We start from the raw sequence: 53,466 nt of genomic DNA, 5'->3' as shown, positions 1-53,466 counted from the left end.
GCGCTCACCTCCAGCCTCATGCCCCTTGACGACGACCTGCGGCAGTGGCTTGATCACTTCTGTCGGCTGTCACACAAACCAGGACGTCATCAGCATGAATCTGAAAACGCACTGAAAATAAATAAATAAAATCTTTGGGAGATGTTTTTCGAGGGAATATAAATAGGCATCAGATGGGGGGTGATTGATTTTGATGGGCGAATGGGAGGCTTTTCGGAGATAAAAACCTTTTAGAGCAATTCAATTAGCTTCAGGCCCAAAGGAAATGTAGGATGTTGTAACATTTGATTACATCAAGGTTGATGAAAGGATGGGAAGACTTGGTTGTAAACGGGCACATTATTTAGCTTGTGGTCATCTAAACGATACAGTCCAACTCAAGTCGATGCAAGACACTTATTTCTTGCTATTAACTTGACTAAGTGCTTAAATTGTTGCAGAAAATGTGTATATAAAAAAACAATCTGCAGCGATCCACGACTGTGCAGAGATTTGTTTTGTCAGAGCTGCGCTGCTCATTAGTCACAGTTGAATGTTTTTCTGTTGTCTCAGATAATCTAAAAATTGTTGACATTTAGTGTTCCAGCCCGTACACTTTATCCTGTGGAAGTACTGATTCCTGACAGGCTCGATATGCTCGGGGAAACTGAAGATGGGAGGATGAGTGACTACTGGAGGAGGTGGATGTAATCTATATAAACACGAGGCAATTAGTGTAGCGCTCACATTTCTTTAGGGAGGCGGGTGTAAAATCGGGGGGGCAATCAAAGTGATGTCTGTTCCACACAAGTCATTAATGAGGCTCCGGAGTGACTACAGGGGTATATTGTTAAAGGGCTTTTAAGAAGCCTGCATGAAGTTAATTAAAACACAACACACCTTCACAATGTTTCAGATCATTTAAAACAAGAGTTAGCGGACAGGGAAGATAAACAGGAGTCTCACTCCCACGTGAATCCTGTCATCAATTTCTGCTACAAACTGAGAGAGGACGCACATTTCTGGACTGTTAAAGGGCCACATTAAAAAAAGCTGTGAAATTCTCAAACGATCAGGGTCTGCATAGAGTCCAGGAGTTCAACGTGCAGGAGGCCAGCTCTTCATATTGGTCCACAGTCCTCTTGAAACGTGCACATTGGTGGAAACAATGATGCAAACGTTTGAAAGAGGCAACGAAACAAAGCCACAGTGTAAACTGTTACAGCTGCGTATCATGGCTCCGGGGAAGGTGGATGTGTTTGGACTTGATGTATCGCACACACACACGCACACACCCGCGATAATTGGCCGCATCTGTCAACAAACTATAAAGTGGTCTTCAGTCGGCAACCGGAGAGTAAAACAGATGGGAGGCGTAAGATGTGCTGTCCTCTAAGGGAGCAGAGTATTGGACCAAATGAAATGTCACAAACAAGAATAACTTGTTTCAGTCCTTGTTGAGAAAAACACACTCAGTGGATAAATGTGAGGCGTGTGGTGTATCTACACTAATCATGTGGTGATTTGTATGGATAGAATTCATGGATATATTCCAATAACTTATCATAAATTCATGATGATCTAATTGGGAAACTCGAAGGCTGGAACACTTGACAGAGAACAGCAGAATACTACGATTAGAAATAAACTGACAGCTTATGAAAGTTGGTAATTAGGCATTTGGCACTAAACACAAGATATTATTTTTCAAAACCATTAATTCTTACTTTATACATGTGTGGGGTTCAGAGCCTTTCTTTCAACATCAGTTAAAAAATAATTAGAGTAAAAGAATGTGCCAAAATGTGCTGTCATAATAATCATCAACTGACAAACACATTGCACACAACACTTTTATAGCCTTCTATTTTTTTGCGAACAGACTTTAACTGACTATTTGAGAATACACTGATAGGATTAAATTTAGTTTGGAAGTATATGTCAGTGTCCCAATGTATTATTATTATTATTATTATTATTATTTCTTTACTTTGTTGATATGTTGGCTAGAAGTTGTTGTTGATCCAAAGAGTGACAGTTTGCTTCAAACGTGATAGTGTAGCGTTATAGAGAACCAAAATCCCCAATATATTTTTTCCGTCATGCGTTTTACAATCACCCCCGTATGCGTGTCCCTACAGCTACAGGAATGCACCATCTGGCCCTGGAGAGCACGTCCTCCTGAAAGCGTGTTCCAGAGGTCAAACGCTCTGCAGAACAGATTTGAAAACAATGAATTGAGAATATTCTCGTCGTCGTGTTGACCTTGCTCGGCTAAGCTGTGCACATAACAAGAGCCATTAGCACAGGCCAGCTGCCACCAAAACAACGGAAGAAATATTCTCGTAATTATTATGTTGGGCTGGAATTTAATTGGAGTCCAACACATTCAAGGTAACTGAAGTAGAAAGAAAGAAAGAAATAAAGGATCACCTCAAGTTGAGGTACTCAAAAAGTAGCTTCAATGAAAACCTGATGACAAAAAATCTGTTTGGCATTGAGTTTGTTGCAGAATGTACTTGCTGATGAAAATTAGTAGAACATGTAGATAGAAACTGTGTGTTTGAGCTATTTAAAAGGAAATAAAGTCAGGACATCTCAACCTGCCACTGCACTTTTCTTGTTATAATTTTTATTATTATAATAGTCTCTTTAATTTGCGATCGTGATACTTTATTAATAACTGTAGCATAAAAACCATGAACGTGAGCATTATTATTCAAAACCTATTTCGTATTCACTCCGTGTCTGAACTCAGCACATCTGTGATCCTTTACTGATGTTTTAAAAATCTCCTGAGAAGCCAGATTGGAGATGACAGTTTAGCTCGAGCTCCATTCATAGAACATGAACAAATGTCAGCAGGTTTCTTACATTCCGATGGAGCCTGTTTTGTTTAGTGAGAACTTTAATCATGCAACAGGGTTTATCAGGTTTTCTTTAATCAATTCTTTAATAATAAAAGACACAAAGGACATGTTGGTAAAAATAACAACATTCACAATATATCATATGTTGAAAGGCAAATGACAGAATAATACATATAATAATAATGACTGTTTGTTTTTTTTCATTGGCAAAATGTACATTTCAATAACCTGCAATACTCCATGCAGCATTTGGATGTAATTTTACCACCAATTAAAAGGAGTGTGTTTGCAAAATCAACCTTCAAAATAACAACCTCACCGTTATATTACATTCAATGTAACTCAGCACACATACAAAGTTACATATTTCACAAGGACACTTGACCTGAAAATAAAAAAGGATGAAAAATAATTGTAAGACGTGCACACGGAGAAAAATAAAATACATTGTTTTCCATTGTAAGAAAGCACTTGAGGCATTTTAGGAAAATGGCAAGTACAACAGTCAGGAGGAGAACAAATTAACTCTCAACCATAGAACAGATAGCAATTATCTCGACTGATTACAGCAGGAAAAAGCCAAAAATGATGAGAGCATTTTAAACGGCTAGGAACAATGAAATATGAAAATTCACACCTTTGTTCCGCTGACCTTCAGACTGAGAAGTTTTAATTAGGTTTAGAAAACCTCCCATTTAAAGGAAAGGAACTTCAATTTGATTTTTCACCTTTGCATTATACAAGCGAACAATTGGAGCTCATTACACTTCCACTTACTGTATGCTGCAGAGCAGCTGAAGACAAGCAGTGCTTTTTATTTTTTTATATCATTTGCGTATATACAGCAAGGTACGGGGTTGAGAGGACCAGCTTTACTACTCATAACACAAAAGCCAAACGGGATCAGTTCAAGTTGGGGATACAAAACAAAGGGGAAAGTCGAAATGAACCCAAATTTAGGGTGAAGAAATTTTGGGAAATAAATTTGGGTTTGATGGACAGTTAGATAGACAGCGACTGGAAGTGGGGTGAGAGCTAATCTGGCTCACAAATTTGTTAGTCTGACTTACCAGAACAAAGTAAAGTAAAAGTGCAGTTGGCCTATTTCATGGTAAGAACCAGAGGGGAAAAAAAATCAGAATGCGGAAACATTCATGTGTAACAATTGTAAGAACAAAGCCTTTGTTAACAGTAGGTAAAAACACAGATCTAAGAGGTGCACAATGAGTTACAGAAGCTAGCTCTTAATGGCTCCGCAGCTCGGAGCCAGAGACATTCCAGCACATAACCACCTGTAAAAATGTTTAAACACATTAAACAAACAAGATATATCAAGTTGAATAGAGCGCTTTAGAGGTTCCGTGGGATTTTGCTACTATTTCGACAGAACCAGGCTATCCGTTGCCCCCCGTTTCCAGTCTTTGTGCTAAGCTAACCTAGCAAGCGGATGTAGATTCATATTTACTTATAAGATTTGGTATCATTAAACTTCTCACCCAACTCCCGTCAAGATTATTATAACCAAATGTAGGCTATTAATTTTCATCTCCAAAATATGAAGCTGTTCCAGTTTAAAGTTAGAACAAACCGTCTTGACCTTTTAAGGAATCCCTTAAAAGAATATTTGGCCTCCCATTCTGCTCACACTTATTCATAGAAACTGTGTCTCAAATCCCCTTCCAGTGAAGCACAGATGATTCATGGGAGCCGGTATAAGGGCGTATTCTCCATTATATACTGCATAATACATCTGTGGGTATTCTTCCATTGTGTTCTGCCTGAGAACATTGGAGTGTTTTTTGGATGAAAAAATAAGTGAGTGCAAAGCCTGAAGAAGAAGAACAAGAAGGAAACGTTGGCAACAGACGACCTAAAGCAAACTAAAAAGATGCTGCTGATAAACCACTGCATCAACAGAAAAATGTAAGCAACATTAATAAAATAAAACCAGGAAGATGTGAGTATGCATTTGAAATACAAACAAAAATGCATCATAAAACATGTAACATGGGACAATTAAACGGTGACAACCGCTTTTACAATTTATGGTGGATGTACTGTACATCAGGTGTAGAGCTGCCACGTGACTGCACAATCACAGGCCTAATGTTTAAAAGATGTACATTAATCATGTAACATGCAGGGAAAACTGTATACAATATTGAGGGCAATATGCAGGAGCAGAAAAAAAAGTGTCATTTCGAACTTCCCCCCAGGCCTAGATTTCATCTTTAGGCTTCCCTTAACATGGATAAATAATGCAGAGAGACATTTTTGCTTTACATATATTGCGAGGTGGATACTTTGATCCCTGGCTGCTGGCAGCGCGGGGACACGCCACACGTCTGGAACACGCGGCATCCCAGAGGAAATCTGAACAATGACCCCCGACCGCGTTACGGTCGTACACTGTGGAATTTAAAACAGGGCGGCGATGCATTTTGCAGAAGCTCCTGTCAGGTGGACTCGCGGTGCGTCTACAGCTGTAGGTCATTTCTCGGGTACCTTACTCAGTCTGTAAAAAAGAGAGACGGATCGGGTCTTCTTTTCCAGTTTCCTAAAGTCTGCAAACATGCAGACAACCCACGTGACCCCAGCGAGCACGGATTTGGTACTTTGCAGGTCAAAATTTGTCTAGACAGCTTGGTTTTAAACAATAACTACACGTTAACCTTTTCTGGAGCTTTCCACTTAATCACACATTAGCAGGAGTTTGCTCAGCTGTCATACAAGCCCAGTACGATTTTATCCCTAAAGGAAGGAAATGTCTGATCGCATAGCACATTTCTGTCTGTGAAGATCTAAATGTGAAGACTTTTTTTTAGACACAAAGAGTCATCATGTTGTTCTTTTTAGTTTTCAGTTGCACGACTACACATTAATTGATTCAAATGCCTTCGTGCTGGTAGCCGCCTGATGCTTTTGAACAAACAGGTACACTCACAGCAGAGCACGTTCAAGCTGAGAGTCTTTTAACAAAGTAGGTCATTTTTAGTTAAATAGGGAGCGTGTTTCCTTTGGGAAGAGTTCCTAACAGGCTTCTAGTGAAATATGAATACATACTGTATGTCATATCATGTATTCACATTCATTGTATATACATGTCTTTGTATATGTTTAGTGGCACCTAGTTTGCATTGAATTATAGTCATTTAAATGTTGGTAAACACGGGGCTGTAATCAGAACTTTAGAAACAGGAATTCAATTCATTTGAGCATTCAGCCCAAAACACCCCGTTTCCCTTCTGGTTCTATTTTTTTAACTTCACACATTATCTTTTCAACTAACAGTTCAGTTATACTTTCAGTACATTTTCTATTTTTTCAAAAACATCGAAATCCTATTGCAAATCGTTTCCCCAGCTGTTTTTTTGGGGGGGGGATAAAATTCAGAAAATTAAGCCTATAGGTAGACAAACATACTGTGTCTGAAAATACTGCGATTGGGTCATAAAATCCTCACTACACTGCATCTATGGCAGCTACATCGCTGCCAAGACATCCAAAAGCCTGTGAGTTTCAACCTACATGTCTTTTGACCTGTAAATCACCAAATCCCAAAGCCCGAAATAGAGTCCCGACGTGTAATCGTAAACAGGCCTCTGCAGTGGGAGTGAGATTGTGAAGCTCAGCTGCAGTATTTTACAGTGTATTACAGGCTTGTGCATCAAGTTAGAAGCCTTTGAATCCTTCCAGTCCTCCGGGGGGAGAGTGGGGGGAGAGTGGGTGGGGGGAGTCAACCTCCCAAAGACCTACACACCTCGGCCCCTCACTGATTATTCTTCACTGTCCTGGAACAGATGCGTTGAGACGTAATGACCAGAACCGGGAGACATGCACACTCCGTTGAAAGACAAATGGCGAGATGTGTTCACACTGTGATAGTGTACACAAAGAGGCACAAAGCTGCATGAGAGGATGAGCGAAAAAAGAGACAGAGAGAGCATCTTCTTCTCTGCAATGAACTGCAGAGTGGATTGCAGGCACAAAATGATAATAGAATATAATTAACTTCACATGGTTTCACTGCACACATAAATCTTTCCCTTTGCGGGGTCACAAATGATTTAAGTCCTTCTGTACGTGAGTCTGTGATTGTGCTGTGATGCCAACATTATCAATGGCAAACGTTTCTCTGCAAAGATAATGGAAATAAAGGCCAAACATTTATCCTAAATTCCAATTCACAGCATTATTTTAGGCCAGAAAAGCTGTTTGAGCATAAAAAAAGCTGATTTACATCCACAAATCTACTGTGTTCCTGTTGAATTTGACTGAAAGCTGTTTTGTGAAACGTTTTTTCAGAGTACACAGAACGGAATAACCCATCAGTCAGAGTTGAAGGCCTAGATAAGATACTTGTTATACATTAAATACAGCCTGACAGACAACGACGGACACGCAGATAAAACAGAGTAGGCGACTTGTCAGGCGTCCGTGTTCAACGTGTCCGCAGCAGCTGAGCTCTTCCTCAGCTGCACGCCGGCCCATCGCCTGCAGACATGTGAGCCACTGGGGTCAGTGAGAGTTGACAGATGGTTGTAACTTCTTCCTGTTGTTGTTTTCTCTATTTTTTCTTTAATGTTCGCCTCGGAGCCGTCCTTCGCTGAACTCACAGAGCAGCGAATGGATCGATGAGTCAGTGAAGAGCAGAGAGCCAGCTGTGCGGTCTCTTGCTCTCACATTCACCAGAAAAACACTTTCAAGAAACGGTAGATATGGTTGTTTTTTTTTGTTGTCTAACCTTTTTAAAATCGACATGAAGAGGAATTTGTGCCCAAATGGATATTCGTGCACATCAGGGGAACCCGCTTTCCAGCTGGTCCCCAGACGACGCCGACGATGCTGATAATGATGCCGGCGGAGCATTATTTCCACGTCAGTTCAGCCAGGGTCACGACAGCTGCCACGGCGGGTTGAAGAACTTGATGGCGTGAGCTTTGGCCCACTTGGCGAACACGGACTTCTCGGTGATGAAGCGGTGCCCGCCGTAGGGGGCGCTCTCATGGAGCAGGTACTCCGCACACTCGTCACGGCTGCCCGCCTCGTAGTAGTGATAGGGGACCTTTCGGTAACCCTCCGCTCTACACGGTTAGGGGAAGAAAGAAGGAAAAGAAAATGAAAAATCTGATCGCCCATCATATCCTTCCGTCTCCTAGAGACTCTCTTTCATCGGAGACCGATCGGACTTAGAATACATCAGGTGCTGCATCACACATGAAAGGCACGCGTTCAGTGAATAATTATTCAAACTGTCATCGAGTTTCCAAACTGGTAATTAGATGCGTCAGGATCTATCCGATCCAGCCTAGAGAGTGAACAATCAAATTTAATGGAGCGGGTTGGGCTGCAGTTATGTCATCATGTCATTGACAATTCAAACGTTGGTGTTGCAAATTCCTGCTGTCTAAATCAATTATTTCACAGAGGATGAAAACTAAATTGGTTCCTCAAGGTTTTATCTTATTATGGCAACAGATACTTTTTTTTAGATACCCTGACAATAGTCTTCCCTATCCTGAGCCAAATTATACTTGATGTTGTACAGTAGGGGAGTTAAGTCATTCGTAATGGAATTCCATTTGGAGTTGATCTATTTACACTGCATCTCCAAACCATTAAAAAGCATGAGGAATCAATAAAAACAGGAGCAGGAGCAGTAGAATAGATTCACTGAGCAGTCTGCCGTTGGTATTTAATAGCAAGTGGCGTCTTTATGAGAAAACGAATTGTGTAACCGTTTCAGCGGGTCCACAGTCTGCAAGCCGGCCGTAACACAAAACCCGTGTGATGCGCACCGGCGTTAACAAATAAGTTCAACTTCACCCTTTCGGCACCACCCATCGGCCCGAGGTCACTTCCGAACCAGAGCTTTACAACATCCTCACATAGAACTTGTGTGACGCCAAATTGTTCTTTCAGAAACACAATATCTTCCTGTGTCGCACAGGAAAAGCGAGGAGCTAAGTGGGCGACAGGCAGGATGGGACCCGTCAGCCGCCTCACTGAATCGTAACACCCCTCTGCACCGGTTGAATAATCACACAGCCGCGAGTCGAGGGCTGTTTATGTTTCAACACCCGCTGTGCACGGGGGAAACCAGAGAGGCTAAAAGACGGGTTTTCCCCGGTGTATTAGGTAAAAGTGTTTGACTCGGGGGGAGGATAGAAAGAGCTCAGGTGAGTCGGGAGAGTGGAGGGAACACGCGGCGAGACGCACGTCAAGTCAAACAAGGCCGGGGCTGCTGGAGAGGCCGCGCAGCCATGCCTGGAGCGACAGCATCTTGTTTGTCATCCCTCCTACGGCCTCACAAGCCCGAATGCAATCGCTCGCCGGCAGTCCGGGAAGAATGACGGGCCGGTGTATACAAATAAAACTTTGAGGCAGGGAAGGAATTGGGTGCAGTAGTTCAGTCACCCGCGGCAGTTCAGTTACCCTGCTGGGTATTCTAGGCAGGAAAACATAATGGTATTCACGGCACAGAGAACCCAATATGGATTTCAGTATAGAAATTCAGCCATTAAACCCATACTGAGGTTTTGGAAATGTATTAGGGCAGTTTGTGATTATGGGAGGCTGCGATTGGCCCGGCACTGCAGTGAATTTGAATCCCGCTGCAAAGTTTTTGTATAGGAGCATGTGCACGGAGGGGGATGGTTGGTGTCTTACTTGCAGTAGGTGTCATTTATCATGCCGTAGATATGGATCTCTTTGCACATGTCCATGGCGAGGATAAGCGTAAACCAGCCGGTGCTGAGGTAGGAGCCCGACTGGATCCTGCAAAAACACAAAGTCAGCCTTTTACTCAAATATTCATTTTAATACAAAAATAACTTTTAAATAATTTGCATGAAAATGGGAGCCTCTCTGGAGTTTACCGGACTCCATTCATCTGACCTTTGTACTCACGGCTCTTGTGTGCTTGTAATTCAGCTTATCTTAGAATTCAAATTATTCAAACAGCTGTTTGTGTTGTAAGTTTCCTTGTATAACAGCCTGAGCTATGGATCAAAAATGATCATTTACATGTAAGTGCATCCCCAGCACAGCCCTCAGGTGTGTAATAAAATGCCTGTTATACTGAACGTTCTATAGTAATGTTGAATACCTATAGTTAAAGAGCTTATACGATTCCCACACTATAAATGAGTAAACAGGTTCAAGGGGTGAGAGAAGAAGCAAACTTCATCTGTTTGTTGAACAGCTCATCACACGCTGTCCCCTTTTGAATGATGCAGGAACCCTGGAGGCCAATCGATAAAAACATGCATAATCTTTTCATCAGCTTCAAAACGTGCGTTGTTAAGACCTCTCAAGCTTTTGCTCATTTTCAAACAACGCGAGAGAAGTGGGCCATAACGGCTCGCAATCCCAACTATGTCAGGAAAATGCTTCTCACGCATTTAGTCCATTAATATCTACCTGGAGAATAAGTATCAGTAATAATACTTAGAAATTCATGAATTATTACAAATGCATGCTGTCTAGTCAGTTACCTGCACTTGATTCTTCAAGTACCTTGATAGCTCCTGGACAGCTTTAAACACAAACTCCAGCTGTGTGCCAACATGTTCAATGCCGTAATAAAAAGGGATTAGTTCCCTCTCCTTGCATGTGTCTACCATCTGTGATGAGTTAAACTATATCTCACTACACTATCCTTAAAATAATTTACACAACAGCCAACAAAACGTAACTACTGTAATATGTGTATTTAAGTGAACAATATACTTTCAGTTCAGGCGGCCCAACAAACTTCATCACACACCCAGGTATGCTATAAGAGGGTCAGAATTAGTTTTAAAAAAAGAAATGAGTTGTAATAAGGGAGTGAAGGAGCACAGAAGGGAAATGGCGCATTATCAGCGATACACAGCTCGGCAGTTCTCAGGCGTCAGAGGTGTAAACACAATACTATTACCCTGCATTATTCATTAGCCATTTGCCACTCCGGCAGCAGAAACACAGAAATGCGGCCACATACTTGCTGACACACACACACACACACACACACACACACACACACACCTATTCCCGTGACGTGTGCCGAATGTCCCAGGGAAACAAAAGCTTGGTGGAATAAGTAAAGACGAGGGATGCGCTGACCTGATAATTACAATTTCAAAGCCGTATGTGTGGAAGACGCAGCGAGGCAGACTGATAGACTTCAAGGTCTTCAGCAGACATTGTGTAAAACCTACGACAGCCATAATGGCACAACTTCGCAGAGAGACACCGGCGTTATTGTGTGGCCAATTTAAAACCAGAGATAAGCCGCGGTGTAAAGCTGCTCTGGCAGGCGAAAAATTACATCCAGAGCCGCAGGACGGAGAGGATGCAATTTGCCTGTTGCGTTGAAGCAGAGACACCCGGCCTTTACTCAAAAACGGCAAACAAAAAGCACCATGAGGTCAAGCTTGACCAAAAAATCACCCCCCACTGCTACGGCTCTGCTGAAAAATCCAACAATCGTGAATTGTATTTGGGCACGAACAGAGCAAAATGTGAACAAACATAAGGAAGCTACGTGAACAGCTATTTCAAATCAATCTTTTATCTCTCGCTGACCAACACAAGCCGCAGTCAAGTGAGGCGGGAGCGATGGGGACTGACGCGCCAGCACTGGGAAACTGGGAGGCTGTTTTGAGGAATTAGGTCGGACACTCTGAGTAGGGTGTAGAGTCAATAATACCCGGAGCCGCCGGGGATCAGCGGGCGCCATGCTCCACCTCCGACTCGGTTCAATCACTCGCACTCGACATTCACAGCGGGAAAGCTGTCCGCGCACGAGAAAAATCCCAAGCGACGACCGGTTTAGTCAAAGTATGTGCTTTATATGTGCCCGTGCTGCTGCACAAATGTGATACGGCACCTGTCAAAAGTACTTAATATAACTCACACAGACACCTGATGGGTTCTTCAAGACAGACGATATCAAACCAAGACCTTTGAGTCATAGGAGTTGTGTGAGTGAGTTTCCACATTGTGAATTAGTAGAGCCTTCTAATTCTAACAGTTTTGATTCTATATTGAAAGATTGTGAAATACGCCCATTTAGATGAAAAGATCGACGCCACTCTCATGTAATAAATTATGATGAAGCTAGTTAGGTAAGCTTAGATACTAAGATGTGGGGCGGTATGTTTGAAGGAGCCACAAGGTGACTTACTAAGGGCAGCCAAATCTGAATGGCTTGGTTGTGCGAATTTGCAGTTCTTGGGGCGGCTCCAGGTACCCAAATGTACACGCACGAGCCCCGAACATATCTTTTCACCCACGTTATGTTCCCCTTTCACCAAGAATTCACCTGAGATGCAATCTTCTTTTTTCCAGTGGCAACCTGCCTAAATGTCAGTGTACGACAGCGGTTCATCATCTAGTTCATCACGTGATCACACTCCACGTCGAGTCAATCCGACGAGATGTTCAATGAAATAGTTCAATGTTTTTCACTATTCTTTTTTCAAAATCTGATTACAAAGTATCTCCGATCAGCGCCGCGTCTTACCAGTTGAGTTTGTGCTGTGAGACCTGGACCCTCCCTCCCACCCATCCTTCAGACATCAAGTGGCTTCAGACTCCAGAGAGCCTTTCATCAGCCAAGACCTGCTCTTCTTCCTCTCCTCGAGGAGGAAGGTGGGCATTTTACGAACCATACGTCTCTCTCTCATAATCATGTTTTCTCCCTCATATCCGTCTTCAAACAAATAGCCACTCGTGCCTATCTTCAGTCCTATTTTGACTAGGTTTCCCAAAATGCACCATCTAGCCGTAGCAGGTAAACACAATGGTATTCCAAAGAAGGGCCCACTTGTAAAAATGATCCACTCTCCGGGTACAAGAACAGCGGACTTGCCTCCGTTTCTGCATGAAAACATGTTATTTTCTTCTCCCGGCAGGAAAACGCCTGATGCGAATGACTGTGCGTTATTAAGTGATTACTTCATACAACAACAGGCTGCGAGACGAGTCGCCGTGTTTCCCATTGGCCAATTGTGTGTAGACGAACAACACACTGTGTTTTCCTGTGTCTCTGAAGCAGCCGAGGAGCCTCTGGGATGACACAGGGACAACATCCACAGCCGAGCCACGGGGTGAAAACGGGGCTTTTTGTCTCGGGAAATGTTACACAAACCGGGGAGCACAGCAATTTATTTTAATGACGAGAAAGAGCATTGCAGCTGCGGAGGCTTGTCGAGGCGATTCCTGATTCTGCCGGAAGGCGATGCGAAGCCCCCGGCGGTGACCTCCACAACCTGCATTACAAAAAGGACTGTTTGCTCTCTCCAAGTCCACCTTTGTTTGCATTTGTACCAGTACGCGGTGCTAATAATAACCAGGAAGGGGACCTTAATCCTGAGGGAAAGGACACAGGCTTGATGCAGATGAAGGGGGTCAGAATGAAGCTGGCTTTAAGATGGTCTAGTCTCTCCAACGACTACACTAAACATATTACCACCACAGTAAAATAGAAGATTGTCCTGGTTCATCAAAGATTCCAGACCCCCCCACCCCCAGTCCTTCACGTGCACGTATGTCCTCTGGCAGGAGGTACAGAATTGGGAAATTCGGGACTTCTAGGCTGAGGAAGAGGTTTTATCCTCAGGCCCTTGACTCGCCTCAAAGACATTCACCCACCATCTGTACAACATTTTGCACACAACAAATGATCTTTTATTCCATACATTTGACAAAGTATGCACGTGGCAATAAACACTTTGACTTGACCTTGGCTCAACATCAAGATTAAATCAAGTAAAAGTTGGAAAAGTGAAGATAATGAAATGGAAATAGAAAAATACACTATACATGTTGGACTCGGGCTGCACAGTAAGGCAAAGAAGATTAACATTTTCTGGCAGGGTCATGAATCCCTGGATACGTTTTTAAAAACGTCAATATCATCGGGCTGTACTGGTTGTGCATTCAGCACAGAACATGGTATTTATGCTTACAAGGTCTCTCCTGTGTTTTGTTGAAGTTTAGTTTTGTGTTTACATTAGTTTTCTCCTCTTATTGAGTCGAGCAATTGTGTTTTCACTTTGTTTTAAACATATGAATATAGCAGCTTTTGGCTTTTGCTGTTAGTGTGGTGAATCTGGCGCCCAGTTTAGCCTCTGGTGAAATAACCTTTACTCAGCATCTGTTTCCGAGATCGATACTGGTAGAAATGTTCTCTTCTCATTAGGAGAAAACATTTAAGAGAAGATTCATTTGATTTGACTTTGGTTTTACTTTTTCCATTCGCAATTGGTCCCCCTTATTTTACTTACTAAATATTACAGTAATACTGCAATCATGTTAGGTACAAATCCTGAGAAACGGAAGCTGGTTTTAAGGGACGTTATTTGTACTGAGGCCTTAAACAACCGAACAGCAGATCACATCATACTTTCTTACCCTGCTGCCATGGTTATGTAGCACCAAAGCAAGTACAAGATACTAATATAAAAGACATTTCTATTAATCTTAAACTAAAGTACTCAGTCCCTCAACAACACAAAATAAATAACGGGTGAAATCAATGTACCAATGAAGTGTGACTCCCTAAACTAATCAGAATCAGATGAAACCGAGAGAAGCCAATCAAGAAGAAAACTAAGCGCCCGCTGTTAACAGTTTTACTGTTAAACAATTGATTGCCTGATATTATATACAAAGTTCTCCTCACGTTGTTTGTTTTTTTACTTTGGGATTTTATAATCAAATACAGTCGTAAGTGTTTCCTCTGGAACACCAACAGTCCATTTTTTTAGTGTGTTTATCTTTTACTCAATAAACCCTGTGAAAAGATCAAAAACCAACCTCTGATGTGTTTCCTCCTCTTGTTCTTTATCCTGTTCACACTCAATTTCTACTCCTCTCCTTTCAACTTTGGCCTTCTTCTTCCTGTCCATCTCTCTTCACTCCCTGCTCTGACCCTTTGCTCCCTGACTCCCGCTCTCCTCCGAGTTATTGGCCTCCCGGGCAGATGCCAATCCGAGCGTGAGTGGGAAGACGGAGGACAGAGGGCTGGTAAGAACAGACAGAGAGACGGATCCCTCGCTTGTGTTGAGCCAGCAGTCGTGACATTTCGCACAACGCTTTTGTAAAGTGAAGATTTCAGTCAGGTTTCGCTCCGTTTTAGTGGAATGGAGACCAGAAGAGACTGAGGACTCTGTGCCGAATAAAACCTTGACACGATTAGCGCACCGCGGCGTGATGTATTCTTAACCATTTCTGAAATGTCCCGGAATTAGTCAGAGCATCATGACATGTTGCTCCTGCTGCAGATCAAACATGCTGAGGACTGTTAGCATGATCCTGGCTGCCGTGTTGCCTGACACGCCTGCGGGCGGAGAACCTTCATCATCCTCGCTTGCTTTACACTCGTCACTCAACACTCGTCCCCTGTCACGTTTACAAAAAAAAAGAAGTAAAAAAAAGGACCAACTAGAAGGCCGTTAAATGTCAAATGCCAAGAAATAACACAACGCCTCCCATCCGCCCGCCTCACATCCTTGATCCCTCCCGACTCGCACGGAGCTCACTGCGAGCGGGTTCCACTGATCTCCGCGTGGCAACCGGCACTTTAATAATTCTCTCAGTGCAGAAGAAGGTGTGTGAAGCTTTTATGCACACCACCACCCCACCAGTTTTCTCTCATTAATTTCACAGCACCCGAGTGAGTCTGCTTTACGACTACGTTTCTTCCCCCCTGGAGATGTCATACCTGCCATTGTTTGGTCAACTGATTTATCTCCAATCCGACAAAAGTTGAGTCCACGTGAAAAGCCGCCTGCCCCGGCTGAGAGGAGGTTCTACACAATTACAGCCGTCGATCCTCGGCGCCGCTCACACTGCGGCTGGCGCTTCAAAGGAAATCTTTCCCCCGTGTTCGGCTGAAGCAACCGGGCAGATATTTCAACCTGATTATGTAACCGTGTTTCTTGTTTCAAAAGACAAAGGCAGATTAGTCGACTGGAGCTCAGCAGTAAATCCAAATGTTTCACAGACCCTAAAAATATTCAGCCGACGTGTTAATCCTCAGCGTTGTACAATGAATGAAAAGGCAAATTCCAACTAGTCATTTCAGTATTTTTAGTCAGCAGTAGCTTTTGTTCCCGTACTGTGTGCAATTTCAGTATTAAGTGTCTGTCCTAAATTCCCTTAACACTTGAGAGCACCACACACATAATGCAAAAAAGTTAATAGTTGGGTTCATTAAAACCATAAAGTGTCTGCAATCCTACTCGCAGCTCTGTGAGATTGTGCTCGGCTACGGAGGTGAGCTAAATGCTAACATTAGCATGCTAGCCGATGTTTATCGGCTGTCATGTTCGTGATGTGAGCTTAGTAACATATTCACATTATCTCTCACCACAATGTGCACGAGCGCTAGATTAAAAGTGAACGGATCACATTACAATTAATCCTGTTGTTGGTATTTGACTAACTTCAAAAGAAACTGCAGACCAAGCTCTACACACAAAGTCCATAAACAATTCCACGTGTTTATTGCTCATGTTGATACAACATTCTTTTTTCAGATAAATTCAATTAGGCTTCCGCCGCCCTGGCAGACCGACAGAGAAAGAGGACGTGGAATAGAGGCAGCCTTGATTATACTCTCTGATGTCTAATGAAAGTTAATATAACTTATTTTTCTGATTTTGATCACCAAAACTAAACAAAAAAATCCTGAATATACACAATCAAAACGAATCTTAAGTTGAGAAGCCAGCAAACAACATCCGTACAACAACAACAACAACAACGTCATGAATGAAATCTCCCACAGGAGGCTGGTGGGCTGGTAATGAGCATGTGCTCAGGTGCCATGGAAACAGGCTTCCTGTTAACCAACCACCTTCCCACAATCCACCTGTCAGCGAAAATCTCATTTCAAGAAAAAGCAGTTTTTTCTTTAACAACAAAAAAGCCTCTTTGCCAGTGAACTGAACACTGTATATGGTACCTTACAACTAAATTCAAACCACTGCTGATAAATCGTTTTATTTTAGGTCATTTTTTAAGGACATTTGGGTGTTTTATGGACAATTTTGAGTTTAAAAGCTGGACAATGGCTGGGATGGCTCAAGTTTAAAAAATGTAAACAATTTTTAGTCGCAGCTCCAATTCAGCCTGAAGGCAAGATATTGTAGTGTAGGTGCCAGCTGGAATGGTTTTCACTTCATTACAGTAAAATCAAGTTATTCACAAAACAGTTTTCTCCAATTCCCAGAACAATATCTTTGATAAAAAGGAAACAGACCTCGTTTTATAAACCTATTAGCTTCACATCCCTGACAAAAAGCCTCCGGTTAAAGAATCACCATCAAAGACCCGGCCCAAGGACTTAACACACTTCACCGGAGTAAACAGCAATTATTTTGCTAAAAGAGAGGAGACCGATTTACATTATACTTAAAGTGAGAATAAATTGTCTGGAAAATGAAAGCTCCATGCAGGTTGAGAGGTTTTTCTTCACTGATTTTAGTCAGCAACATAAGGAAAAGGCTTCATCATAATCACAAAGCGTCAACCTTGGTCATACACCATCGGTGAAGATTTATTTGGCAGAAATACAAGTGGTGGAAGGTCAGAAGAGGTGAGCAGAAGTTACTATTTGTGTGGTAAAAAAAACTTTTACGTAGATTTTTTAATGAACAAGCTCAGAGGGAGTAAAAGGGTCCGAGGTAGATGGCAGACTGTGAAAGCTCTGCAGCTTATCCAACAGGTTAATGGGATGCCCGTCCAAGACCAGGGGGGTAAAACCAAGGATTAGCAAAACAGATGAGGACCAATTTAAGAGATTTCTCCAGGGACAGAGATTAAGACAAAGGCCTGAGAATTACACACTGGAACTACTGATTACTATTGATCTAAAACTCAATAATCAATTAATCCCACTTGTCCTGTGGAATAATTGAGAGCAGATTGTCCCTCACACCATAGAGAGCTGCACAATAGGGAGTAATCCCAAGCAAAAGTCCAATAACCACGGCGCTATTAAGCTCCCCCCGACTGCTGGAGCTGCTCTTAAGCCACACCGGATCCCCTGTCTAACAGTAAAGAAGATTTATGGCTGCGCGCAAAGAGATGTGTTACGACTTTAATATTCAAAAGCCTCTTGCTCTGACAATGCGGCACTGCTTACAGCATAACGCCGCTGTTATTTTACATTTTCATCTTCATCACACCACATTTTGAGAATGTTGCACAGAAATATGAGAGGTGTGAGAGACGGAATAATGAAGTGATTCTTCTTCTTCTGACGTCAAAGACTTTTTGACACATTCATACAATGCCACATATTTTATGGATTTAGTTGGATTTAGTTAGTATGGATATTCATGCACATGGAAACGATCCATCCGTGCATCTATGTTCATCTTATTATTAGGGATAAGAATATGAGCAAGCTATTTACTTATTCCAAATCTTACTATAAAGCATAACATTCATAATTAAATAGATTCCTTTTAAAAAATGTTGCTTATTCTGTGAAAAAAAATAAAAATGTTGTAAAAATGTGTATATATATGTACATTTAATAGAATGACACATGTTGAGGGATGCAAACAGTTTTAAATGCTGAACCCAGTTGCACAATTAAATGCATAATATACTATTGTCCAAATTATAGTAAGCCATGCATCAACATGAGAAACAGCGTATTCTCTCACTGGGATTTCTGGGATTTGAGTGTGAATGCACTTAAAAGTGGACGCAGTAAAAGCACTGCTGTTACGTACAGAACTGCATTAGCTGATTGAAAAGCTGCTCTTTGTCAGGAAAAGCAAACGGCGCGTTTGTTTGTTGCTGGCTGAGAAACCCTCAAGAAGAGGCGACGCTCCGTGTTGGGAAGATGAAGGTTGTGACAATTTTACAAGCAGATTGTAATACTGCCGCCGAGAGGGTTATTGCTTCCCTTTTCACATAGAGTTGTGTAACTATAATCTGAAGTGACTAGTTCGCATCCAATTTAGAGCTGAACATATAACCGAATGTCCCTGACAGAATGCATTACGTCTGATGTTGCACGGGGCTGTACCCATTCTACCTTTCTCAGGCAACAAACAGGAGATCCGTCTTTGTCCCGCTCTCGCACCAGTGAGTGCATTATTTGACATCCTGGGATGAGTGTTGTCTCAAATTATGATGCACTTCTTGCATTGTGTGTTTTTGGCGTGTCCTGCGGATTATTTGATTGTGATTACACAGCACAGCCAGCATGAAGAAACACTTTAGCCCGACTAGACATCAGAGGAGAACAAGTGTCGAGGTGCAGAGGATCCATGAAACGGGTGAAGAGAGAAAGAGAGAGAGAGAGAGCTGTAAACTCCGTTGGTAGACTTTTAAAATTCAGTACCTGCAGCAGTTAAAGTGTCAAACACGAGCCCAGGAGATGAGCAATAAGAGGGAAAAGGAGGGCAAAGCCATTGGTACAACAAATTAATGCAACGGACAAATATATTTGCAGACCGGTATTGTTGCTGGAAATGAATGTTTCATATTGATGGAGGATTGACGCGTGTTACGAGGCTATTCTATATCTTTAGAGTGATATTTGTCTGTTAGTTTAATCTAATATGGTTTATTGAGGGGGTGGGGGGGGGCTGGTGATACAAGAGTGTGTCTGGGAGATTTCGGATAGTGAAGGTTATTGAATTCAGGTGCAGCAAAGCGGAGCACAGAATGCAGTTACTGCTTTCGATGCCGCGGGGTAACCATCACGCCTACCTGCGCCGGGCCCAGCTGCTACAAACAAACTCTAATCCAGATTGAGTGAGATGGATGTGATTTTGCTAAGGTCCACCTAAAAGAGTCTTTTATTCAAATGTGCGATCTCGTGCTGAACCACGGTCCAAAATGGTTGCTTTTCTACCAAAGTAATGTATCACTTTCAGGGAGCAGGAGTGACAATTCAAAGAGAGGCTTAAAAAGGGCCGACAGAAGGCTTGAAGCGGAGAAGAAGTAGAAACTGTACGTTTTTAATTCATCAATTTGTGTCAGCACCAGAGCAATGGATAGATGTGTCGCTCACCATCGGGCCACGTTGTGCTTTAACCAAAGCTCCCACAGTAACAGTGTAAAAGTACTAGTTCAAGTAAAAGTCATGCATTCACATTTTGACACATGCGTTCAAAGGTACTCATCATAAAGAATATGTTAATTTTAGACTTGAATAAAAAGTCAAATATCTGCCTCTGGATTGTGGCAGAGTAAAGGTATAAAGTAGCACAAAATGTGAAAAAGAAATCCTACTTGAAGATAATAAAGTATGTGCATAGGAAATGTAAAGCAAGAAGAGAATAAAGCCACTCTCCCCTTCTGTCTTTTTCCACCACCGAGTGATGCATTTCCATTGTGCAAACAGAACACAGACGCTGTGAATAAACACCCCTAAAACAACGGACGGGTAAAAGGATATTTGCCGAATGGAAATCAGGCGACCAACACAATGCTCCTCCACAACTAAAAGTCTCTCTGACATCCTCCGAGTGCCATTACATCATCGAGATGCAAATGGGTTTTAGGGACGACTGCACTGTGCCCTCAGCCGACAGTTTGCTCCTCTCGCTCCGCCTCATTTCTTCCTCAGACGGAGTCACGAGAACACAAAATCCAACGAGCCGCTGATCCCCCCCTCTTCTTTCGGGATGATGATGATGATGATTCCCTTGTTCTTCCGAACCGACCGTTTTTTTGACCCGATGCGAACAGCCTCCCCGAGCAGCCCGGCTGTTTGCGCTTTAGGGTTTCCAGTGGCTTCATCTAATAAGATAATTTCACAGTAATTGCGAGCTTTCAACAGAAATGTAATGTCATTACACGCTTGCTCGGTGACAAATTCTTGTTTTGGTGCGTATCTACGGCGGGCCATCGCGGCTCCGTGTGCAGAGAAACACGACGAGTCCTCTCGCCCTCTGTTCTCTTCGAACGGCTCGTCGTGATGAGCATGAAATTACACTTCTGTGGCGATGCCGCAAACATTTGTCTTTCGATCATCGGCCGGTTTCTTCTTCTCTTGACATTCCATGCACAAGGCATTTATGAGTGCTTGTTTACGGTGCGGGTACCGTAAACAGACACTCACAACCTGCAGTGCGTCTGTGAAGGAGAGCAGTTTGGCTGCTGCTGCTGTTGCACTGAAAAAGAAAGTCACATTCCTTCACGTTGTGTCGGAATATGTGAGGCTCGGGCGGCAATTTTCGGCTGCTCTGTGTGAGAAATCACAAAACGTCAAAGCTGCGATGGAGACGTTTCTTTTCAAACGTGAGAGCACAACGGCGATGTGCCGCGACAAAGGCGATTGTTCAATTTCTGTTAAACGAAACCGGGTTTGCGTGTGAAGTGATTTTCTCCGTAATGTCTCCGCGATCGAACTGTGCGAGAGCAGCGCCCTCAGAAAATGAGGCCATTGTGCTTCTCTCCGTCACACAACACGGAGAAGTGTAGCGAGCTGAGTGGAACAGATGAGAGTGAAACCTTCAAAATCAACAACACGCTCTGTGCTCCATACTTTACGTTTTTGCCCACAATGCCGGCTGAGAGCATGAAAAAACAACAACTGTAGCATCGGTAACGGGCCTTTAAAAAGGCCTTCATGGCCATTTCTTTGTGTGATTAGCTGAGCTGACAGTCTCACTCTTGCTGCACAAATCCCTCACTCGCTCACGCAGAAGTTCCGTGCAGACGCAGCACCCGGAGGTCAATACAGGACCGATTCCAAAGAATTCAGCCCATTAGTCCCCTCGGCACAAAAGCACGGGAAAAGGTCCAGCATTCACTGCTGAATGTTCCTAGTATAAAGAGCCAAAACTTTATCAGCAAGCATTATCAGCTCCACATTCAATGAACAAGAGACTTTTTCGTTTTAGTTATTCAATTCCACAGAGATGTGGTCAGTTTCTAACCGGGAAAACACTCCCTCATCCCGAGAAAAAATCCCCGAGGACGCTTTCCCCCCCGTTCGTCCTTCCCACTTCATCGCCTATGGACCTCGTGTCTCGGCTCTTCCCCGATCTGCCACGTGTCCCTTTGGGGAAGAGCTGTTCACGCTCACAGATCTCCCAGACCATAATAACACAGAGAGGCTGTTGTAACCGAATGGTGGTTTGAACTATTTTAGGATAAATGTGCAGCGACTGCCAGGGGCACTTACGCAGATATGAAGTGGACGGCTAGAGATTATGAAGCATGATTACACAGGCGTGACATTCACGCTAATAAAAATAGATTAAAATGAAATTCAGCACGTATTTCGAGGCCCGCGAGAGTGGAGCATCTGCTATTAAGTTCAACGCCGATTGCATTGACTCAGTGCAGTATTTTAACTGTAGGCACCGGCGAGCCCTTTAAAGATCCTCTATTTTTCCGTTTAGTTTGTGCGGCTACTCTGATTTCCTGTTCCTCTACTGTCGTCTGACAACCACAGCAAGAAACAAGTCTGCGTGAGAAAAGAAGACGCGTCCACGTGTGCATTTTACAATCACATTCGCGGGCTCGTGCCAGATGTGAGACACCGTAAAGTGTCGAGCGTTACAACAAGTAATATAACCTCCTGCTGGATGCGCAGCAGAATAACTGGAGGGTGATATAAACTGGAGTATATAAAAGCAAACGAGCTATAACTAAATGGCACTCCGTGTTCTCCTTTATCAAAGGTCACCTGTGGAGGTTTTTAAACACGACTCACACCCTGCAGTGAGGTTCGGTTGAATAGGAACGCATTTAGTTTGCATCTCCTGCTCTCCTTTTTGAGATGATTCATACGACCGGCTAAAGAAAGGGCGGCGTGAGACGACGCGTGCATCCATGTGCAAGCGTGGAATAGATGTCGATGGAAGGTTTGTCTATAAGATTAAAAGGTCTGGAACGGCTCCACGACGTCCATCGCTTCTTATTTACAGAAAGAGGAGTCGCGTGTGGAGTGAATGCCTCTAGATAAAACATAATTACAAGTACTAACACTGCAGAAATACCCTCCCACAAGTAAAATCAGCATAATCTGGGAAAGTATCATTGCTGCTGTTATTATAACACATGTATTATTTTAATTATTTTTCCTCATGCTTTAATGTAGATGCAGGATTTTACTTTAGTAGCTGTGGGCCTCATTTCTCACTATTTGATAATCTAATTGTCAAATTCCTCTGTGCATCAAACCAACGTTATAACGGCCCTCTTTTAAAACCACAATGAAACTACTGTGTTAAAAAAAAGAAAGAAAGCGGCAAATCCATGAAGAAACTACAGGATTTGAAGGGAAAAAGTCATTGGGTATAACTGACCGAACAAGAAACGAGTACAAAGAAAACCACGTTTGAGCCCAGTGACAAGTACAAAGGCTTGTGAAGACGTTTCTAACGGTTCATGAGACCACAGGAGTGAATAGTTACTCACTCGGATGAATGAAACCGCCCGCGCCATCTATCACAGTGTCACAACCATGAAGACACACACACACACACACACAGCTCAGTACACACACGTGCGTTGAAGGAGCACCGGGAGCAGAGACCCAGGTCACGCAGGCCCGGATGGCGACGCTTCAAAGCGACACGCCGTGATTTGTGTCGCCGTGAGTTGCGTGATCTAGCGCCGCTAACGGGGGGGCGCTGCTCGGGAGGCGGCCCCTGATGATGGAGACAGCTTCGGCGCGGCCACATGAATCCTGTGTCAGAGCTGCTGTCGCACGCGTTTAGGGCCGGGGCCAGATGTGTCAGTGTCTCGTCCCCCGTTGGATGTTGATTCGAGGTGATCAAGTGTGTCGGACGAGGAGCGACACCAGGTGACAATGGAGCCATAGAGAGATATTTATAGAGATTTATAATGATGACTCAGGTGTCTCTTTGTGGGTAAATATTATATATTATATTGATATATTTATCTTGCATTCAAGGGCGGCACGGTGGCGTGGTGGTTAGCACTGTTGCCTCACAGCAAGAAGGTCCTGGGTTCGATTCCACCCAGTGGCCTTTCTGTGTGGAGTCTGCATGTTCTCCCCGTGTCTGCGTGGGTTCTCTCCGGGTTCTCCGGCTTCCTCCCACAGTCCAAAGACATGCTCTGGGGATCAGGTTAATTGGTGACTCTAAATTGCCCGTAGATGTGTGAATGTGAGTATGAATGGTTGTATGTCTCTGTGTTGCCCTGCGATTGGCTGGCGACCAATCCAGGGTGTACCCTGTCTATCGCCCGAAGTTGGCTGGGATGGACTCCAGCCCCCCCGCGACCCTGTGTGCAGGATAAGCGGTTTGACAATGGATGGATGGATGGATGGATCTTGCATTCAATAATTGGGCTTTGAAGAGTATACAGCATCGTACCTGCAGATTACTGTAAATATTGTTATTTAGAACACCCACTCGATTCTAATTACGTACAGCACAAACAATTAGGTAGCATATATAAGTTGACATTTCGCAGGATGTCGCATGTGTACAGACTGTAAAGCCCAAATTTGTCATTTGCAATTTTGGGCTATACAAAAGCAAATGATTTGAATTGAATTAACAGAATGCTTTTTAATGCGACTGTCACTTACTGTTTGTTCTTTGTAAAAATGATCCACAGCCAACGGCCGTCAATTTCACTGCGACTGCATTTTGACACCTCACAAAGAGAAAAACGAATAATAACCTCAAGAGTTACTGTTTTTGTCATTGCCAATGTCCACTGTCAGCCAAATCCATACTAAATACTACTAGAAAAACACTATCCAGCTTTTCCTTTTTTGAAAGAAAAAAAATGCAATCTTTGGAAAAGCATTTCCCTTTTACCATAAGTAACACTTTTCCTACTATGACAAAACGTCAAAATGTCTGCTGTTTAAAGGAATTCCATTTTCCACAGCAACCACTCTAACTTTCAGTGTAAACAAATTACATATTGAAAGTCTGCTCAGAATTAACGTGCAGTTTGTCGTTGGGACTCAGATGGCTGCTTATTAGTTCTCTTTTAGCCCGTCAACGTGTCATTTATCCTTTTCTACCTGCTCCAGATTTGAGACCAGCTTGTCCGAGTTAACACAACTTTCTTCAGCCTTCTTCAGATTATGGGAATCCCTCCTCCTCCGAGGCTCCTCAAATTCCACTTTCTCACCTCTGTCCAGAAACGTCCGAGCCCTCCGGCGGTTTCGCAGGGTTTTTTGCTTTTTTTTTGAGAGAGAGAGAAGGTCACTCGGTTTGCTGGCGACGCTGCCATCGCATTGCATGGAGACTAGATGAGCAAGTCGAAGCGCATTACCTCTGCATCTCGCCGCTATCTGGATAATTAGAGTACAGCAAGCAGTGGCAGTGAATCAGTGAACCCTTTTTTTTTTGAGCCACTTCATTTGAAAGCCGTAACCATGGAGGTTAATTAACAAAACAAGACGCTGGTATTCAGGCAGAAAGATCTGAGGAGCAAACCCATGTAGAAACTTTCTCCAAGATCGTATTCGCACCTTGACTTTCTGTCATTGCTACCAATCAGTAACGATTGAAGCGCTGCATCGCACCCGCGAGCATTATGTCCTGTAATCAGATCCCCCGCATCCACCCCCCCGAGCTATCCTCCATCATCCCACACCTCTAGCTGCGCTTCGCCGGGTCTACGGGTCAGCTGAGTCCGGCTGAACGCGGCCGGCCGTCCTTCACAAGAGCGAGACGACGGAGGTGGAACGGACGACACGGTCTCGATGACACCGGGTGGACGCAGGAGCGCAGAGCTCTGTGGAAATGAGCAGAAGCCGCTCTGAAGAATGCGGTTCATGTACTGAGCAATAGCGAGCCTGCCGCCCGGCTCGCGTAGTCCTTCACATGCTTCAAATAACAGAGCACAGTTTTTGCGCATTCCGTCGCCCCAAATGTCTCCAACAATCAAATAACTCTAACCGACTTTCAAGATTACTGGAGCTTTAACTTCAATCATTTTACCTTTTTTTTCCCCCTCGCTAATTCAAAAGACGCTGGCACAGAGTTGAGAGACCGGCTGCAGCCAGAATCACGCCGCCTCATTAGCTGGATTTTTCCCCAGACTGGCATGTGGTTGACGTCTACAACCCCGGCTCCGTCCTCCGTGACGGCCTTTTTGTTAGAAAATGGCATCCAGTGCCGTGAAGTTAAGTAACTCACTTTGATAAGGCCTCTTGAAAAGGGAGGATTTGAGAGGAGTAAAAGCTCAGAGCGCTCATCACACCGCGCTCATCGATGAGGTCGATTTCATAAGCGGTAAAAAAGCAAAGTGAATGTCAAAGCGCCGGGTGGAATGCCAAAAAGCCAAGGCACAAAACGAAGCAGCGCCGATCTGACTCACCTGTCTTTACCCGTCTCCTTCTTGAAGACCATGTCGCAGTAGTTCATCCTCTCCTCCGTGGTGACGTAAATGCGGGCGTGGGGGTAATTCTCCGCCGCCTGCCGCAGCATGTTGTACACGACGCCCTTCCCGTCCTTCCTCATGTTCCGCAGCGGCCCCCACACGACGTAGATGGTGTCGTTGCCCCGCCCGAAGAAGTGCTGGGGCTTCTGCAGCAGCAGGGGGACGCTGGTGTGCGAGACGACCCTCAGCGTGGTCCGCTGGCCCACGTCCCGCTCGAAGCCTCGCGCCGGCGCGTTGTTCATGCGCCAGATGCAGGGCGAGCGGTCGATCTGCGGGCCGGCGGCCTGACCCAACATCTGCCCGGAGCTGGACACGATGCTGCAGAGCTCACAGTGCAGCTTCAGGGGCTGGAGGAGAGGGAGCGAGCGCGTTAGAAGTGGGCTTCGTCGCCAGGAATCGAGACGAGTCCGTAGGGGCGAAAACGCCGGTCAAGTGTGTCTGAGTTTAAGTCAATTAAAACTGTGCCAAGTCGATTGGTAGGTTGGATTCAATGAGGGCCGGTGTAAGTCAAGCCCTACTCAAAAAAAAAGTCCTATTGAGTAAAAATTCAGGGTCAGGGCAACTCTCAAGTGAATTTTCTACTTTACAGGGACAAGTTCAGGTCCACAGATGTTCATGTGGCTTTTACAAGTGAAGATCTGTCCTTCCGGTCAGGATTCTTAATGAAATATGCAACACTTACACTTGTATAGAGGTTACAACTACGGATAAAGAGACTAGCAAACTATAACTTCTATCAACAAGCAAGGAAACGAAACGCAGGGTTCAGCTCACACGACAGAGGCACAAGAAAACTAAAGAAATAAAAAACAGAGACCTAAAAGGAAGGAAATATATCACAGTTACTGCATCTTTTTATAGCCAGAGAGGCTTTCAGCCTGCTCACAAAAATATCCAATCTGGCTCCTATTGGAAAAGACAATCGGAAGACCAATCAGGATTTACAACCGGAAATATTTTCACCAGTTGATGCAATGCATGTTACTGATCATCAACTCTTTCAAACATGTATGGCTGTTTTGTTTACAGAAATAGAATTCATTGTCAGTATTTGGAGAAAAAGTGACAATTACCCTCAAATTGTGCAACTTCTTAAAAGAGAGCAATCCCATTAAGACATCGAGTGATGGAAGGAACTGGAGGCAGTTTCAAAATATTCCAGGCTCTTTTAATATAAGTTGATTCAATACATTATTTTCTTATTACTGACCGATGACCTCCGAGTGTTTAGTTCTTACAGTCTAATGCACGTTGTGTCATTTTCATCCCCATGAGATTGTAGTTTGTGATATACTATTACATGTGTTCAATAGCAATATTAAAGTTATGCTTTGGCAAGCGGCTTGTGTGATTAGACCATGAAATGAAATACTTTGGTAATTATTTATGAAAAGAAAATCATCGGGGCTTCATGGCTCTATATAATTTCCTTTTATGTCTTAAGATTAATGCCACTGTGCCAAGAACTAACATTGATTAAGTGAATTAAATGTGGGATCTGAGTTTATATCGAGTTTTATGCAGGACGTATACGAGCAAGGGAGTTGCGCCATTCATCTTACTGTATATTTATTATATATTATTATACTTTACTGGAGCGAGGGGATTTGTAATGAATCTTCAATAATAGCTCTTAGCTACGCTTTGCCAGCAGTGGGGGAAAGCTCTCTCTGAATCCGAAATTGGAGATTTGCCTAATCGAAGCAAATATGCTTGGTTTGTTTTGATGAGATTAAACCCATTTAAGTGAATGAACGCAAGAGAAAGTTCCAAAAAGAAAAAGCATTGTGTCATGACTAAAACCCTGTTGGATCATTTGCCTAATGGGGAATAACTGTACTGTCACTTGGTTTGAATATAAACTGCATTCGTGCCGCGTTCCGGCCGACGAACATCAAACCCTCTGTCGCGTGTTCTGCGTTTCGTGTGTGCAAACACATTCCGACCGCGAGACCCAGTGAGTTCTATTAAGGCTGCTTAGTGCAGAAGTTTAAGACCTCGGGACTCTGAACACCCCCAACGGAGCCTGCCGTTGCTTCTCCTCGGGTTGGGAAAAAGGATCTCTGGCAGACCTCCATTTTGCCGGCCGCAGCCTCCTCGAGCCGTCGGCGGCTCGTCCGTCATCACCCGCTGGGCCTCGCTGGGCCTCGCGGGTCCATCACGCCTCCTCAGCTCTGCGCACAGAATGGCTCAACTCCGTGGGGGAACACTGGCTGACAGGCCGCATGCGGGGGGGGGGGGGGCGCATGTTACCGCAGCTCATATAAGACTGCAGTAACACGTTAAGAGGCCTGGATTAATTAAGCTTCATTTAAAGAGCATAAAATCGCCCCCCGAGTAGTCAACAGGAATAGGAGCATAACTGGCTCCCCGTGACATTAATCACATTTACGTGCGTAGACAAAGTTCATCTAACAACTAAGACCGGAACGATTTCATTTTGTATATGTGATGGGAATCTATCGCTCCCGCCAAATCTGCTAACATTAAGTCCTTTAAACGAGTAAAATGTTGTGGACGCTTCGCCGTCGCAGCGGTGATTCGTGTTCCAGTTTCACGTTTATTGGCGGTGCTGTTTCAGTGTTGCATGCAGGAGCCGCTTTTAAAATTGGCACTCAGTGATAAGTACAAAATCTACTGAAAGTATGAGATTTTATGCTGCAGTGTATCAAAAATAAAGTGGGTTGTTTAAAAATGGGCCAAATGCCAGGAACTCGTCATCATTAAATTACAGCGCTGTGGTGTGAACTTAACCTCGCCGTTCATTAAAATGCTCTGAACACGATTAATTAATAAGCAATAATTATTACATTAACGTGCCAAGTCCCAGCGTAAGACGCCTCCATGGCACTTAGAAATTCATTGATTAGCTGAAGTTGTCTGCAAGAGTAATTGATTGCAAATGCTCCTCCTGCGAGACACACAGTGCACTCAGGAGTGGAACTTTTTATAATGAATTAAATACAGGACAATTTTACACTTCACTCCACAACATCTCAGAGGAATACTTTTAACTTCACAAAATGTATCTGATGACATAATACTTAATTGGTCAATTCAAGCTGACCAACAGAATATTCAATAAATATATGATTGTTAGGGCTCGACCAGCCAGAGAGTCGCACACCTGACGCCGCTCTGCTCATCGCCACAGCTGCAGCTCGTCAGCTCATCCCACAGGGAGGTTAAGAAGCAGATCTGCCAGTGGCTCGCTGTGAGTTCGTGCTCTGTGTTTCCCCAGAGAGGGTTGATTGTTCTTCCCCTGTGCTCCTCTTGGAAACCCTTCCGGAATTCCCTACGCAGAGTTTTTGTTTTCCCTGTGAGTATCGTGTGAGTTTTCTTTTTTTGATTGGACTAAGAGCGCCCACGGACTAGAGAAGTTTTTGGAGTTGCCTTTTTTTTGTTTGTTTCTCGTATTTGGTTATTTTGTGAAATAAACTACGCCGTTTTCCGGCTAAACCTAAGCTGTGTCTGGTGTCGTGCACTTGGGGTCAGAGACAATCCATAACAATGATTGTATTATATAATTAAAATAAGCCCCAACTTTTCCCGCCAAAAGATACATTGGTATTTTAACTATTTTTAACTATTTTAACTACTTTTGACAATAATAGTTTTGTACTTTTACCTGAGCTGGTCTTTCCTCAAAGCAATATATAGACTCTTAATCATTTATGACCCTGTGGCAGTGTGCTGGGGTCTGTATCTCCAGACCCTGACTGAATTCTATTCTTTCCTTTCCTTTTGTACTGTATTCGGCACATTTCTGGGCATCGACGTTGCCAGATAATAAACACTTCTCCCTGACGAATACATGGTAAATGATGGCTGTGGCAGGTGAATATATTGGGTGCAGTTTTCCTTAAATTACGATATATACTTTCCAAAAAGCAATTCCTGTCAGGAATGATGGTAAATTGTCTTCCTTATCTATGCTGTCTAAAGCTCTCCACTAATATTTCAGGGGTGGTCCACTTCTGAGTGGCTGGTAGAGATGTTCAGTGACCTCCCACAGTGGCAGGGGGGACATTTTATTAGATTTTAGACCCTGCATCTTGGAGGAAGCTTTGAAAACGGCAGACGTAGCTGAGAAAAGCGAAGCAGCAAGTGGACAAAGGTCGCTCCAAAATAATGAATCTGGAGGTCTGGTCTCTTCAGGTCCACCAGGTTGACTTACATTTAATAAGGTACAGATTTTGCTTAGTTTTTATCAGGCATCATTAGTTCGAAATTGGGTTTGAATCCAACCCACAGCCCTTTGGTAGATGTTTTCTCTTTGCTCTTCTGCATTCCTGTTTACAACTCTTCTAGCTGACAAAAAGCATATTCAATAACATTGCTGGTAGGTTTGAGTGTGGATGGTATTTCTTCAGACCTGTGATTGTAAGGAGAACCCTTAGATAAACTGTAGTTACAAATGTTAGTATATTATATGCTTAACTAAGAAGGAGGACTTGAATAAACATTACCTGCTTAGAATCAGCGTACTTGCATGCAGACTGTAGAATACAATACCTATAATAATGCATTTAAAGTCCCAGCTGGTCCAGAACCAGAAGATTTGTCAATCAAATAATTCGTTTTATAATTATAATAATTAATAGTAATTAGAAGAAATCCAAAAAGACACTTTCTGTTGCTTCTGTTGGCAATCGTGTACGTTTAAAAAAATAAAAAACAGCTCAGGACCAAATGAAGTAAAGTTTCTCTCTCGGCCTTTAAAAGACCAGAGGCTCAGATGCAAAGTGCTACGAGACAAATGTTTTTTATTTTTATTCCTCCTGAAAGCAGAGTGGGAACGATTCATCACGCCTGGAGGCAGACGGAGTTACACGCGGAAAATAAGTTGGACCGTTCCCGTGCTACCGGGTTATGCATTATACATCCCCGCAGGAGGTTTATAACACCTAAAATGACACCTCAACGTGCATCGTGCACCATTGCCTCACTGTCGGGGAGAAATATTACGTCTCCTTCAGGTGTTGCCGTGTGCTCATCGGAGGGCCGACAGCTCCCACGGCGGGCTTTCACTCCGGACGCAATCGCTCAGGACGCTTGGCGCCAGGAAATCACCTTGACCAGGCCTCCACATTTCTCTCCATCCTTTGTAAGAGGGTTTGAGGAGCGCGCGGAACACTTTCAACATTCGGCCCGCTCCGACCCGTCACCGCCGCTTCTGATTCGGCGCGGAGAACTCACTGCTGAGGTGCTTGAGCTGAAAAGAGACCTAATTTGGCAAGAGCTGCCAGGCTTTCCTGTGATTTGCATTAGCCTCCAAAGGGGGGGGGGGGGGTCAGTGATTTAAGCAGACTTGTCTGGAGGCAGAAGGGGGTGCAGACGTGGAGATTGGTGTGATTGCCTCTGGGCCCGTGCTCGGTGGAGGAAAGTCTCCGGAGGCAGAGGATGACGCGACCACATTAATCCGCAAACAGCCTGCTGAATATTAGGCGTTGCGCTTCTCATTAAGGATCAACTGATCCATCGCAATCCGGAATCTAGATGTAACGAGGCCGAAAACGTCATTCTTCGTCAAGACGGAAATGTGCACAAATCTCTACGAGCAAAACATACAATTCTCCTTTGGGACTCCTCGACATCCAAGAGCACGATTCCTGTTTTTCACAGGCCGCCTTCCCAAACAACAAACACGCGGCTTGTTTTTTTTTACATTTTTAGGCGGTGGGAATTCAAAGGCTTTGATAATTCTATTTCCATAAATTGCGCGGGGAATAAACAACACAGGGCGGTTTGAAGGTGGAAAAATGGGATCACGGACGTGGGGCTTTGGAATTACAAAGATATCACAAACACGAGAGGCTTCAAAAGGGGCCTTCGTTATTGAGGTGAAGCTCTGTGATGGCCGGTTAATGTTAACAGGGGGTTATAGAATAGAATAAGCATCATAAAAGGAAGAACCCGTGTGTGATTTTATGGCACAAACACTGTAATAGGGAAAATGTAAAAATGTTCTAGTTAAAGTATCAGTGGTTAATGCTGTAATTGATGTAGAATATTTCCTTAAGGCCGAACAAAGTGATCAGACTGACAAGCAACTCTTAAGTACAGTCCAACACTTTGTACAAATGAAGATTTCTGTTTCTGTGTGTGTGCCTTCGGTCGTTTCGCGTCCCTTACCTCCTGTTTGGGGATGCTAACGTAGCCCAGGTGAGGTTTGAAGGCCTTGTACGGCTGCTTGGAAAACATCCAGTGGCTGCTGAACGTCTGACCGAACACGGGCGGCAGCAGGAAGTAGGGCTTCTCCGAGTAGTTCACCACGACCACGAACAGCGACACCGCCACGATCAGACTGGTGGCGATCAAGGACTTCCTCTGCAGAGGGAGAGAGACAGAGAGACAGAGAGAGAGAGTGAGTGTGAGAGTGAGAGAGCATTTAAAAACAAGCAGGACAAACGTATACAACTAATGCAACTTATAGCTTAAATGTCAAAAAAAGTTTGACAGCTCGAATTGAAGAGTAAATTTAAAAAGTTGTGGCTTTACAGTTACAGTATATAACAAATATATTCTTTGAATAGGCAAATCCTTTTGATTTGTAATACAAAAAATATATTATATTAAAAAAAACAAATATACAACATAACAACCAGGCGAGAAAAACAGAAGATGTGTGCAGTAATAGTAATACTTAAACAGACACATAATATATGCTCACTGACAGAAAAGCAGAGCTGTAAAATTGTAGCATAGTTGTCATTATACGCTTTATCAATATTTGATTTCCCCTTATTCAGTGCAATAACTCAACAACATTTTACGAATTGCCTCATTAAACGGAGACATTTGCGGCTCCCACATCATTTATTCTTCAGACTTTTAATTGAATTTATAATTTGGTTTACAAGCATAAAGTTGTACCGACTGCAAAAACATCTCCAGCACGTTGGTATCAACACAATGTGCACGTTTGCAGAGCCTCACAGGGCCACTGGCATAGTTGTAGATAGTCTGAAGCATCAACGTTAGAAGATTAAGGACCTCGTCCGCTGTGCATAAATCTCATCTCATTTTAATGTTCCAGCATCTCTAGCGAGGGAGCAACAGCTGGGGCGTCATGGTCTCGCTGTAAGAGGTTTTATGGCCCGGCAAGAAGACCAGAGAGTGATGAATAATGGATAAGAGATGGAGGACGGCAAAAGGTCTCACAGAAGAGGAGCTGTTGGCGGGGTTGAGCTGAACAGATCAATGGGGAATCAGATGGAGATGAAAACAATCTGGGTTTGGCTACGATATCAGAGCCTGAGGTGGTAATAGATTTCGGCAGAGTCATGTGTTTTTTCATATTTTTATTCATTTTTTTCCCAGGGAACTTCAATAACCTGCTTCTAATCTAACCGACAACACCAGTGGGGAAACTCCAGATTTTGCAGGAGCGATGTCTCGCCAGATTTTTTTTGAAGTTATCTGCTGGTGAGAAGATTGGACTTTTGCTTCACTCTTATTGGTGAAGCCCCCCGCGGCCAAAGTGCCTGCACCGCCACACATCGTGATCTACTACATGAGACGTCCCTGGGGAGGCGCCGGAAGGCTTCGCTTCTCACAGACAAGATCAAACATTGTAGGTGCGGGGGAGGGGATGAAAAACCATTGACCACTTGCTGCTCCAAGCGATTGCATGTACGTTACGTCACGCGATCATCCCGTGGCATCGCCGCCCATCTTTGATCACAAAACAGTGGGGTTTCAACTTCGATCTTGTTTGAAGCAGCAGAAAAAGGGCAGTAAAGAAGTGCTCAATTGAGTACTTTACAAAATGGATCACTTTCCTCGGAGGACAGACAGTCTGTTCTATGTCATCTCAATAGAGAGAAAAAGAAAGAAATGTCAGGTCATTTCGGCAAATGTTCCCTGAACGCTAGTCATCAGGGATCCATTACGGAGCATGAAACCAACCCCTTATGGAGAAAAAAGAGCGTTCTTCAGGAAAAAAAAAAAAAACGAAATCTCAGCTCAGTCTGCAGCATCCATCTGTTCTCGTGAGGACGGAACGATTTCCCCGTCTCCTTTAGCCTCAATCTGGCCACAAATCACAGGGGAAATGACGCGTCGAGCTCCCGGGGGCGATGGGGAGGCTCGGCGTGGGATTAGCGGGGTTCTGCGTCCCCCCGCCGAGCGGCTACGAGGTTTCAACATCGGAGCTTTGGGTCCACGTTAAAAAACATTGTGCTGAAGGAAGACGAGTCCGTGACCATCGGGTCAGACAGCGAAGGTCATTATGTGCAGAACGTCTTCTGGTAGTTGGCCCGGGGGATGTTTCGTTTAACATCAAAGCTGTGAGGTTTTTTTTTATTTATTTTTTTAAACCCATTTTGAAGAGTTATTGATCTCAGCACTCAGACAGAATCGTGGGATCATTGGGATCCACGCAGCTATAATCTTCCACCGGTGAGTCCGTGTGACCAGGTTACATATCAGAGGGACAAACCGCCAGAGCGTTTTTGAGGGCAACCTCCTAATCCAAGCATCCATTGTGCAGAAAATGAGATAGCAAGTAGCGGAATATAACAATGAGTACACTCACTCGTGTCCTGCACTCAATCCTTAAGCAACGACTGTGGGGAAGCAGTTATCATTGACATTGACATTTCATCCACCTTTAATGTTAATGAGTGAACTCCTTGGCAAGCAGCTGCTTGTATTCACACATCAAGCCGTTACGGAGCAACATTAGCATTCATCAGTCCAATACTCACTTTCTTATACCTCTGTTTTTGGTCTGCACCTAATTCTGAGATATATATATATATATTGTGATGAGCGTCCCAAACCCACATCAGCGTTGCCCTGGAACCTACAAGAAACACCTGCTCACCACTCATCACGAGCTGAGTGGCCACACCTGCAGCTCGTCAGCTCCGCTGCATTTAAGCTGCAGGTTCAGAAGGAACAAGAGGCCCCCTGGAGAAGACGTAAGGCTAAACCCTCTTGTGTGCGCTTGTCTCTCTAGGAAGCAGCGAGTGACCCGGCAGAACCCCTGGAGCACTGCACCGACTCCCCCACAAGCGGATTCACCACGAGCACCAGGGTCCGCAGAACCTCGCAAGCTGGACCTCTCCTAATTAAACGGTTGTAAATAAACCTTGCCCTCCGGGGACTTCACTTGAAACGGTTGTGTAGTCTGTTCCTTCCACCCCGCCACACTGGTGGAGGATGCAGGCATACTGAGTGGGAGGAACATCCGGAGGAAAACCTTTTTTTTTTTTTTACAAAACTAAATCTTTCGTTTTTTCGCTCAGCCCCCTAGGCAGCCACTCCTTTCCCGGCGACATGGATGAAGTCATTGCACGCCTAACGGAGATCAGCATGCGCCAGCAACAGATAACTGAACATCTGGCGACGCGACAAGGGCAAACTGAACAAGAGTTAAATGAACTGCGCACGGCTGCTGCACGACATGTCCCACTACCTGATCCCAGAATGAAGGTGACCCAGCTGTTGCCGAAGTTGACAGCTGATGACGATGTGGAATCCTTTCTCCAAATGTTCGAGAATACCGCAACCCAGGAGGGCTGGGACCCTGGTGACTGGGCACGCTTGGTCGCACCCCTCCTCACGGGGGAAGCCCAGCGGGCATACTTCATGCTGCCAACTGAACGGGTAGACGACTACAAGGAGCTAAAAAGGGAAATCCTGGCTCGGCTGGGCCTCTCACCAGTCTGCGCTGCACAGTATTTCCATGACTGGGAGTATAGGCCCCGCCTCCCTGCCCGGGCCCAGGCCGCAGAATTATCGCGTCTCGCGCAGCATTGGCTGCTGGAAGGAGATCCCACAGCCGCCCTTGTGACAGAGCGTGTTGTCGTCGATCGGTTCCTCCGTGCCCTCCCGAGATCCCCTCGTCAAGCCGTCGGTATGCGGAACCCTAGCACGATTACTGAGCTTGTCGAAGCTGTGGAACTGGCGGAGGCTGTCCAACACCAGGGTGCTGGAGAACGAGCTCCGCCGTTCCCCCGGAGGGTGATCCAGGAGCGACGCAGGCCAGAGGGCAACCCGCGGTCTGAAGGCAGGCCGGGGCCTCCTTCTCAAAGAGACGAATCAATGCCCACCGCAGACCCCACACCGGCTCCAAGAACCTGGCTAGCGGGCTGTATCCTACATCAGGATTTGCCAAAAGGGGCGCCGAGGGTGGACGTAGAAGTCGATGGCCGCCCGTTCGCAGCTCTTCTGGATACCGGCAGCGCGGTCAGTTTGATCCAGTCTCATATCCTCTCGCCCCGCAGACTAACCAAGGCTACCATCCCGGTCACCTGCGTGCATGGAGACACGCGACATGTTCCAACCAGGAGAGTGACCATCTCCGCTGGCCCTGACTCATGGCCGATGGACGTGGGCCTAGTGAAGGGTCTGCCGGTACCAGTCCTTATCGGTAGAGACTGGCCGGGCTTGGATCGCCTGCTGGCCGCGAACGTGCCATTTGCCAGTCCTCGACGGGCCCACCTCCAAAGGCGGCCAGGAAAAAGAACCCGTCATCGTCCCGTCTTGCTGGCCTCCGACAGCGGGAGAGATGGTGAGTCCCCACCCCCTCATTCTAACCTTTACCATGACCTTTTCCAACAGGTGACAGGAGGCGGGTCGTTTGCCAGGGAACAACGGGAAGACGACCGCCTAAAGCACTGCTGGGCTCAGGTGCGCATGGTTGAGGGAAAAGAAACTCAACCGGGGCCCCATCCTCTCCCGCATTTTGTCGTCCAAAACGGCCGGCTCTATTGTGTTGCACAGCGAAGGGGGGAAGAGAAGAAGTTGTTGGTGGTACCCCGAACAAAGACAGAGACGGTCTTAGAGCTGGCACACTCCCATCCCTTGGCGGGCCACCTTGGAGCCAACAACACCATTCAGCGGGTCCGTGACCGATTCCACTGGCCAGGATTGGACGCCGAGGTGAAACGATTCTGCCAGGCCTGCCCCACTTGTCAGAGAACATCTCCACGGACCCCTCCCCCCAGCCCACTGATTCCACTGCCGGTCATTGAGGTACCCTTTGAGCGCATTGGAATGGATCTCGTAGGGCCATTGCCTAAGTCGGCCCGGGGGCATGAACACATCCTCGTCATTGTGGATTACGCCACCCGGTATCCTGAAGCAGTGCCTCTTAGGAAAGCCACGGCCAAGGCCATCGCCAAGGAGCTCTTCCTTCTCTATAGCCGGGTGGGCATCCCCGCCGAAATCCTGACAGACCAGGGAAGCCCTTTCATGTCCCGGCTAATGGCTGACCTGTGCGCCCTCCTTAAAGTGAAACAACTGAGGACCTCTGTCTACCACCCCCAGACAGACGGTCTCGTGGAACGCTTCAACCAGACCCTGAAGCGGATGTTACGGCGGGTCGCAGATGAAGACAAGCGGGACTGGGACCTCATGCTCCCCTACGTGCTCTTCGGAATACGGGAGGTGCCTCAGGCGTCGACAGGCTTCACCCCGTTCGAGCTCTTATTCGGACGCCAGCCCAGAGGCCTCCTGGACGTGGCCAAAGAGGCGTGGGAACATCAGCCGGCCCCCCATCGCTCGGTGGTAGAGCATGTGAAGGAGATGAGGGAAAAGATCGACCGGGTCATGCCGCTAGTCCGGGAACATCTCGTCAAGGCCCAACAGGCGCAGCAACGGTATTACAATCGAGCCGCCCAGCCACGAGAGTTTCAGCCAGGAGACCGGGTCATGGTTCTTGTCCCCAACTCCGCCTGTAAGTTCCTGGCCAGTTGGCAGGGCCCGTACACCGTCATCGAGAAGGTTGGGCCGGTCACGTATCGTGTCCGACAGCCAGGCCGGCGAAGAACAGAGCAGCTCTACCACATTAATTTGTTGAAGAAATGGGTGGGGACAAGGGACCAGCTCGCCGCCCTCGCCACCATCGACTCGCCGGTAGTGGACATGGACGCCCAGCTGTCGGCAGCCCAGAAGTCAGAGCTGCAGCACCTGGTCTCTCAGTTCTCGCATGTGTTCTCCTCCAACCCCGGGCGGACCCAGATCCTCCAACATGAGATCCACACACCACCCGGAGTGGTCGTCAGGCAACGGCCCTACCGAATCCCAGAGGCTCGTCGGAAGGCTATTGAGGAGGAAGTCCAACACATGCTGAAGTTGGAGGTGATTGAACCATCCAAAAGCCCTTGGTCCAGCCCGGTTGTCATGGTACCAAAACCGGATGGCACCCTCCGCTTCTGTAACGACTTCCGGCGCCTAAATGAAGTGTCTGAGTTTGACGGATACCCCATGCCTCGAGTGGATGAGCTCCTTGAACGTCTGGGAAGGGCCCGGTATATCTCCACCCTAGATCTGACCAAAGGGTATTGGCAGGTGCCCCTTTCCGAAACAGCCAAACCCAAGACGGCTTTCACTACCCCCAGTGGACACTGGCAATACCGGACCCTTCCCTTTGGCCTACACGGAGCTCCGGCCACCTTCCAACGGATGATGGACATCTTGTTGAGGCCTCACCAGTCCTATGCCGCAGCGTACCTGGATGATGTAGTTATCCACTCCGAGACTTGGGAAGACCACCTAAATCGGTTGCGGAGGGTGCTACTGGAGCTGCGCAGGGCTGGACTCACCGCCAACCCCCGAAAATGCCATCTGGGCCTGTCTGAGGCGAACTATCTGGGTTTCCAGGTGGGAAGAGGAGTCATCAGACCCCAGGAAAAGAAGGTTGAGGCAGTCCGCGCCGCCCCAAGACCCAGTACAAAGTCCCAGGTACGAGCCTTCTTGGGGTTGGCGGGTTATTATCGATGTTTTATACCTAACTTCTCCTCTTTAGCCTCCCCTCTGACAGACCTAACCAGGAAGGGTCAGCCAGAGAAAATCAACTGGACGCCCGAAGCTGAGGAGGCATTGAGAAAAATAAAGATGGCATTGACGGCAGAGCCGGTCCTAAGAGCGCCAGATTTTGGCTGTCCTTTCCTGCTGCAAACAGATGCGTCCGATACAGGACTGGGAGCCGTCCTGTCCCAGATTCAGGAAGATGAGGAGCATCCTGTCTTGTACCTCAGCCGGAAGCTGACCCCGGCCGAAAAAAACTACGCCGCGGTGGAGAAGGAAGCTCTGGCCATCAAGTGGGCAGTTCTGGAATTACGGTATTACCTCCTAGGCAGGCGATTCACTCTCTTTACAGACCATGCGCCCCTCCAGTGGATGGCCCGCGCCAAGGACACGAACGCCAGGGTGACACGGTGGTTCCTGGCACTCCAGGACTTCCACTTTGAAGTCCGGCACCGTGCCGGAGCAGCAAACTCTAATGCGGACGGCCTTTCTCGGATCTGGTCGGCTTTTGTGGGTCTGTCAGGGGTCACTCCCCACCAACCCCGTACATCACCCCTACTAACATCCTATTATTCCACCAGGCCAGGACAACGCTTAGGGGGGGGAGTGTGATGAGCGTCCCAAACCCACATCAGCGTTGCCCTGGAACCTACAAGAAACACCTGCTCACCACTCATCACGAGCTGAGTGGCCACACCTGCAGCTCGTCAGCTCCGCTGCATTTAAGCTGCAGGTTCAGAAGGAACAAGAGGCCCCCTGGAGAAGACGTAAGGCTAAACCCTCTTGTGTGCGCTTGTCTCTCTAGGAAGCAGCGAGTGACCCGGCAGAACCCCTGGAGCACTGCACCGACTCCCCCACAAGCGGATTCACCACGAGCACCAGGGTCCGCAGAACCTCGCAAGCTGGACCTCTCCTAATTAAACGGTTGTAAATAAACCTTGCCCTCCGGGGACTTCACTTGAAACGGTTGTGTAGTCTGTTCCTTCCACCCCGCCACAATATATATATATATATATATATATATATATATCTTTAGAGGCTAAATTCTGTTCCCGGCTAGTTGCTAAGTGTTTCTGCCTGCTGTTTGCTGCTGCAGTAAATTGATCAAAGCCTTTTTGATACTTTCAAGTATCTGAATAACTTCTCCACCTCTGACAACATCATCTTTGGTATAAGGATGCGACTGCTCAGTGTTTGGCCTAGATTAGTAAATATCCCAAATTGCGTTTTGGCATAAATTACTGCATCATTGATAGGCAGTGCATTTGAAAGTAGTGAAATGATAAACAAGAAAGTGGCCCATCCAATAGCGTGATGAATGAAAGGCTTTTTATTTCTCCATACATATTGTGCAATCAAAATGTCCCCTCCATCAGGCTCTATTTGGGCATGAAGAGAATACGATTTCACATAAAGACGGGCGCTCCAGCTCAGTAAACAACCGGACCCCACTGAAGCGCGATCCAAAAAACTAATCGCAGTGGGTATTGGAATAATGAGATGCTCAACCTGAATAAAGTGGCTCATGGAAAAACATATCTGGGAGCATTTTCCAAATTCCTCCTGGGCCATTGAGGGGAAAAAAAACAGAAATTACATTTGCAATGCAAAAACGCCACGTCCCTGGCAACCTGAGTCTTGCCACGGCGGTCCAGCGAGCAGTTGAGATTCAATTTCAATTAAGGTGTTTGAGAAAATATGTACAGTCTTTCTCGCACTCTTCCTCCTACTCGTCCTCTCTTTCTAAAGCCTTAGTGCTGTTCTCTGGGGGAATGAGACGGGAGCATAAAGAAAGAACCACAGACAGAGAGTGGGGGGTCCAGACACGTTCCCTGATTCCTGTCACTTTCCCAGCAAAGGTCTCGCTTCAAAAGTCATCCAAGTGCGAGATAACAAACTATTATTTTCCCCGGAGGAGGAGGTCGACGCTTCGCTGCTGGTTACACGGTCACGCACAAGTTCCCCTCCAAATTCAACAGACCGGAGCTCCGACTGCTGCGCGGCCTGTGCAAGATCATTAATACAATTTCTAGATGTTATTGCATTGATATGAGGTTCATCACTATACAATAAATTCATGAGCTATTTACGCAAGTCTTTTGGGTCTTTTTCTGCCTATTTCAGTTAAACGTTGTGCTTTCAAAATGTATTTAAAGCACAGGAATGTTATAAGCAGGTGGGTTAGATTGTCACGTAACCACCGCTCTGCATTAATGAAATGGAGAAGTGAGCTAATGCAAAGGAATAAAAGGCGTCTCTTTGCGTGCTGCATCTGGAGGCCCGGACGTCTGAATGAACGAGCTGCTGCAGCAAAGTTCACCGCTCGTCGGAGAGCTTTGCCGCCTGCCGGTCCCCGCAGAGCCCAGCAGAGGGGGCAGTCACCTCACACAGCTCTCGCGTGGCATCTGGATGGGAAGCCGAGGTGTTAATGCCTCACTTCTTCAAAAGACAGAGCCCCCGGTGAGCCTCTCCATGGCTATTCTTCTGCACTGGAGAAACATCATTAATCATTAAAAATGAGAATAGGGTTTTCCTGGATTATTAACTGCCACTGACTGGTATTGGTTCATTACGGTATCCATTTGATCATGCAACACATAAGGGAAGAGGAAGAGTCAAATGAAATGAGAATAGATAAAGCAATGATTTGGGGGAACAGGTCAAATCTTTGCAGCTTTGCACACCCCCATTTGAGCAGAAGTGGGATTTCTGGTTCTGTCAATAGCAGACTGTTAAAGTCCTGCTCTTCTTTCTAGGAATAATTTATACTTACTAGCACTGGTTTAATCTCTAACCATGTGATCAATTCCATAAGCTATAAAAATAGTCTTCCATGTAAAGTTCTTATCTGAAAAGCAACCGGTAAGTCCAGCTGTCAAACGTCGCACAGTAAAAAGCACAAATACCTCAAAACTGTATCAAAGTACAGTACTTGTGTGAATGTTGCCTACGTAGTTAGACTCCGAAGACAGCCGCTTAGCGCTGTTTGGATGTTTTCTTCTTCCAGCACAGTAACAAAGCATCATCATGCTGGATGATATCACCCTTATCGGCGGTGAAATATGAAAAGAAAATCCTTGAATTCAGGTCAAATGAACACTAATCTGCTCTGTTGGCATGATAGAGCTTCATTATAGTGCAGAACATCACAGAGAATCTTAATCTGTCACCAAAAAAATAATCAGTTCACTTTCATGTGGTTGAAACTCTGCGGGCAGGAGGGGCAACAATGACGAGGAAACATCCAAACATCAACAATAATCCTGTTCTAATCAGTGAACAGGGATGTAAAGTGCAAAAGTCTGCGCGTGTGCGTGCGTGACCGTAAAGCAGTCACAACCGGTTTGACTAATGCATATCTGATATCAAATAGGACATAATCCCCACAAGCATAAAGGATTAAACACTCTACAATATTCATTGCCCGCTCTGGAAGTTTTGGGGCGAGGAAAAAAATTAAAAATAAATCTAATGAAAAACACGCCGCAGAATTCTCACGGAAAGAGTCCCGTGAAGCTCTGCTTGGTCAGCTGATGCGTCCCAAGGTCGGAGGGCAGCCTGACTGTAAACACGCAGTAGCTCCATGTATCACACCACCTGCTCCACCTACTCCCTCTTTTATGGGCAAATTGAGACTTAATGTGGTTCAAAAAAATAATAATAATCATGTTCCCTCTTCTGCAATATCTAAAACTTCAATTGTCCAGGGTTTATATTTAGAGAGAACGTCTAGCTGAATTCAGGCAATCACAGAAAATGACATCTGCCGCCCACTTATGACCAGAGCCCTTCCAGCTACATCCTGCTGTAATATGGGATCCTTAAAGTAGCTGGCTCTTAAAGTCACAGATGGCCGGGGGGCGAGGGGGGGGGGGGGGGGGGGGTCAAGGGGAGACCCGAGGAGGAAGCTGCTACGCGGTAAATGAACCTGCCGCTCGGCAGCCATCGCGACCCGACTGCAGACACTCGGCTGGCGATTCGCGAGAGAAGATGCCACATTCGTGCCCCTTCGCAGCGGAACGGCAATTATTCCCCCCCCCGTCTCTTAGAAGGCTGAAGGGCCGAAGGAGAGTGGAGGAGATGTGGCCGTTTCGGGAACAACATCGACCGGAGAAAATCCATTTCCATTTGCCAAATGCCAGCGCAGGATTACTGACATTTAGCAACTGATATTTCCCCTGAAACTTGACGATATCCCTCCATTACCCCGCGATGGAGCCCCATTTCATTGGTGGCGATTGCACACAGCGTGACTGCTCACACAGATCATTTGAGTGTATAAATCAGCAGTGCCAACATTGGAGAATCTGAAAGGATCAGACGGATGCGGCACATCATCCGGAGCCGACTTGCTTGAGCAAGCAGACCGTCCGGCCTTCGCGCAGGTTTTTTCTGAAGGCGTCATTTGTTAAAAAGAAATGTGTGCGACAAGGAAACTTCTCCTCAAGGATGCTGGAGACAGAAAGCAGCAATCATCTGCAGAAAAACCCCAAGTATCAGTTGGTTATACCGGCACAAATAAGTCAGGCTCATGCAAGCTTTCTGTTAAAAAATGTTACGTCTCAAAGGCAGATAGATTACCCGCAATACATCACGCAAAAGCCCCCCCAGGAAATCTGGTTTCAGGAGGCGACAGAAGGTTTTTCAGATGCTTTAATCAATCTTTCTGGGTTAAGACCGAAAATAGCCACCAGACTAGCTGATTATGACAATAATTGTTAGTTACTCCACCCTTCACTCGACTGATGATTCACAATGTTTCCAGTACATCATCTTTTTTTTTTTTTTTTGGACCGACGGGGAGGAATTTGCTCTCATCCTCCCGAGGCGCAGAACAAATAGGATATGCAGATTTTTATCGGGAATGTGTTGTTTTTTAAGATACAAACATACAAGTCCAACTCTGAATTTTTATTGAGGGATTAAAATTCCAACAGAATCCTCTTTGTTTAAGGCAGCGGAGATTTCTCAACACAAAAACAATGGAATGCAGCTTTTTGTTTTCCATTAATCCTCTTTAGATTGTGAGAGCTTGAACCAAAAGCATTGTGAAATTTAAGTGGAGCAGCTGTTGCAACACAATGAACCAACCAGCCAGGTAAACCAAACAGATCAGCTATTTCTGCAGGGGCTCATTGTGGAAAACAACAACTTAGTTTACAGAGACCATCAAAACCTCTATGGTGCTGCTGCAATGTGTTAGCAGAACTCAGGGGAGGAAGGGTGCTGCTTTGTTGCAGAGAGAAATATACCCGGATCTTGTTTATCGAAGGAGAGGATCCCTCAGCACGCCTGGACAGAGGAAGCTGAGCCCTGAATTTCAAGCAAAAGACGAGTCAATGTTATTTCTATGTTTATTCATTTTGTCTGATTAATATTACAAGTGCTTGTTTGTTAACTGGCCCCTGGCATCTTATTTTTCGAGCAGTGACTGCTTAACCAACCAAGTTAATCATCCTGGGTCCACATCAAAAACTAAAATGCCAGCTTGTGGGGGGGAATTTATTATATTGAACTTATTAGATATGACTGCTTGAACACATGCCATCCAAACTCCCGCAATTATTCTCTGTTTAAAAGCCGTAAAAAGATATTTGAGGGTTTTGCATCATCGTTAATTGTCACAAGTAGAACAAATCTCAGATTCCACAAAAACAGCAGCCCGGTGGGCGGAAGCAACATTACCCAAATTACATTGTGACATTTTTTGAACCGCCCATTCCTTTTTCTCCCAGCAGAAGGTTCCCGGGAACGCGTGAGCGGATTGCGTTCCATGAAAAGAAATCGACTTGCACTTTGTTTAATGCCCTCACTTAACTGCCAGGCTGTGTCCGTCAACCCGACGGAGGCAATCAGCCTCCCCGGGCAGCGGCGGCCCAGATCACCACCGGGCCTCCATCGGGGATGACAACAGCGGCACTTTGATTAGCTGGCTCGGGTCGAGAGCCCTTCGGGAAGCAGCCTACACCGCGAGCAGAGCCGGCCGCCATCGAGCACGACACTGACACCTCTACGAGAAAGAGAGAGAGAGAGAGCGAGGAGGACACGAGGCGGAGAGACAATAGCTGTGGGCATCACGTCTGGGGACGTCTCCGACGTCGTCTGCGAACTCGACCGAGGGGATGAATATAAATCCGAACACGCCGCAGCAATAAATCGAGCTTAAAAACGCCGGTCTGGAGGGAGGCGGGCGTGGCACAGTTGGACGACACTAATGCAATTACAGGGATTTTCTGCTCGCGCCGACGCGTTCGAGGGCGGAGCGCGGAAAGCTCGAGGCGAGCCGAGGCAACAAAATAAAAAGCGGTCTGGAAGAAGATGCACGCGGGCTCTGAGGGGCGCCGGGCTGCTCCTGATGAGCTGGACCAGTTTGGACTCTTCAATTTCGTGGGCCACAAATGAATCGACAGGGATTTCATTAAACTGATGATATTTCATTCATACCCAAAAGAAGAACCCCCCCCCACCCACCTGTCGTAGGCCCGTTGGCCTGTACTCAACAAGCACCACTGGATAATAAATAGGAGTCTTTCTTTCGCTCGGGGACCCTTCAGCAGAGCAAATACTTAAACCACAATCTTCCTACGCGCCTGCTGCCACTTTCGATTCAGTAGGACTTATTTGGTCAATTGGACGATACTTTTAAGCCACGTCCCGGTCTGGTGAGAGCATTACTCCTCATCAAACACGGCCTCTGCTGATCGCTCTCCTCTGGGGCTTTGGCTCGGTGGGCAGCGAGGCCTTGCCAACAGCCCGATGTGCAGCGGGGAGACGTGCCAAATGTAATTCAGCAATAGTGCAACACGCTCAAACGAGTCCAACTGGCTGGGACTGAGTCTGTAACTACTGGATGTTTGGAAGTAAACACAAATTGAGGACATAAAGGCTCCTAAAAAGTTGACAGAATAGCCCCCAAAAAGTTTGCACTGAAATTAAAACAGGGAGGAGAAATATAAAAAGATACAGAAAAAAAGCAAAAAAATGAATTATCACTTCCAGATTACTGCTATTTTAATAGACAAATAAATAATAGATGGATTTAAAAAAATAAAAAAATAGATGTGTAACCTCTGCTGGGGGTTGATACTGTGGGTCAAAGGTCGCAGCGAAGCCGGAACTGAGTCAGGAAGCCCCGCTGGAGTCTGACCTGAAGGAGTTTCCTGTGAAACTGCATGACTTCTCATTTGGGGCGGAATCTGAACCAGCAGCATGAACGAAAAGCAAATAGAAAACCTCTCACTGATGATAAATACAAAGGTTATATAAGGACATTAGTTTTTAACTAGGACTTTCTCACAGCAATAGTTTGTTCCAGCTGCTGAACTTGTGTTTTGTAAATAAATATATTTGGGTAACAGCTAAGGGACATTTCATTTTTTTATGTGTGTTTAATATACGATTAATCAGTTAAACAAGAATACGACTGTTGGATTCCTCCGGCATGAAAGTAATTGTTATTAGCGGCCCAAACAGGTTGTCTATCGTACCAACTTTCTCTTGACACCTACCGGTCAATTCACAACCTCATCCTGCCGCATTGCAAACCAGACACATTTATCTAACAGCTTGTTGACAGTACGCCCCACCGCACACAGACTACGCGCACACTGGTCATCCCATCCGGTATTCATCATTTCCACGCAGCAGTAAGTCGGCAAATCACCTCCCGAAAAAACATCACGGCGGGTGACGCCATGTGACCACGGACGGCCTGTCGTCTGACTCACGGCTCGTACAGGAGGACACTTGCTCATGGGAAGCTGGTTAAAGAGGGAAGTGTTAAAGGTCCTTATCCTATAACGGGGGTTGACCCTTTAATCCCTGACGCATCAGACAGGTTGAAGACAAACACGGGGGCCAGCTGATGATATGAAAATGATCCTCCCCGAGACCACCAACGTATGTCTCACAAAGAGGATTAAAGAGCGTCTCAAGCTGTTTGGGCATCTGTAGATCACGGAGGAGCTGGAGAAGATTTTGAATGATTGAAAGGAATTCTGATATGAAAAATTCAAATGAAATTCGGAACTATTGAAATTTTGATGTGTGCGTGAGTGTGTGTGTGTGTGTGTGTCTGTGTGTGTGTGTGTGTGATGTGGGGGGGTCACAACACAAGGCAGAAGGAGTCGCTGCAAACGGAATACAGCACTTAAGACCGTTTCAGTGGCGACAATCTTCTCTTTCACAATCTTTGGGAGCCAAAATCATCTTTTTAAACGACGATGCTGCATGTTCTGCAATGTGCTTTGTCTGGGAGAACAACGGCATCGCATTTCATTTCACTCTTTTCTGCATGAATACCCGGTGTGTGTCCCTGTCTGAGGTTAATTAAGAACCTTACAGCTTATGATGGCTCATTTGTGAATGCATGTAGAGTAATAATAGAGGTTACAGCCCAGCGGGTCCATGTGAGCGCCATGTAATCGTATGCTGCTGACCGGGGACGACCACTACAGAGTGAAACATAATTTGTAGGTTCCCTTACAACCTCTTTCATTAAGCTCTTCTCTTTTTATTTTTGGAGACAGAAAGAAAATGAGCGCTCAAAGCGGCGCGTGATTAAACCACGCGAGGGTCACCAGCGACTACCTGACCGGAGATCAGGCAAAGTCTTAAGTCCTGCCAGATGCTGGCGAGGCTGCTGGTGTGAGCGACGGATCCGCCGGCCCGCTTCCAACGACCACGGCCGACGACCACGGGGCCGCTGGATTAACGGCCATATGTGGAGCGAGGTCATCCCCCTTCCCTGAGCAGTGGGAACGAGCTAAACCGTGATAGCTTCTCCATCAGCAGTGTGTGTGTGTGTGTGTGTGTGTGTGTGTGTGTGTGTGTGTGTGTGTGTGTGTGTGTGTGTGTGTGTGTGTGTGTGTGTGTGTGTGTGAGATGTGGGCTACATTACCACGATAAAGAAGCCACGCGCGTAAATGGTTCCCCATGTGGGCTCTACAGGCGTTTTAGAGAACGGACGGCAGCAGCAGGGACAAAGACTTTTCTTTTTTTCATTCAGTCGGGAGTTCAGCCAAAGTCAAACTTCAAATTTGAATTCAAGGGAATATGAATTGTTCCACAGCTTTGAGGCATATTTGTTTTTTCAACCAGGATAAAAGGTTTCTCGGACACATTAGTGGAAACGATTTTCTAACTGGGTTCAAAGTGATCCTTTTTCCACTGTATTTGAGATACGATGTAAAAAAGACTATTGGCGTTTTTTTCATCTTTAGATCTCAGAGAATGACTTAAAAGTTATTTCAAGGCCGAGTTGCTTTCTGGTGGAAAAACTAGTTAATGGAGACGTTGTATCTTGGTTTGCATAATGTACGGTTTCCTGTAACTTACCAAACAAAATACACAACAATACAAAGTTTCTACAATGAACTAACATTCTTACACCGACGTGACATATAACCAGTTTAATGTAGGCAGCGCAACAGAAAAATGAATAAAACTGCATCACCATTATTAATTACGATTCAGTTACCCAGCAGGTATTAATATTACAGCCGTAGTTGGACTATCAAATACAACTTGTAACAATAATCCTTTCTGGAGGGATTTTCACTCTTTATTGATTTGTATCACACTTATTGAAGAGTAAAACTAAACCTTTGCTATAAAACAACTTGAAAAAAAGAAAAAGTTAGTTGAATCATCGACTAAAACTATTACAAGCCAAACAGGTTCTCCTTCAGGACCCAACGCACCCAGAACTTTGAAACAATCAAAGACCTTGTGTGGACTTTATATTCAAGAAGAAAAACAGATTTGATTTGAGATTTGATAAAACTTTGAAAACAAACCGCAGCCTCGTTCAACATCCTGCCGGCGCCTAAAACTCTTCCCAAAACTGTGGCGCTTTTTATCAGCCTGCCTTCTGTTGTAACACAATCACACGGGGACACGGGGGGACTGAATTGCCATTCATCTGTGAAACTCTGAAGAACTGGGACACTCTCTGCATTCCCCGTTCCAACACCTCTCCACACACACACACAAATAACTGTGTGTGTGTGTGTGTGTGTGTGTGTGTGTGTGTGTGTGTGTGTGTGTGTGTGTGTGTGTGTGTGCCTACATTCATTAATCTGTCTCCTTTGTGTTCTTTCTACTCGCACCCACCCGCCTGAACCAGCCTTGTTCTGTCGCCGGCGGCTACAGGAGCACGCAGCAGAATTACCATCTTTTTCCACGATGCTCACGCTGACCCGTTGACGACGATGGAGGACAACGGCCGCAGCCTTTTCTCCCGGCTCGAGCGCAGGCTCTTCACGGTGTGAACTCGCTCCGATTAAAAAACCCAGGGCGTAAACAGAGAAGGGAACCCAAAGCAGCAGCTCTGTGCCATCAGCCTCTCTGGGACGGGATGCCGCTTTAAGGAATGCACGCTCGCATGCACCTGAACCCCCCGGGGGGGGGGAATAACTCACATTTGATCAAGTACTTTAATTAACTAGATGGATTTTGCTACTTTTTAATACTTCTAGATCGCTACATTTCAGGAGGAAATTCTGTACTTTTCAGTCCACTGCATTTATTTTACAGTTAATGGTTAGAAATAACAAGACAAACATTTGGTTAAAGATGAAATATGTAGCCGATCTAGTTGGAGCCTTCACTCAGTTTAGTATATGAACTGTATTCGCAGATACCGACTCAATCACGTACCAATAGCCGATGAGGTTATCCACAGTTTATTAGCAGCACCGGTCGGCCGGTAGATTCATTTGTCTTATGGGTGTTTCAGTCTGACCGTGAGTTCAACGGGATTTATTTAAGTACCTAATAGCCGCTGGGCACATCTGACTAATGTAACAAGAAAGCTGGTGTCATTTAATTAAATGTTACAGCTCATTTACTTTGTCCATCCCTCAGCAGTTTGTACCATATAATTATATCTTCCATTTTCTTGTCCAATTTATGAGAAAGAATATAATACTACAGTGTCAAATCTAGCGTGAAGTGATCTCCCGTCGTGGATAACAAAAACAGCCCGAGCGTTTGGAAAGTGACAAGTCGCTGACAGACGCGTTTCTTCCCGTGGGGGCGGCGGGACGATTGACGGGCAACAAAGTGCCCTTTAAATGAAATGAAAACTTATTTCTCAAATGTGAAACTGTGAAACTGGTCAAAAATAAATAAATACAGATCAAGTCTGACAAGACCAAACCGAGACTGGGAGGTGCTTAAAAGAGGAATAAACATGTGGACTGAATGCAGCAGAATGACGCAGAGGTTCTTCCACTACAATGATGATGATGATGATGATGATGGATTCACCCATTACTGTATTACAGGTGTCCCTGTGCATTAGATCATGAGATCATTTCATATTAGCATTAACTGGGTTTCCTCATAATCACACTGTGATTATAATTGTGTATAATTGAGTGATTCCAACAAGCAAGTTTGTTTGTGCTCAATAGGAACAAATCGCAGTTCTTCAAATGTTCACTTTGTGGGAAATTTAGAACATGGTGAAATTTTCAGACAATTCCAGAGTTTCACTGTTCATTACATTAGAGATAAAACTTTTTAATCAATTGCTTAACCTTTTTCTGTAAGGAAAAATGAAAAATAAAACTTCCAATCTCGCATTTCAGGATCAGGAATCAGGAAACATGTATTGCCATAATATGTCACACATACAAGGAATTTGACTTGGCGGTTTGGTGCGTAACAGCAGACAGTGGACGACAATGGACGACAAGACAACAGTGCAAAATAAAATATAATGCTATGGGTTAGTAATATATGTATCTATGTAAGGTTTTGCTACATTTCTTTGTCTTGAAAGAAAGTAACGGTAGTATCGGAAAATGCTCGGAAAATAATGTTGACATTTACCTGTAGTGACCATTTTTCGCAATTTACTTTACATTTCAAAGATTCAACAACTGACCGCCATCATTTGTAGATCAATGAACTAATAAAAGAGGTCCTGCCTGGGTCCAAGTGGACTTCATGTCTGCTGCTGCATTGATAAAGGACGGGTGATCCAGATGCCAGACTTTGGTGCACTTGTGTTTAAGTAAATGGGGGCGAGCATGGAGAGTTCAGCCATAAACCATTAAATCCTTGTTCTTTCAACTTGGACTGAAACGTGATCTGATACAATTAAGAAAAGAAAAACACACATATGGACTGATATTTTTGGGCTAACGGTGCATGTTTGGTTCCCTTGTCATTGCTTTCCAAATCGATCGTGGCTCTATCCAGCAGCTCAAACGAAGACTGCTGCTTTACCATACAAAGCCAAACGGGGGCTCGCCGATCAGACTTCAATCACCGACAGATTAATATACTAATGAGTCTGATTATAACAGATTGGACTCGGCCTGTCAGATTTGGGTACATGTAGGACTTCACTGTATGCTCCCTTCAGTTTGCTTCAGTCATTCAAACTGTGGCACACAAATAAGTTTGGTTACATCGTCACCAGGATTATTGAACACTACTGACATTAACATTCATCATCAGTTCCAGATACAATATTAAGATTTGATTCTTGCCTCTGCTTTATATCACTGCACATGGAATACCCTTTGGACAAAACAACTTCTGCAAGTCAAGCGAGTTATTTCAGTTGGTTCCAGTTCCTCAAATGTAAGATTTTGCTGTTACTTAGCTGTGATCTACTATTAGAAACCTGAATAACTTTATGTGTTGAACTGTTGGTCAGACTCTAGAAGCAATTTGATAGGAAACCGTGGACTCTCAAAGACTGTTTTCTGCTCTTATGTGACATTTAATCAAACGCTACATCAAGAAATTACAAAGAGGGAAAATGATGTATAACAGAAATATTTCTGTAGTAAACTACTAGTCTATTACTCGGCTAATTTAGAAAAATGTCAAATGAAATATTATCGATTAAACCAGCGAGTCATTTTAATCAAAAATACCACACATTTGCTCATTTCTATTTATCAAACGTGAAGCTTTCTCTTTGACAGTTTGTTTGATACAACTAGACGTCACCGTAGACTTGTAAACAACTTTTATATACATATTTCACGGCTTTCTGACATTTTGTAGAGAAATGAGCAGAGGAAAGTTGACAACTTGTGTGTGTTTGTACAATATACGACCAGCTAAGCTCTTCTGGTGTTGTGAATGTCAACATCTGTAAATGATTGAGTTTGATCCGAACATGTGAAAAGGATGGAAGAGGACGGAGAGAGATGCTGGGGAACTGTAGAAAACTTTCTCCTCGTTTGTAAGGCAGCTGTTGCTGATGTTGCACACAAGTCCTCACACAGCGTGAACCGCTGAACATGAGGCAACACACACAAACGTCAACCAAATGCAACACAAAAAACACCACGGCCTTTTCTGTTCCTTCCTTTGCACGAGCCTAAACCCCAAATTCAGAGTGCCCCCCCCCCCCCCCCCCCCCCAAAAAAAAAAACAGCCAGGCGAGCGGACAGCAAGCAGGAGCCTCCGCGCAGCATCACAGGCGGCTCGCGTTTCACATCTGCTGACACGCACAGTAAAGGCGACCCGCGCCAGGAGATTCTCCTTTCCTCCCCTTTCCCCTCGCTGGTTGCAATGTGTGCGTTCCTCTTCCTCCTCCTCCTCCTCCTCCTCTTCCTCTTACCTTGCACATCCAGGCCATTCTTATTTCCACGCAGACAATGGTGGGCCGCTGGTTTTTCGTCCGCCCCGAGAAGCCGATCCGCGCGCCCGTTTCCGAACGCATTTATTCACGTGCGCATCTCGAGCGGCCGCGCGCGTGCGATGCGGGAACACGCGGGGATCGGCTGCATAAATATTCGGCGTGTACCGTTATTCGTCTGATCGGTCGGTTTTTTTCTTTTCTTTTTCTTTTTTTCTCTCTCAGCTCGCTGGGACACTGGAACGACGCCGCGCTGCTACTGGTCGGCGCAGACGCAGAGCCCCGCCCCCTCCGGCGTTACGTCACCACCGCTGATTTCCTGACTTCTGCTTTTTACAAAAACAGAGAAATCTAAGAGAACGTATCCAGAGAATTTTTATTGTTTTTATTAAAGTTGTGTACAATGAAACAATTCTCGGTAAATGCATGGAGCATTCCGTACAATAAAGGGAAATAAAACACCCGTGACAAAATTATACACAAATTAAAAATATATTTTTAAAAAGGTGAAAAAAGAAGACAGCGGTAGAAATTAAAACCCACTGAATATTTGCAATAATAATAAAATCAGTATTGATATTTGTAGTATTCACATAAATACCAATGAACGCAGCATCATTATCAAAGGGTCTCCATTCTCCGTTCTTTACATTACGAGATTTTAATTTTTACGAGTTCTTTCCCTTGAGTGCACTCGTTACCAAACCCAAGCTTCCCAATGGATAAACAACATAATGCAAGACAACAAGACTCGCCATTCCCCTCACGTGGTTCTTCAGCTAACGTATAATTCTGTCAGTCTAATTGTCATTACTGTAATTTTATTTATCAGCCTATTCGGGTACAGAGAACATCTATAGCATGTCTCTCCATCCTAAAGATCAACAGTGTTTCACACCA

General features: G+C 45.1%; 2 protein-coding genes across 2 annotated transcripts; one reads left to right on the top strand and one right to left on the bottom strand.

Moving 5' to 3' along the window:
* Nucleotides 1–2,913: 2,913 nt before the first annotated feature.
* st6galnac3 (ST6 (alpha-N-acetyl-neuraminyl-2,3-beta-galactosyl-1,3)-N-acetylgalactosaminide alpha-2,6-sialyltransferase 3) lies at nt 2,914–52,856 on the bottom strand. Its single transcript, XM_040172409.2, has 5 exons — nt 52,549–52,856; nt 32,331–32,525; nt 26,133–26,542; nt 9,519–9,626; nt 2,914–7,933 (listed from the first exon to the last, which is right to left on the bottom strand). The coding sequence occupies exons 1-5, from the start codon at nt 52,648–52,650 to the stop codon at nt 7,744–7,746; spliced, it is 1,005 nt and encodes a 334-aa protein (XP_040028343.1). The 5' UTR covers nt 52,651–52,856; the 3' UTR covers nt 2,914–7,743.
* On the top strand, nt 35,161–39,584 carry LOC144405510 (uncharacterized). Its single transcript, XM_078099297.1, has 2 exons — nt 35,161–35,279; nt 35,450–39,584. Exon 2 carries the CDS (start codon nt 35,481–35,483, stop codon nt 39,567–39,569), a length of 4,089 nt encoding a protein of 1,362 aa, XP_077955423.1. The 5' UTR covers nt 35,161–35,279; nt 35,450–35,480; the 3' UTR covers nt 39,570–39,584.
* Nucleotides 52,857–53,466: the final 610 nt, after the last annotated feature.

Source organism: Gasterosteus aculeatus, chromosome 3 (assembly GCF_964276395.1).
Source record: "Gasterosteus aculeatus chromosome 3, fGasAcu3.hap1.1, whole genome shotgun sequence".
Classification (NCBI taxonomy): Eukaryota; Metazoa; Chordata; class Actinopteri; order Perciformes; family Gasterosteidae; genus Gasterosteus; species Gasterosteus aculeatus.
Note: the sequence above shows the minus strand (reverse complement) of the source record. Positions and strands in the feature narration are given on the sequence as shown.

Bases quoted from the DNA above. Each gene is read 5' to 3' on its own strand.
- LOC144405510 (XM_078099297.1), top strand. From the start codon at position 35,481: ATGGATGAAGTCATTGCACGCCTAACGGAGATCAGCATGCGCCAGCAA.
- st6galnac3 (XM_040172409.2), bottom strand. From the start codon at position 52,650: ATGCGTTCGGAAACGGGCGCGCGGATCGGCTTCTCGGGGCGGACGAAA. The intron at 32,526-52,548 runs GTAAGAGGAAGA...CTCCCTCTGCAG, and splicing joins GAATGGCCTGGATGTGCAAG to AGGAAGTCCTTGATCGCCAC. The intron at 7,934-9,518 runs GTAAGACACCAA...CTAACCGTGTAG, and splicing joins ATAAATGACACCTACTGCAA to AGCGGAGGGTTACCGAAAGG.